General features: G+C 32.4%; 2 protein-coding genes across 3 annotated transcripts; both read left to right on the forward strand.

Moving 5' to 3' along the window:
• Nucleotides 1–10,202: 10,202 nt before the first annotated feature.
• Nucleotides 10,203–12,990, forward strand: LOC134696595 (uncharacterized). 2 transcript variants are annotated; one of them, XM_063558456.1, is made up of 4 exons: nt 10,203–10,577; nt 11,282–11,410; nt 11,980–12,096; nt 12,648–12,990. In XM_063558456.1, the coding sequence occupies exons 1-4, from the start codon at nt 10,452–10,454 to the stop codon at nt 12,885–12,887; spliced, it is 612 nt and encodes a 203-aa protein (XP_063414526.1). In that variant the 5' UTR covers nt 10,203–10,451; the 3' UTR covers nt 12,888–12,990. The 2 variants fall into 2 exon arrangements, with proteins under 2 accessions (XP_063414526.1, XP_063414527.1); XM_063558457.1 differs by lacking the exon at nt 11,980–12,096.
• Nucleotides 12,991–42,910: 29,920 nt separating this feature from the next.
• Nucleotides 42,911–45,241, forward strand: LOC134697550 (uncharacterized). Its single transcript, XM_063559830.1, has one exon. It carries the CDS (start codon nt 42,911–42,913, stop codon nt 45,239–45,241), a length of 2,331 nt encoding a protein of 776 aa, XP_063415900.1.
• The last annotated feature ends 26,848 nt before the right edge of the window (nt 45,242–72,089 follow it).

Genomic DNA, 72,089 nt, shown 5'->3' on the forward strand with positions numbered 1-72,089 from the left:
TACATGATATATAAGGCATAGAGATGTTATTGTTACAGACCAGCTGAATTATCTATAGTAAAGGATCCTACAAATCAATGCAAGATACAGTCAGTGACAATTCTACAACAGATTTATCCATCGGATCACCCTCGCGAGGGAAGAACACAAAATTTGCGAAAGCAAATTTACTGATCTAACATTGGTGGGTTGATGTTTAGACGAGTTGTATATACATTATGTACATAGCCATGTATCACCATCATTGCTGGTGATCCGATGGATAAATCTGTAGAGTTGTCACTGAATCAGACGTACTTATAAATATAATTATTTTCTGTGACTGCATCTTGCATAAATTTGTAGGATCCTTTACTATACTGCAGTACATGATATGTAAGGCATTCGAAACCTTTCCCGATAGAGTCTGTCGGCCCTTGGCCAACCCTCGTTGTGGTTTATGATAGTTTTGGTAAGGTTTTTGAGAAAAAACTTGGGTGTGCCAAGTCTTTGAGATTTTCTGGTCTCGGAAAGCTAAGACAAGAGGTTTGAGACAATTCTGGGATAGTTTAGAGTGCTTGGCAATATATTGCCAATTGGCAAAGATAAAACGTGAAAAGTTAAACAAACGGAACTTTCTTATTGCGTTTCTTCTGTTTGTACTATAATAGGTCATTGCGACTGTTATTTTTAGGACACAAAAACCACTAATACAAAAGGGTACAGCATCACCAAAAATAATGACCACATGTTGAATATTTCGGAAAACTTATATCCTCCATCAGTAAAATGCAAATCATACAATAACTCAGATTTGTGTATAACTATTGTTAATCACACTGCGTGCAGTGAGATACGAGAAATATATAATCATGCAATGAATAGATAACAGCCAACAACCATAAGATAAATATGTTTATGTACAGCAACCACAGTGTAAATACTATTCTGTAAGCTTTCCGGAAGTCGCGATTTTCGAAGCGAGAACTTTTTGGATCACATTTTAAATTTGTCGGATATACTATATTAAACGGTAAGATGTTCATCTGTACATTGCTTAATGATTAATTCAGCTGACATCGATATTCACAAATGGTTTATAATCAAATTTAGCACATTCATTATTCGTATCTTTGCCTTTATCAAGAGATTTTCAAGTGCATCACTAAGGAAAATCAGTCGGTGAACCTAAAAACAATCTTTTTGCACTCTTACTGTACAAATTAACGTAAAATCCAGACTTCATTTACTAAATAAAGTATATTCTAAGCGGTGGTAAAAGTTTCAGCCAGATCTTTGAAGCCATAAATAAGAAAATTACACTTGTTTGAATTTCTCACTGTACGATCAGTCTCGCTTGTATATTTTGAAACTGTATGATCAGTCTTTATTTCACTGTATTGTAGTAGTGATTTCAAAGTTATTTAAGATACATTAGAAGATGGCATTTTTCTAAATAACACAAATATATTTTAATAAATCCACATCCTGTAAACTTTTCAAACATGTTTTAGCTTGATAGGGTGTACTCGAATTACTACATTAAGTATAAGGATGTTTGAATGTGGCTGAAATAAGAAGAAGGTTTGTTTGTTTATAGAAGTTTCAGAAATGTCCTCCGTTATACTTAAAATTGTATAAACACACATATTTAATTGTTACTAGTATATAAAAATGCATGAATTTACAAACATTCGAGGTCGTACTGTAGCCTATAATTGATCACAGCTCCTTCACTTTGTTTTGGATGTAGATCTGTCTCTTTCACACTCAATTGTACATCACTTTGTAAAGCGATGGTTTATAGTGATAATGAAGTCCGTCTTTCCATTCGTCCGTTGGACCGATACAACATGTTTCGCCGGTTTTGCAAGCGCATCTCCTCATAAACCACTTAATATACATTGGGGTTTCCAGACATTTTTAAATGGAGAGGGGGTCCAATCCAGGAGAAAAGAGGATTCCAAATATATGTTCCCATACAAATGCATTGAAAGTTAAAAAAAGAGTTTCAAACCGCCGGATCCAAATTTTCTTGAATCCGTCACTAGTATAACTATTAATTATTTTTTTCTCGGATTCCGTATCATAAATTATAATATAAAAAAGAAGATGCGGTATGATTGCCAATGAGACAACCGTCAACAAGAGATCAAAATGAAACAGATATTAACAAATATAGGTCACCGTATGACCTTCAACAATAAGCAAAGCCAATACCACAAAGTCAGCTACTAGTATAAAAAGCTCCGAAATGACAATGTAAAACAATTCAAACGATAAAATTAACGGCCTTATTTATATAAAAAAAAGGAATGTATTTCGAATTTTATTAAAAATCTTTTATGGGGTTTCTTTGTATAAGATACGGACTTGAACATTGCATTATATGGGGGCACCCATCAGGTATTTCCGACCGTGACCTTCAAAAACAATTGTTAAACTTTTCTAAAATTGCTCCATTTTTAATCTATTAATGTACTATGGACCTTCTATTTCGAATTTTTGGTAAAAATATTTTTGATGTTTCTATATCTAAAATACGAACTTTGTCATAACCTTATATTGGGCGTACCTATTTTATATCCACAACTTCCTTCAGACACTTGTCATAACTTAATGATCTTTTTCAGATTCCTTATCATTTAATTCAATTGTGTACATTTTATTTTTGTTTTTCGAAAAATCGTCAGTTTTTTATTTCCATGATAAGGACTTTTCCACTACCATATTGGGTGGTACCCGCTTACTATAAGAAACTTTCAAACACTTACCATTTGCTGGTGTTAATAAAACTTCCTCATATTCGTTATTAAATGATGCCACTGTGCACCTATAATTTAGTTTTTCTGGTGGTTTATATTTTTCCAAAACATGGACTATAGAAGTGGCGGGGTATAATTTCGTTAATTCTTTCCTCAATACCTTAAGTTTTTAAACAAAGCTTTCTCTATCTATTTTTTGTCATTTTAAAAGAGGCGGGCTTGATGTATGTAATCACCAATTGTTCAACGGCAGACGGTGTAAATAGTCTTTAAAAACGGAATAGTTAAACAGATAACTGCAACGACACACTAATACAAAGTCCACAAGCGAATCATGTATTGCTTTTTAGGCATTTTATTTTAAGTAAGACTGACGGAACAAAAATATAATTATTTTGCCGTCTACAAAAAATCATCAGAAATATATTTGTATTGTCTGATGAAAGAAATTACACGTTATAGTCCATGGACACAATCATAATATCACATAGACACGTATATACCTTCAAATTGCCGTTGTTTTTTTCAGTCAAGGTCGTTAAAAACTTCCATTTGTTGTTGTTTTTTTCTTCAAAATCACGACTGGTCATACAGACAAAATATCTGAAATCGCTTCTAGAATACAGTCAGTTTTAGACTGATCGTACAGTAATTTATTTTGGGATCCTCAAGGAAATCATATTTTTTATTTGAAATACGAACATTATACTTAAATACGGTAGGAATATTGAAACAGTATATATTTTACTGTAAACTGATGCAAATATTTGCAATAAAATATTATTTGCTTTGTACTACGAGAGCAAAATTGTCAATCGAGCTCACTTTTTTCTATGAAGTTGGTGTGATGCACACGTATGTTTTATATTCTACTGCATGTAGTTGTTACAGTTACTCATATTTATGATGTTATACATACATTTAAGATGTGCAAAGCACTTTATAGATATAGGAGTAAACAAATGATGAGAAAAAACAACAAAACAAAACCGTTCTGTTAGCCAGTTTGAAATCCTCGCTTCGAAAATCGCGACTTCCGGATAGCGTACAGAATAGTATCTACACTGTGGCAACTGTTTCTTAGCTTTTCGCGAGCTTCAACTTTCGCTTCGTGAAGCAATTAAAAAGCTTTCAGAAACTGGTTCATGTAAATGCAAAAAGGGTATGGAGGTGCAACCACTTATGTAAATGTAAGTAGCAAAATATTTTGCGCAATTCATAATGCTTTAATTCACTCAATTTTTATTGTGTATCAATGTTTTTGTTATAAGAAAATCTGTACTATGCAATTTTGTAAAAATCATGAGTTATTATGTACAACGTTTGTACACATGACAATTTTTTTAATTTTGTTTGTACACATTGTGATTGTATAAAATGATAACTTGTACACAACATATATATTCAACGACGAACAAGGCAGATTATTTTGAAAAGACAAGCATTGTGATTGCTGCTACACATGTTAAGACACTTACCGGATGTTAGATTAGGAAGATGTTCCTCGGAATACAAAGGGCCTTTTGCTGGATGTTCACATTCCAAGTTGCAATATCCGTTCCTACTAACGCAGTGTTGTTTTATTGAATCTTTATTCCATTTTACTAGTGCTTCCGATCTGAATGTCTTTATCTTCTTGTCCAAAAATTTGATTACTTGACCTTGAAAGATCCACTGAATTATCACTAGCAAAACTATATATTTTAATATTTCATCAACTTGAATTTAGGTATTTGAAACTCGTATGTTAAAACAAAAGACATAAGTTCTGACTGCAATGAACGATATTTTTATCAATACGAAATAAATAGATATTGGTATGAAGATAAATGAAAAAAATGCTCCCCAGAGACCACACGAAGTTCAAGTTCTTTTATTTTATATTCTAGTCTTATAAATATCAACTTTATTAACTGTTTTTTTGAATTTCAAATCTGGTCTTCTGCAATACTGAAGAGAAACTAATTGTAGAAATGTGCTTCTCTAACTTTTTCACTTTTTCACATTTCCCAACCAATTGTGAAACAATTGTTCTCCTCACTAGTAACATATCTGTTCTTGGCAAACGATTGGTCGAAATTGAATTATCACTGTATATTTTCTTAGTTTCTTCTTAATTTATTATTGTGACGTCATAAAAAACTTCGATCATGCCAAAACAATAATTCTTTTATTACGATAGTTCGTCACTCTCAATAGTTCAACTACACTTATTTAAAAAGGTTGACAAGCCTTGCACTGTTAACGTTATAATTTAACTGTTAGAAAAGAGAAATATCTTACCATACTTTTTTGTTGTGTTGAAACCTATATTTCTGATGCAAAAACGTGGTAAATCGGATCTAAAAAATGTCGTAAATAGTAATACAACAGTGTGTTTTCAAACTAAGTTTCCCTTTTAGATGATAGTTAACATAAATCATTATGTTTGGTTACCTTTCTTTTGACCATTAGTTCGCAGCTGGATAGTTGAGTTTGGAAAAATACCATGCACAACTGAAGAAGCTGAGTTTTCTCGGGGTAACATTTGAATACTAAAAAAGTACAGGCAGTTCATTAAATTAATCGTAGCATTGTGAAATGTTCTGTTAATATTGGTTTTTTTTAATGATAGCATTTTCATGAAAGAATTATTGGGCTTAAATAATGAAAAAAAACGAATATGTAAAACTATTTCGTCGAATGAGATGCAAAATAAATGTTTGTTCATTTAAAAAAAGATTTTTTTATCGTATTTAAGACGTTATAAACAAAGTGTTGTTACTGAGAATGTTTAATTTGTACGGAAGACAATATTATATATAATATATAATATACGTATATGCATTCTGTCATGCTTATTCTGCATGAAGAATTTGGTAAAAAGGTTTTATTTTTATTTTTATTCAACAACAATATATATATATATATCACATGCTGTTAACATTTGCATTTGGTAAATAGGTAATGACAACAAGGTTTATCCCGTGTAATTTGGGGCTACAATTGAAATTCACATTACCAGGAGTTTCGAAGCACAATGTTAGCTGATTTTCTAGATACTTTATAATTATTCTTACACCTGGTGTTTCTTTATCATAAGATATCTGATAGACAAGGTTTAATTTGTAGTTGTCACTACGCCCTGTCCGACATACATATATAAATAAGTATGGCTCTAAAAATGAAATAGCATGCTGTAATTATACTGAAGAGATTGATAGATAATTATTCCTGTACATTTTGAAATACTTTGTGTATTGTGTTAGACGCCCTTGTTAATTCCTACGAGAAGGTTACATCCCCCCCTTGTAAAAGCTATAATCAAATGCTAGGCGGTGTTGTCGCAAAGAGAAGTGAAAAGTACCGTTTCCAGACCCGCTTTGGGAGGAATAAAGAATCAGATTTACTTACTACTTAGTTGTTTTTCATTCCTGTTCCAATGAAACAGAAACCCTCCTTCGTTTATATTGTTTTAATATTTAAGCTTTTATTCGTTCTTCTGATTATGATTAACTTACCCTTTTACGTCTGGACGCAGGATTCTTTTGAATATATGACTAATGTCATGCTTGTTTTTCATGTAACATTCGGTACAAAGGTCACAATTTGAACAGGTTTTACATTTCCACCTTATTCCTCTTAAAGGGTACTCTGCGCACTCATGGCATTGGATATTGGTATGCTTTGCACCTAAATTATTATAAAAAGTCATTGAAAGAACATTTTTGATTTTGATGGCCGACAACTGACTCTAGTGACAATATACCAGTGTAATCTTACAATACTTGCAGTGGTATTTTGACTAAAAAGACCAAGTTAAGTTCACTTTATTGAAATCAAAATACCGGTTTAATTATAAAACAGCATAACACGAAAAAAAACGAAACTTCCTCCGTCTTTGATTGTAAAAAACAGTGAACCAAAGGTCCCGATTTTCTATCAAATTGGCAAAATTTGATGAAGGAATGCAGATATTTTATATGAATTTTCCTTTAAAAGAACTAATTTATAAGAATATAACTTATAAATATTAATATTTTTGCAAATGTTTTTTTATTTATTTTTTAATTGCCATTTTCAGGGGAGGTAACTCTAAAATAGTGCATTTTTTTACGGATTCTATATGGAATTTTTCATTTTTGTATTTTAGCCGGAAAAAACTCACGGTGACCCTATCTTTTCTTTTGAATTTCTCAAAGCATTGTCTGAAAGCTATCTACTCCTTAAGTATTTAACAATTCTATCATTTTGGTTAGTTTCTAACCACAAAAGTGTGTTTTTCCTGTATAATCCATACACAATGTGCCATTTTGTCGCGTCCTGTAGCTTGAGAAAATGCGCGGTGACCTATCATTTTCATTATATATTTCAACATATATCAATAGATACTACGTTTTGGCAAAGTATGAACAAATTCTATCATTTTTATTTAAGACTACCATACCACCTTAAGCAATCGTTTTGTATATGATATAAACATAAAAATTATGCTGCATACATGTATAAAGAAAGTTAAGGACATTTCACCCAGAGGACATAAATGTAAAACATAGAATGAGTCATTCTTTTTCCTGTCATCACTTTTTCTCAAAATAGTTTTCCTACTAATACGTGTTGCCTGTAACTCCGGGTTCCGCACTGGATTTACAGTTTTAAAATAATACCAGTTTACATTACAGGGATTCATTTAGGATAGATGTACAAGTACGTAGCCACGTTAAATTGTTTCACCGTGATAAATGAAACCTTACCTATTTTGCATCATTATTAAACTGCTATTCGTTTGGGAGGCTTAACTATGTAGTTTCTGTTGAAATTGCTCAACCGAAATATTATATCAACTAAGATCGGTTAGTCTTATATTTTTTTTATTTTAGTTTCTTGTGTACAATTTGGAAATTAGTATGGCGTTCATTATCACTAAACTAGTATATATTTGTATAGGGGCCAGCTGAAGGACGCCTACGGGTGTGGGAATTTCTCGCTACATTGAAGACCTGTTGGTGACCTTCTGCTGTTGTGTTTTCTATGGTCGGGTTGTTGTCTCTTTGACACATTCCCGATTTCCATTCTCAATTTTATATATCAGTTTATAAATTTATGTTATTGACCCCTTGCAACTCAACTGCAGCAAGATTGCAGATATCCAGCATGAGGAAAGCAGGTATGTCGCTGTGACAATTGCACGTATTGTTGTCATCACCATTCCACTATAAATCAATTTGAGAATAAAAATCAGGCAAGACACGATGTTAAAGACCTTCCGAGGTCAAAGGACCCCTATAACATCTACTAGGGAAAATAAAGCATAATGAAGGTTGGCCAGAAGGAAACCCAATGCAAACAATACAATCCTAAAATGAGAATGATGACAATACAGGAGCCTTTAAACAGGAACTGTTCGCGATCGTCTCATCGGGACTGGTTATCGTGCGATAATACCATGTCGTGGACCTTTGCCTACGAACAGACACACAGATGTATGTATCCAATATAGTGCAGAGCTCGCCAAAATTGGAAATTAGCGTCGTGGAGGAAGATCCATTGTTCCAATATAATTCGGTTTATCTTCCTCAATCGTAGCCCGAATTTGAACGACATCGAGCCTATATAGGATACTATTGGGTGTAAAGTGCACGAAAGGACACACCAGTTCAAACAAGTAATGAAATAAACAATGCCCTTCGTCAAGAATGGTTGCTGCTAGCTAAGTAACAAATTAGTCGGCTAATGGCAGGACTTAGAAGACGTTAATATGAGGTAATCCGTTTGAATGGAGACTGCGCACAAAGTACTAATTCTTTCTAAAAATCAAGGTGTTGCACTCCTTTTTTCATGTGTATAGAATAACACTTTGCGATTTTAACTACACCTTTTCATTGATCACATCTGGTGCAATCTTTTATTATTTCTAATCGTTAAATACAAAAACAGATAATTTGGATATTAAGTTGATCAGAGAATAAAAAAGATAAATGACCCAAATATTTCCACGGTTAAAATTTGTTTCCATTGTTTACATTTCTAAGAAAAGGGATTGTCATTTGTCTATATCGAAGGTCGACAGAATGGAGATATAATACAAATCAAAAATATATAATGCTCATCAAAATTAATGAAAACAAAAGATTATATTCTCAACTGAAGTCTAAGAAGATTGCTGATATGCATTTTGATTTTTTAATGGCGAGATACATCCTTACTCACTATTAATTTATATGACAAAATTATATAAAATTTCATTAAACAGTATTTCAGTGTAAATAAATAAAGATATACACAAGCATGACATACGTTTTCTGAATATCTTTGTCAAGATTGATATATTCCCTTAACTGTGCACTTAACCAAACAATAACATTGGAGCCGAGAAAATTTATTTAAAGTATTTTTGTGAATCTTTGGAATCGTCATAGTATTCCAAAGAATCAGAGTGTTTTATTTTTGTTTTGGAAATATCTCTTTGTAATGCAGTTTTATGCATACTTAATACAAATCTTAGAAATATAAAATGCTAATAATAGATACAGAAAAGGGAATAATAAACTATTTTTACAAAAAGGATAGGATCGGGGTTATATGTGAATTCACATTACGTGTATAAATAAAAGCAAGAGTAGTATACCGCTGTTCAAAACTCATAAATCCATGGACAAAAAACAAAATCGGGGCAACAAACCAGAACCGAGTGAAACGCATTAAATATAAGAGGAGAACAATGTTTGTTTGATTCAAATGTTTGATCTAAATGTTTTGCTTTATTTTTACGGTTTGATAAAAGAGGGACGAACGTTACCAGAGGGACAGTCAAACTCATAAATCGAAAATAAATTGACAACGCCATGGCTAAAAATGAAAAAGACATACAGACAAACAATAGTACACATGACAACACGTAGAAAACTAAAGAATAAGCATCACAAACCCCACCAAAATCTAGGGGTGATCTTATGTGGTCCGGAAGGGTAATTATATAAGCAGATCGTGCTGCACATACTGTAATAGAGTACTAGCAATACCTAAACTAATTTACGAATTATCACTTAAATATTCAAACCATTTTAATGCTAAAAGCTAAGAAAAATACCTCCAAAATTACTTACTATTGGTTTTTTTTATGTATACTGCAAAAAAAAAAAAAATGCACCATCTTTTCTCAATACGATTTTCTCATGTATAAACAGTACATATAAGCAGATTCATTTCAATCCTCATACCTGTCTGTGCATTGTCAAATAACAGCAATCCATACTGGTTATTTTTTCCTTTTGCAAATTTTTCTTTTTCTTCTTCTTTGTCCCACTGGACCTGAACGACACCTGATTCATCTATTTCAATTATAGTTCCTATTTCTTGTTTGGATCCATACTTGTTGTCATTTACAACTTGTCTTATAACTCGGAGTCCAACTTTAACTTTAACTGTAGAATAATTACTTGTTCAATTTAGGAAAAACTATTTAATATATATGTAGGACTCTAAAGTGCGATGGGGACGCTAAAGTGCGATGGTCACGCTAAAGTGCGATGGTCTACGCTAAAGTGCGATGGTAAGATACGCTAAAGTACGATGGTATGTCATATAAAGTAGGACACGCTAAAGTCCGATGCCTCAATACGCTAAAGTGCGTTTTTCCGCGAAAGTGCATTTGTTCGCGAAAGTATTTACGTTCGGAACGTTAACTATTATTATGACGTTATAAGCCGTTTATACAAACAAACAAAAATGGAAGTGCCGCTGCCGTTAAACCTAAATATGTGTCCAAATGAAGGATTTATTCTTGACAAAAAAAGAAAGAAAAGAGAAACAAATGATCCGAATCCGAAACACTTTTGGTCGGTTTTAGAAGAGGTAAATTTAATTTGTAAAAAGAAATTTGATGAAAACAGCTGGGGTGCTAAAAAAATAAAAGAGCAACTAAATAAGAAAATATTTGGCCAACTTTCTTTATGATGATGATACCTGTGCATTGTACCACAGAAGTACTAAGATTGGAGACAATCACAGAAGAGTTTTATCAAAAGAACAAATGATAGCTGAAATTAATGCCAACCAAAAAATTGATCACCGTAAAAGTGACGCGGTGTACGAAACACTTAGAAAGACCTATTTTCCCATAGTTCGGGAAAATACAAGATTACTGTTCAAGCAACATATAAAATGTTCCCAATGCCTAGCAGCTGTTGATCTACCAAAAACACAAATAACCAGAAGACCTATACCGGCTACATGTACCTATTCAAATAGTAGGTGGCAAATGGATCTGAAGAAAATGCCCCCATGCAAAGGTTATAATTATATATGCAACATAGTTGACTGTTACAGCCGCTTTGCCGTTGGTGGACATCTAGTAATGAGTCCGTAAATGGCGTAGAAAATGTTGAGGTTAGTACTATTATACTAATATGTTTACATTTAGGATCATTTAGTATTTTGATAACATTTTACGTTTTTATTTAAAAAAAAAGTTCAATTGTCCAAAACATTTTGTAAATATCATCATACGTTTAAAATGAATACCCAATTTTAATATTAAAATATTTTTGTCATTGTAGGTCAATAATACTGTACAGACTTACAATAGATTGAACGAAATGATACCATCACAACAGCAACTCCAAATGTCTCAACCACTGCAAGATATCACAAATTCTCAAATGATGCGCAAAACAAGTTTACATCAAGTACGTAAATGTTATCACTAAAAAGTAGTTTATAAAAATATTGCCTTAACACTATCAACTTCAATGGTATTTTTAAACATAATGTACTTTTATTTTATTGCATGGTAATAGTTGCGGCTTTATGAGTAAAACTCTTTATACAAATGTAAATCCGTAGTTATTTCTGCGTACTAAACGTTATATAGATGTCATCTCTGTTATTTTGTTTATCATCATATACATGTTCATGTATCTGAAAATGCACTAACTTTACTGAACTATTATATTTTTGTTTTAAAAAGTGAAAATATAAAAATAAGAAGATGTAGTTTAATATTCATCATGTTATGACAACTATCTAACAGAGACTAACTGATCAAAGAAGTTTACAAATATTTGTCACTGTACGGCCGTTGAAAAAAAGCAAAACTTATACATATTGATTATAAGCTATGTATAACTGAATGTCTTTAAATAACAAATTTATGTAAACAAAAACGAAAACACCAACGGCCTATTGTGTGTACAAATTTGAAAATTATCAACACTTTTAAGTTAGTTTTTTTAAACCTTTTCTTATTTGCTTTCAGTCAGAAATTAGCCCATATTATAAAGACTTGTATGCAAGAAAATTTATACAACGTACTGATTCTGGTATAGCAGGCCTGAAACGCCGTCATTTGGAAACAGAAATTTATATGTCTCAGGTAAGCATCTTAACTAACGTGTAACTCTATAGAATAAAAGGTGATTAAACAAATTGTAATCTAGTATTTGTTTGTTACGCACATTTGTGAACGTACTTTTAAATGTTATAGTAAAATTGTTTAAATTTTTAAACTAAAAAAATAAAAAAAATAATGTTCTTTTATCATGTTTATTAAGGACTTTGCTTAATTCATAATCACGTCTTGAACTTTTTAAAGGAGTAGGCCCAGTAAGACCCCTTTTTGGCATATTTGGTAAATTTTTCATATTTGAGCTTGAATCGGGTCGTTTTAAATAACAAAATCAGTTAAAATCTTTCACATGTTTCACATAAACTTATTGATTCAAATGAATTAGACACTTAAGTGTTTACGGCGTAAAGCAACCAACAATCTATCAATCACTTTAGTGTTTAAAAAGTGGTCAAAATCTTTCGTAAGATAAACCTGAAATTTGAGGCCAAAATCGGTTCTTACCTACTCCTTTGTTACATTTGTTACTTTCATTACTTGGTTTGATTTTATTGTAACTTTATTTTTACGCTTTTTAGAATCGTGAAGAATTGGACAGTAGCTTGTATCCGGAAGAGTTGTTCCCTAAAAAAGTATCCAAACTTACAGAAATGCAAACTTTTCATCCCGCAGTTAATGCAGTTATAGACTTCAAACCAAATTCAGCTTTGTCCGCGGGTACAAACGTTTTTCTGTCCGGCTATTGGAAGAAAGGACTTGTTACGAATATTGAAAATGATGACAGTAAAGGGAAGGTGTATACCATAAAAGGAGCTTGAAAATGGCAAAATTCACCAAGTTTCAAAATATTTGATTCGTCCGAATTTGATTTAGATATTTATTTTATGAATTCCATGTCATTTTAAAAGTTGTGCCAAATAAAGTCTAATTTTCACATTGAAATTAATTGATTATATTTTATTAAATAGAGTTAAAAAAAGATTGATATGAGTGCCAATGAGATAACTTTACATCAAAGTCACAGGTTTTAAATGTAAAAGTACATTTGTTTAATATATTGATTTTCGCCAACAAGACAGTAACTTATCAACACAATTTGTAACACCCTATTTTGATTGACAATGAGACAATTACGGGAAATAAATAAATACTCGACATCCAACCAGTAACAAAAAACCTACAGGTGCTGTATTATAAAATGAATGCCAATGAGACAATATGGCTCTTTACAAAATAAAATATGTTTTTTTATTAACTATAAGTTACCGTATAAATAACCCTGCAAAAAGTAATCTTATACAACCGAGAGTTATCAACAACCAGCGGAAAATAATTGAAACAGTCTTATTTAAATACATAACAAAAACTTGTAAACAAAACAACTATTCACCAAAGACCAAATATTTTTGCTGTATGCAAATATTTTTTTTATAACCTTCAACATGGAGCACATTGAACCAGGCTATTTAGAAACACAATGAATAGTGTAAAACAGTTTGAAAGAGAAAACCAACGGCATAATTTACAAATAATACAAGAACAAAAAAATGACTTTCAAAAACACTAAAAATAACCATTGCATTAACCCAATTTCCGTTACATACTTGATTGTAAGCGGTGCAAATGTGCTACCATAAAACTTTATCATTTCATACCATCGCACTTTAGCGTGTTATACCATCGTACTTTAGCGTGACAAACACCATCGCACTTTAGCGTATCATGCCCTCGCACTTTAGCGTGTCATACACAATTGCACTTTACCTTGTCATAGACCATCGCACTTTAGCGCGTCATGCCATCGCACTTTAGCGTGTCATCTTTTTACACTTAAAAACAAACAACAATCGCACTTTAGCGACTTACACCATCGCACTTTAGCGTAGACCATCGCACTTTAGCGTGACCATCGCACTTTAGAGTACCATCGTACTTTAGAGTCTTATATATATAAATACTTAAAAGGCTTCCCTTTCTTTCATATCTTATAGACTATTAGTCAAGGGAATTAGAAGAAGAATACCACAATTGATTTTCCCCTGTTAGTCTTAGATAAATTTGCACTTTGGACAGAATTAATCTTTTGAATCTTTTTTAGATTTTGGATGCACCAGTTACGAACTCTTGAACCTGATGGACTCAATGAGAGAGACGAAAAAAGATGTGAAAGCAAATCAAAACCATAAATTATCTTGAAATCATACAAATAGAAGTATAGAAATTCATACAATTAATTGAACATCTATAAATGTGTTAAACTTTTACTCCAACTTTATGTAGCTATAAACATATTTTATGCAACATCAATAAATATGTCACACTTTCCTCAAATCTTGTATAGATTAAGCTACAAAAAATATTTGTTTGTCATGCATCCGATTTCACATTTAGAGATGCCGACGCTTGATGAAGCTAATTTTTTAGCAAAATATTGTGTATTCCTATTCAAAATGTAATAGAACTTTTAATGTATTGATAACCGTGTTAAAGTTATATTCTTAGACATTTATATCATTTGAATTCAGTAACTATATCAGTTTTTTTCCACAAACTGATCCACGCTAAAATAGATTGAAATAGATTGAATGTTGATTGTTGCTATTTTTAAACATTATAGATATGTATATTTATATATATGTATATAATAATGTCCTATTGAACAACACATTACCTTCTTTAACATATAACTTTCTTATCAATTCTAAATAGTGATTCCCAAACAATATTAAAAATTGTTGTCAACTATTTGAATGAATGCTTGTTGATGAGAAACTCATTATTAAAAGGTACTTGATTTCTGTAATAATGTATATGCTTCTCTTTTATGTTTATATATTTCTTTCATAATGTCACTCCTTCATTGTAAAATGTTATTGTAGTTTGTCTTTATTTGTTGCCATAACCATTTATTGTGAATGTGTTAGTGCTTATAAAGTTATCTTATCTTATACAAATGTGTTTTTATGTTAATAAAATAGTTCATATTTTCTAACTAAAGTTAATAGTGGAGTGACAAATCAGGAAAAGTCGCTTAGTTAAGGAGTCTAATGGACCGAAAAAACCTCACGACTGAAAATGAACATAAAGATAGATTAACATTATACTTTCATTTTAGCCCTGTCGTAGAGTTTTCCCTCGGTGCAGTTTTTTTTTGTAAAATTGCGATAAAGTGTGACTTTCCGATTTTTTTTCTTTTTCATTTTCCATACGGGAACGTTTATAACTAATTCCCGAATGAAGATTTTATAACAAAAACTGTTATCAGATGAAAGAGTAATGTATCAGCTTTAATTTGATATCACACTTTCTTATCATATGAACTTATAAATTAAGTGAATTGGACGATTTTCAAATGTTTATATCATTTTTTACAATGTTACCGTCTGACAAAGTATATAAGATTTCGTATATATATCACCAGTGGTACATTTTCGCAAAATATAGTATAATAATCAATATGTAAGAAGTTTTAACACCTAAAATTTCGAAATAGCATGCAAATTAAGTTTTTCGGCCCGTTTTATAATACTCATCATACTCAGCATACAATGGATATCAGTTTTACTATTCGATTTTCACCCCAAGTCTTGTTGCTTTTCCTGTTCCTATTTTCCTCTGACTCGTGATTTGCTCTGTTTTTACAGTAAATAAACTGTTTATTTTCTTTATTTTTCTGTTTAATAAGACATACTTATATCAATGTCTGTGTCTAGTTTTTGACTGAGTATACAGATTTTATGTCTTAGTGCTTTTTATGTGGATTTTTTTTCTTGTTGATTTTGTTGAATAAATTAATTTAATTCTTTAGTGTAACCCGATTTTAAACCATATTGGTACACCCCCGAAATAACCCGGAAAATAATGGACACGAGTCCTGTTAAGTTTGCTCTCTCAGTTCCAAAAAATAGTAGGCTTAAGAGTAATTGGAAATTATAAGTTATTTGCCAAATATCTACTGATGAAAATTTGTCAAATGCAACAGAAAAAGTGAAGAATAGATGTCAGACCGGGTATTGTTTATCGCCACCTTTAGGATTAATTTGAGACAACGAAGGTGATTCCATTGGAACAAATAAAATATCCTAGGTCGTGTTATAAACCTTGGAAACATTTCAAATAGGGAAAGAACAATGCTCAACATCGAATTGCCAAAGAATCGACTGAAGGAAAACCTTAAAAGCCCTCAAGTTCCAACCGCATAATTGCCAAAACCAATTAATGGGTTGAAAAATGCAAAACCAGGAGGTGCAAAAAAGAACCCAGAACATATCAGACACAATTTGTTGACCTTTCTGACAATTATTTTGGCGTTTGTAACATGCAGTCATCGCTTTTGACGGGGACACATTCATTAAAAAATAACACAAAAATAATCTAGTGTTGCGTTTCTAAAGCCGGTCAGTATATTATACAAGTTCCAATCAGGATTCATTCCAGGATATTCCACTACCCACCAATTAATTGAGTTGTATAATCATATTATAAAGTCGCTTAACGACAAACAACTTACTAGTATAACATTTGTAGACATAAGTAAAGCTTTTGATACAGTTTGGATTAAAGTTCTTTTATATAAGCTCGAAAAATATGGCATTAAAGGGGATTTATTATGTTGGTTAAAAAGTTACTTATCGGGACGGTCACAAAGAGTGGTCATGAAAGATTCACTATCCCCATTGGGCTGTTTAAGAGCTGGTGTGCCCCAGGGGTCGGTACTTGGTCCATTATTATTTTTGATTTACATAAATGACATTGCAGATGATCTAAGTGGGTTCAGTAGACTTTTTGCTGATGACACATCTATTAACCATACTGCACCCGATGTTACAAGTCTCTACACTTTAACAAATATTGATTTAGATAATTTGCAAAATTGGTCTGAAAAAAGTGGATGCTAAAATTTAATCCTAATAAAACAGATATTATGATTTTTAATACTAGGAATATGCAAAACGTCTTTACTTTTGATTTTGGTGGAGTCTCAATAGCTCCTGTAGATACACAGCAACATTTAGGTATTATTTTTAGTAGTGACTGTAAATGGAATAAACATGTTGATAAACTGATAGAGAAGACGTCAAAACAAGTAAATGTACTGAGGAAACTAAAATTTAGACTAAAAAGGGAATATCTTGAAAAGATTTATAGGATTTTTTTTCGTCCTATTTTGGAATATTCATCTGAAGTTTGGGACAACTGTGGGCAAATTAATTCTGAAAGGTTAGAAAAGATTCAGATTGAAGCTGCGCGTATAGTTACCGGGTTACCATGTTATGCTAGTATCAACTCTATTTATAGAGAGACGGGATGGGAGAAATTATGTGTCAGAAGGGAAGTTAAAAAACTGACCATGTTTTATGAAATTGTAAATTACCAAACACCGGATTATTTACAAGTATTGGTTTCTCCGTATGTATCAGATACTAATAATTATAACCTGCGAAATAGACATAACATTACTATCCCATTGAATCGTCTATCAGTTTATACCAACCGTCTTTTTTTCCATCTTCTATTATATTGTGGAATGAATTAGATTTGCATATTCGTCAAATTCCTACTGTTTCTACTTTTAAGCTACAATTGCAAGAACTGTATTTTCATAATGTAAAACCTCCTAGGTACTATTTTTATGGCGATAGACTGCTATCTATATTACATGCTAGGCTACGCAACAAGTGCAGTACTCTTAGCGCAGATTTAAACAAGGCCAATATAGTACATGATGCATATTGTGCATGTGGGAACACTAGTGAAAGTGTTGAACACTATCTATTATATTGTAATAACTTTGCATCACAAAGAAATGTTTTGTGTACTGAACTGACCCACTTAGGCATTCCTGTTACAACTGAATTGTTATTGTTTGGTAATGAAAACTTAGATACAAAAGACAATTTTGTAATATTTTTTGCAGTACATAAATATATAAACGAAACTCAACGTTTCTCAATCTGATAACAACCTTGCTGGTTATTGTTTTATTTACTACTCTACAGTACAGAAGATGCATTTTTCGAATGATCGGTTTGTTGTTCATAACGGTAATATAATGTTTCGCCTCTATGGAAGTTAATTAATACAAAAAACGATACTTACATTATATCTATGTTCCAGTCATCCCCTTATCCGCATTTTTAACGTCAGAATTTAATATCCGTTTCACAATTATATATATTCACAAGATTGCATGTTACTTTAACAATTTATACAGGTAAATTTTATAGAAAGTCATTGAATAACACACTAGTTACAGTAGGTGTTTTCCCTTTAGACAGATCGTTTGGGTGTGTTTGATTATCAAAAAAAAAAAAGAACGTTTGATATCCATTGAGCCGTTTCTATTATTTTTGTGTATAAATAGTATAATAACAATAGTTGTGATTTATTTAATTATTTTTCATCCCTTCATGCTTATTAGAAAAATATAAATTTATGTAATGTGCTATATAAATATAATGTATATGCATGTATATTATGGAGAAGACGGAACTAAGTTGAAAAACCATTGTCTAATCCATTTGTTTTGAACAATAAAATATGTTTAAACTAATCCCTAAAATAGAGACTGCTATTTTATAGAATAGCAAAGTAATATATTCTCTCAAATAGAGACTGCTTTGATAACTAAATTTCAAAAATATAACAAAAAAAGATATTGAATCTCTTAAATAGAGTATAAAAAGTTGTCTCATTGGCACTCACACCACATCTTCCTATATCTATATAAAAAGCAATGAGCAATACAAAATGATACATAATAATCGATACTACAGAGTCCAGAATAATTAAGAAGAGTATTTAGCGATTTCAAAAAAGAAAATATATAAAGAAAAGAAATCAATAAAAAGATAAAAATGTCGCGTACAATAAACTCACGAAAAAGCTTAAAACAAAAAAGAAAACAATATAAGAAAACAGTAAGAAGAAAAAAGACAAAAAACGATTGTTTAAAGAGATTTCGTATCCCCATCAGAGAACCAAATATGACCTATTCTACAGTTCACAAAAAAGGAAAGACATAGATTAGGGATAACTGATGAGGATAGGCCTAGGTCTACATGACCATAAACAAAACAACTTTTTTTTTAGTACACACACAGTAATAATACTACAAGCATGCAGAAATTAAAGGCAGAAGAATGTATTCTATAATCAAAAATACTGATCATAGACTGAGTGTACGTAAAAGGTTTAAGTTATATATACAGTTGGAAAAAAGTATTGCAACACCAAATTGAAATTGAAATTAAAAAAACAGTTTTCGTTTTTTTGGGATATAATTTGGTAAAATAGAACTAGTTAAACATTATTTAAGTTTCACCTGAGTTTAATCAATAAATATCGACTCGATATTTTTTTATCTGCACATGCAGCTACTGTACCCGTAAACAGCAAAACAGTTGTTTTTAGCCTCATTGTTTTCAACCCTTTAAATAACCAAAATTTTAAAATTATGTGATTGACACCTTATAATGGGTCCTTGACAACTCTTAGCTGCAGCAAGATGCCAGATTATCAGCATAAGGGAAGCAGGGATGTCTCTGTAAAACCTGCACGTATTGTTGGTCATCACCATTTCACTAAAAGTCGTTTTGAGAATAAATCAGGCAATACACGCTGTTAAAGACATTCCGAAATAATGAAGACCCCCTATACCATTTGCTAAGGAAAATCAAGCATAATAAAGGTTGGTCAGAAGGAAACCCATTGCATACAAGACAATCCTAAAAAGAGAGGGGTGTCTTTACAGGAGCCTTTTAACAAGAACTGTTCGAGACCGACTCATCGCTACTGGTTATCGTGCGATAAGACCATTTCGGAGACCTTTGCTAACGAACAGACACACAGTTTTCCGTATTCAATGTAGTGCAGAGCTCGCCAAAATTAGAAATTAGCATCGTGGAGGACGATCCAATGTTCAAATGGAATTCGGTTCATCTTCCTTGGCACGATCGTAGCCTGGATTTCAACCATATCGAGCATATTTGGAACATTATTGGGCAGAAAGTGCGCGAAAGGACACCCCAGTTCAAACACAACATGAAATAAACAATGCCCTTCATCAGAAATGGTTGCTGCTACTTTCGCAACAAATTAGTCGATTTATGACAGGAATTAGAAGACGTTTAGATGCGGTTATCCATTTGAATGGAGGCCGCGCACAAAGTTATAATTCTTTGGCGTATAACGATCAATCATGATATGCAGTCATCTAAGGATTAATTTTGAAATGTCTGACATTGTAAAGTTCGACTACAGTAAAAGTTGTAAAATGCATTTTTTTGTATAAAAAACACTCCATTTTGGTATTAAAATTGTGGTTATATAAATCATTTTTTTCAAACATTTTTTGTTCGTTTCAATGCCAATGTTATCATAAACTATGTTTCAATAATATTATTCACATATATTATTATATTTCATCCAAAAAAAGAGGTTGATTTTTCAAGTTTTAAAAAATCAAGGTGTTGCAATACTTTTTTCCATGTGTATAGTACGATAGGTATACATACAAAAACAAACTATACTGAGTGCCAATGAAAACGCAACACTTTTGTTTTTCAAAAAAATATTATAATTTTTATTTTATTTATATGAGAACTTTGTACAGTTGGTTTAAAATGACTTTTAAGACAATTGACGACAACTTTACGGTTGAGTGATTTTTGGAACAAATGCGAAGTAAGGATTATTTTGAACGGACATAAACCGAGTTCACCGCTTTTCAACATACGCACCATTTTCACGATTTTGTCACTTAAAGCTGGGCTAATGTCATGAATTTTCCCGCCCTTATTTTAAGGAAACTGCAGTAAACATCTGAGTCAATCCCAGGACTGTCTGACAACCAGCGACATGCAGTTTTGGGCATGATCCAATGAAGCCTTTCAATTCATACAATTACGAAAAGACTGACTTGAAGTTGTAGCCTCTACAATAACCCAAATCATCCACAATTTCAACCAAAATGGATCATTTAATGATAAGCGTCATCCCGGGTACAAAAAGCAAGAAACACTAAGCCAGACCGATACATTTGGTCTTAAACATATTCGATATTGACTCTGATGGGTGTACAAAGGTCACGAGAGTTCAATGGGGGTCACAGTAGATCCTTTGGAGCAATTTCAGTAAAGCACCATTTGCGCAGAAATTGTTAAAGAGCACCAAAGTCTTCCCTTAGTGACATCTAAACGGCCGTAAGACGTAAATATCGAATTTTGTAGACCAAAAATCATTCATTGTGTACCAAAAACCGTCGGTGGCGGTTACATAGACATTTAGCACCCATCTTGGCCAAAAGTCATGTGTTTCGCCCGATTTTGGTCCGACCGATCAAATTTCGCATCAGGTTGTACATGGTTTAGACGATGAAGACCACCACCAATATCATAAAGTCAGATTGAGTTTGATATGCGGGACAAGTGGAACAACATTCCTCGAGATCACATGAAACGTCCGGGATGATTAATTCCACGGCGCTGTCGAGATTGCGCTGGACAACGGTATTGTAACATGTTTTGTTAGGACTGTAAGTTGATGATTCGACATTGAATGTTTCGTTTACCTATAGCGTCTAAAAGGTGACAATGAAACATTTTTGTTTGATATCGATCTATTGTTAGGATTGTTAATTTTCAAAAACAATTTATTTTGAAAGATTATCATTTCTAATATGAATTTTATTTTTAAAAAACCAAGTGTTGCGTTTTCATTGGCACTCAGTATAGTATAAAACATTTATTTCATATCCAAGTGTTTAAAAAATTATTATTGTGTGAAACAATCTTAATTATCCTTCTTATAATTTCTTTTTATTATCATAATTTTTTTTACAGGTATCAAAACGAAATATTTTATCGTAACTGTTTATGTTTTTATTTCATATTTATACAATTTACATACCTCCGTCGTATGCTTTGAGAATTTTGTAGCCATGAAAAGATTTATAAAGTAACAAGTTTTCATCCAGACATTTATCATCTTTGATATCTTTAACCTGCAATAAATATGTAATAAAATGTATTAAATAAAACGTAAAGCTGTACCATTGTTTAAGAACAAATATTATATAAAAAAAAATCTACTACAGAACCTAAAAGGTCATCAACAATCACTCACTTCTACCTAGAATGACAACTTGTAAGATCTATAGAGAAAATAGAATTTGACCAAACCATTACAATGACGTAAATAAGTTTTATAAAACACGAGCGTTTCCATAACAAAACAAGAGCTTGAATCGCTAACCTGCATTTCGTAGAAGCTTTTTAAATGTTAGCAAACTTAATGAACACATTGTTTAAAATTCTTTAAAGGGCAATAATTCCTTAAGGGATCAATTGACTATTTTGGTCATATAACTTTGTTTGTAGATCGTACTTGCTGAACATTATTGCTGTTTACAGTTTATATCTATCTATAATAATATTCAAAATAATAACAAAAAACTGCGAAATTTCCTTAAAACTACCAATTAAGTGGCAGCAACCCAACAATGGGTTCCTCGATTCGTCTGCAAATTTCAGGGCTCATATATTTTGACCTATTGAACAATTTTGGACCTTGTCCGATTTGCTCTAATAGCTTTAGTTTTTGAGATATAAGCCAAAATTGTATGTGACCCCTATGTTCTATTTTTAGCAATGGTTCATGTTTGTCGATGGATCACAATTTCAGATACATCTAGATACCATAAGGAACATTAAGTTAAAGTTTGAAGGTATTTGACCCAGTAGTTTCGGATGAGAAGATTTTTTAAATACTTTACGACGACGACGGACGCCTAGTGATGTCTTTAGATCACATGGGTCTCCTTCAGGCCTCGGTGAGCTGAAAATGTCAGGTAACCGCATTAATCTCTCTGTGTCGCATATGATTTTAAGTCATTGTTTTTTCAAGAAAATATTTAAAAATGTGAAAAATCGAAACCCTTGATGTAATATTTAACGGCGATCACAGCTCGAACATTTGAGCGGCGTTGGATTGAAATCTGCTTTATGCAAATGAAAATCGATACTTCTGTTACTAAGTGTATATTTTGAGGGAAAAAATTAAGATCGTCAGTGAGTTGTAAAATCATCAAAATAGCAAGACAAATCGTAAATAATCTGGAGGACAGTACGAAAATCGAACTACCTCGCGAATAGAATATACAATCAAGAAAAGGCAAAAAAAAAAGACGCTTGCACTATCTACACATGTGAACTCCAGATATCATAATACCCTTAGACCTCAAGTAATATTTTGCTCCACGCAACACGACAATAAGTCTGAATACTTTTTCGTAGTTGTCCAAAGAGTAAAAAACGATAGCAGATTGAAAACAAAGCACTACCCGTATAGAGTATGAAGTATCATAAAAAGTTGAACATGATATGTGGGTTTTTTTTTCTATGTGTTTCTGTTTTCATATACAAATCATACTTTCAGCAACTCACTTTGTTTTGTTGATCTTCGTCCTCAACATCATCATCGTCTTCGTCGGATTCATGATCACCAAGAACTATTCGCTTCAACTGATATAAAATAACAAAAAATATGTGTGATGACGATCTCAAATCCCTCTTAGTATTTTGTAATTTAATTGATATATTAAATGAATACACTTTCCAAAATATCATTTTCAATGCAAAAACATTAATTGTAAAATGTCTGTATGTCTGCTGATAAATAGATTATATGTGCAAATTTCCGTTGACATTTGCATTGGTATGTGTACAAAAAGCGCTTTTATATGTATTTTGGAATAAAGAATTGGTAGGCTATATTGAACGATTTTAAAACAAAATAATTAAGGGTTGATAATATCTATGTATAATAAACAGCTGCGCCATGAGAGCATGATACACCCGACGTCTTGTGTGGAATTTTCATGCAATAATCAGAAATAGTTTCTGCGAAAGTTTTAAGCAATAACCATATGTTGTTTTTTAGACACGGCGGGACATGTGAAACCCCCTACCATGATTTTTTTTCTTCAAAAAACTAAATATCACTAAGATAAAATTTTGAATCAAAACAAAAAACTATACAGATATTTAGATTCATATAACAAAGAAGTGTGTAAAGTTTTAAGCGATAATCATAAATTATTTTTGAGATACGGCACAACATGTAAAAAAAAACCTCCCCCTTTTTTACAAAATACTCAATGACTCAAAAAGTGTACAGATGTTAAAACTGATATAACATGTATAACTAAGAAGTGTTTAAAATTTTAAGCCATTATAAAGAATAGTTTTTGAGATACGGTGCGACATGTGAGAAAGAAACACCCCTGTTTTAGTTACAAAGTGCCGTAACTCAAAAAAGTTTAAATCTGATTTTCACCAAAAGTAAACAGATCATTTGACCATAATAAGAAACAACTATATAAAGTTTCATGAAATTTGGATAAATCGTTCTTAAGTTACGGTATGACATGTTTACGCCGGACAGACAGGCGGACAGACAGACAGACAGACGGACGGACACAGGACATTTGTATACAATAATACGTGCCGTCAAAATTTTGACGGTCGTATAAAAATTACTAATTTTCTACGTTTGAAAATGCCTGCACCAAATCAGGAATATGACAATTGTTGTCCAATCGTTTGGTGTGATTTGTCATTTGCCTTTGCAATTTGATTTGAGACTTTCCGTTTGAATTTTCCTTGGAGTTCTGCATTTTTGTGATTTTACTTTTCATCCTTTATGATTTTGTATATAAGGTGCTAGCATTTGTTTTCATGTTTTACCAGAGAAAAAAGTCTATTTGTTAACATATTTAGCATATTAAATCGACAAAAAGTTAAGTTAAAATACAGATCAAATTACTTTAAAAAAAAAAACACGTTCCCTGCGGATACTGTATCTAACGTTACCATGAAATCGGTAAATAATCATTGGGATTAAAAGTTATCGATACAGTTACATGTTATTAACTTTACAGCTATATAGACCTTCGCTTATTATTGAATGATTAAAATGTTATGCTATTGTTTATATTTGAAAACATATAGAATTAAACTAACTATTTCAGTTTCATCCTTTTCGCTTTCAGAAGATGATATCGTATCCTGAAAAAAACAACAAAATGGTTAATAATTCGTCTGTAGAATAATAGTAACATACCTTAAAACGAAGATGGGATATAATTTGTATTCCTAATCTGAGTTTTGTATACCACAAAGGTGTATAGCCAGACCAAAGAGAGAACACAATTAATGTGAATTGTTCGTTTAAATTTTTTTCGAAAAAAATGCTTTTCCACGATAATAGTTATCAAAGGTACCAGGATTATAACTAATTACGCCAGACGCGCGTTTCGTTTACATAAGACTGATCATTGACCCTTATATAAAAATATTTATAAAGCCAAACAAGAACAAAGTTGAAGAGCATTGACGATCCAAAATTCCAAAAGGTTTTGCCAAAAACGGCCAGGGTAGTCTATGCCTGGAATAAGAAAATCCTTAGTTTTTGAAAAATTCAAAGCTTTGTCATCAGGAAATTGATAAAAATGACCACATTCTTGATATTCATGTCAACACTTACATTTTTTTTAACTCAACACTGTTATAAGATCATTGAATATTGTTTATATTGGTATAAATATTGATTTTCTTATCAGTAAATTAAAAGCAAAATAAATATTACTAGACTAGTATACTATATACATATACACATTCATGGATCTACAATCTGTCTATACCTGTAACTTGGCATTGCACAAGTTCAAGTTTTTTTCTGACTGTTTATGACGTCTTTACACTAAATCAATGGGATGTTGGGTGTGTACGGATTGATAGTTTAGTTGCTTTGAACTAGCTTTTAGATAACTACGAGTACACTCAGATATGTTTCTAATGTCTTTTTGTTGTCGGGATGCACAAGTACCCGACCACGTTCACTTGTATTTTTGTCCATCTGATGAGTTGAGCCTTTTTCAACTGATTTTTATAGTTCGTTCTTATGTTGAACTGTCAAACCACTGACACAGGTTAAAGGGAAGATTTGGATCCCGCTAACATGCTTAACCCCTCCACATGATTTATGAATGTGCCTGTCCCAAGTCAGGAGCTTGTAATTCAGTGGTTGTCATTTGTTTATGTGTTACATATTTGATTTCGATAATTTCTCATACAAATAACACCGCTAGTTTTCTCGTTTGAATTGTTTTACATTGTCATATCGGGGCCTTTTATTGCTGACTATGCAGTATGGGGTTTGCTCATTGTTGAAGGCCGTACAGTGACCTATAGTTGTTAATGTCTGTGTCATTTTGGTCTCTTGTGGACAGTTTACAGAATAATTGCAATATTCAAGTTCGTTGTTGTATTTTTTCATACAAAAAATACATAGATGAATTGAACTTCGGGTTTAAGCATACCGAATATTCTAGATGATTATTTGCTTGATTTTCTTCTATATCATCCAACTGGAAAAAAGAAGAGTAATATCAAAACTACTGTAGAGATTGAAAACTAATTTTGTGCGAAATTTGACAAATGTGCTTCCAATGTTTTAACAAGATATCCAAATAATCATGAATATTTTTATTTGTAGAAGTGAAGTATGCTTTGCATAAGTAAAAAAACGATAAAAATCATGTAATTTGACCTATAAGCTTACCCTTACAAACAATTGAAGATGATTTTGCCATTTGCGGAGGTACTTTCCGTTTAGAACCTTTTCGGAGTTCGATTTTTTTGTTATTTGACATTTCCATCATAATCATGTTAATGAACATATATTTTTCTGATAGATATAGAAATTGGATTTTTTTTTTCATCCATTTATTCGTCTGATTCGTACTAAACATTGTCAATTCTCGTTTGCAAACAGAAAACAATTTCAAATTATAAGAATTGATCTTTTTGTAACCTTGTACTGAACCAAATATGGTTACGATTAGGCGTATATAATACCATGTTATACTTCTTTACTTTTTGTGTTACTGTTTAATGATACAAATGTACATGCACATATTTCATTGACATCTTAAAATATTATTTTGTTTAGATGATAATAAGAAGTAAAATGATAAAACATACGTGTTTCTAACAAAAAATATGAATTTCGTCAAACTAAAGTATCTGAGCAACTTGATCAAGAGCGAGGCCAAACGTAATACATATATCCGAACCACCTGTTCTGACTTTCGTAGGCCCAAAAGCCTCAAAGCTTTGCTGGTGAGAGTTGATTTACAAAGCAGACTCTTTGTCCGTTGGCTCTTGCAAGGGATGCGGAAACAAACGATATCTGACTTTCAAAATATACTGAATACCCAGACTTTTAACAGTCACTCTACTGATAGGGAATACACAATTTTTCCAATGTTAATTGCAAAACTTAAAATGCTGTGTATCTATATTGTAAATGTTGTAAACAGTCTGTTGGTGAGTCAGAACAGCCATTTCACAAACGAATGGACGGACATCGTAGCGACAATAAGTACGAGTCAGACCTTCCCATCAGTCGACATTTAAAACCCCCTGACCACACTAAGGCAGATTTCAAACGACAAAACCATTACAATCATAGACTACAACACTTCTTGGGAGGATAGACTCACTGGGGACAGATTTTGGAAAAGAAAAAATAAAAAACGTTGGCTTTCCATTTGGGTTATTACATATTACTACACACACAGTCTCTGTCGCTGTTTCTTTACCTTTGTCAACTCTAAAATGTTTGAATAATACCACTTTAAATTACAAGGTTCTATTCATTGGAGGGGTTGTACACGTACGCAGTCACGTTCAATTGTATAACATTGTCAACTTTTATTATTGTTTTTAATCATTATCAAACTGCTATTTATTGGGAAATTTAAATACGCAGTCTCTGTTTTAATTACTCTTCTGATGTAAAATTTTAGATATTATACCACCTTAGATCGATAAGGGCTATTCATCATAACAATATCATGTTCTTATATTTTGGCATTAAACGAAGCTACTCTTCTCTAAACTGTTAAAGACATATTTACGCTTAAACTGTTATATGTGTACTGATTCATAGCTAAGCATGTGAAAACTGTATGTGGTTAGTATAAAAACAAGAGATTATTTTACTATACCATCGTAATAACTTCTGTGGCTGATTCCATATCATCTGAAATAAATTGTGAAAAAAAGACATTTGAAATTAAATTATTGTCAAAATATTGTAATCTAACCGATCAGTTTATGTCGCTAGCTTTAGAACATGATTTAACAGCTTAGTTAAACGACTAGGTCTATAAAAAAACCACAAGGTTCGTAAACTACTTCATCATTAAGTGCTCATGATATGAGCTGAACTTAATTCAACAAATATCTTAAAAAAGCTCTAACCACGGGTCTTTAACACGTAAAAAATCAAAAAATTAATAGCACAATTTTCAATAGATTTCCATTTGTATGCCAATATTTATATACCTATATGGAGTTATTTTCTTTTAGAACGTCAGGTCATTCTTTTTCAGAATCAACCCGGACGATACCATGTTTCAATGGTATATGCTCCAAGGCATAAAATAAGACCCGTGTAAGGTCATTATTTTCCTTGATAAACATGCAATCTATGATTTACTTCAAAATTTTATTCATGTAATAGTTTTTTGTTGCCGATTTGGAAATTTATTTTCTAAAGTTCAACCGATAATAGATGTAAAAGAAACCGTCATTGTAGTCCCGCAATTAAATTATTGAAACAAATAACGTGAAGTTTTGTTGATTTATTGCTATAATAAAGAAACATTATCATATATGTCAGATGAATTTTAATTCAGACTTTCACCTCAGAAACTTACAAAACCTTTAAATAGACTGATTTAGAAGGGATATAATTACGATACTGTTGTCAAGTCATTAAAGATTGCATATTTTGGCGTTAATATTGAGTCACTGATAAGGTCTTTGCGTCGAAACTAAAGACATTTATTCTACAAACCAATCGTTGTTGGCATGACACGGGTTATGTTCTTCTCATATATGTTATGATGGTATGATACTAAACCCCTAACGGGAAGGATTGTGTCTGATGTTCATATGATGAAATCATAATCTTTCAGTCAGTTTAATTGAAGTCTGGAGCTGGTATGTCAGTTAACTGCTAGTAGTCTGTTGTTATTTATGTATTATTGTCATTTTGTTTATTTTCTTTAGTTACATCTTCTGACATCAGACTCGGACTTCTCTTGAACTGAATTTTAATGTGCGTATTGTTATGCGTTTATTTTTCTACATTGGTTAGAGGTATAGGGGGAGGGTTGAGATCTCACAAACATGTTTAACCCCGCCGCATTTTTGCGCCTGTCCCAAGTCAGGAGCCTCTGACCTTTGTTAGTCTTGTATTATTTTTATATTAGTTTCTTGTGTACAATTTGGAAATTAGTATGGCGTTCATTATCACTGAACTAGTATATATTTGTTTAGGGGCCAGCTGAAGGACGCCTCCGAGTGCGGGAATTTCTCGCTACATTGAAGACCTGTTGGTGACCTTCTGCTGTTGTTTTTTATTTGGTCGGGTTGTTGTCTCTTTGACACATTCCCCATTTCCATTCTCAATTTTATTTCATAAAATAAATCCAGATTTAACATATTCGTGTGTAAGATTTTGAAAATCTTATTGAGTCAAACTGAAAAGGGTGGATTAATTTTTGGTTGCTTTCTTAACGTCCAATGGCAAATATTTCATGCATGTTCAGAACGATACAAACTGAATAGGAAATCATACTGTAACCTACATGTATTTATATTCGTCTTCGTGTCAGTTCTTATCTTTTTAAAATTTATGTATACCTTTTACTCTATCAAATGATCAACTAATAAAATAATCTTATATTCTATTGAATAACATTAAAGTAACTCACGAAAGGGTCGGGTGCGGAGGGTATATAATTTTATCCTGATCATCTTTTAATAAAATGTATTGCTATTCGTAAGACAATCTTTCTGAATTTTTCATTCAATTCAAGTAAAATAGTTAAACAAATAACAAATTTTCCGCGATAGAAATAACATAACAAATAGAAAAAAACATATCCGCTCCCCCTTTTCCATAAGCTAAGTGGTACAATAAATTTACTTACAATGTGTCTTGTATTTGTCATACACCGTTATCGGATGGTAACAATATATTTGTGTCTTACTTCATGCAGTTACAGTTATATTTTTATTGTGTATGGATAACAATTTTTAAAAGGTTTATATCTAAATTATTTAGTGAGTTTTATTTCACATTTTAAATGAGCCGCAGGGCGTATTAAAACATGAACGAATTAGAAAGGAATATCCCACTTTAGTGTTGTCGGTAAAAAAGGATACTAAATTTTACAAATCTTTATAAAATTAATATTTTTTGACGGTATATAAGTCAGATAATGCATATTTTAAGGTTTTTCTTGTCGTAGAACACACCTCGGGCTGTCAGGATTGTTCAAAGAAAGACCTCCCTCCGGTCGGTCTTTCATTTGATCAATCCTGACACCCCACGGTGTGTTCTACGACAAGAAAAACCTTAAAATATGCATTATCTATATCATAACTAATTTTTTCAAAGTGTAATAATACAGATTAAAATCAACGTGCAATGTTAATTGTGCATATTCCATAGGGAAAAGTTGTTCAAAACAAAACTGTTAACAAATTTATTTTTAAGTAAATTGCGGGTTCAAGCAGTTAAAGCCAATATTATTGCAGACAGTCAAGACTTTGTTACATCGGCCGTCGTTATCAAATTCTAAAAAACTAGTTATTTTTCTATTATCAAAACTTGTCGTGTTTAGTTTAAGTGGAGCGTACATAAGACGGTGTACTTGAAGGTTCGAGTAGCCTAATAAAGAAGTAACGTTATAGTGGACAGACAGTGGATTTTCTATAAAATTTCTTTATATTCAGCATTGCAAAAGCAGTCGCATAATCCCTTAAAGAGGAACGAAAGATACCAGAGGGACAGTCAAACTCCTAAATCGAAAATAAACTGACAACGCCATGGCTAAAAATGAAAAGGACAAATAGACAAATAATAGTAAACATGACACAACATAGAAAACTACAGAATAAACAACACAAACTCCACATTTAAAATCCTTGATCTTTCGCCTATTAATGAAGTCCATTTCACTTTTTTAAAGATGTTTAATTTTTTGCACATAAAATCATGTACAATAACACACACATTAAAAATCCTTGATCTTTCGCTTATGAATTAAGTTATTTTCACTTTTTTTAATTTTTGTATAGTTTTTCGTAAATAAAATCATGTACAATAATTTTAACAAAAACACTGTCTCCTATGTGTAAATTTGTAAATTTGTGTAAACCATTTACAATTGAATTACTTTCTTAGTTCAGGTGTCATCTAAAAAAAATATGAAATACGGTAGCGTTTTTTTTAAATTTCAATTATTATTAAATGGGTATCAGATTTACAGTATTTATTCCTTATATATACATTTTACTGCATATTGCTATTTTAAGTTCTCTTTCTCTATCTACAATAATATTCAACATAATAACCAAAAACGGCTAAATTTCCTTAAAACTGCCAATTTAGGGGCGGCAACCCAATAACCGGTTGTCCTATTCATCTTAAAATTTCAGGGCAGATAGATCTTGACATGATAAACAATTTTACCTCTGTCAGATTTGCTCGAAATGATATGGGTTCATATTTATAAGCCCCAATCGTGTTGCTTTTATACTGACTTTACTTTTTTTGTTTTACAAATTAAAAACAGGTATATTTTAATTTATTATTTAATTACAAAAAACAAAAACAGAAGTAGAATAAATAATTAGTTAAGGTATTCTTAAAGATCCAAATTTTCAATTTTAATGACAAACATTGTTTGGATAACCACTCTAGTTACAGATTATAAAACTGCCAATAGAGTACAATTTATAACATAAGGCGAAATCATTTAAGTCTCCTTCTTAATTAGACGTTAGTGATATGAAAATTAAACACTGCCTTATTTCATATTACTTATCAGACACAAGAGTGCTTTCGGAAGAAAAAGCACTGTACCATAAAGTGAAGATAAGAACTTCTAGAGTACAAATATGAGAATAAAGAGCTAGCAGCACACCCCTTGTACTAACTTACCATCCTGATTTTAAAAATGTGTCATCTATTGTTCAGAAGCATTGGAAAATTAAAGAAAATGATTCAAATCTAAAATAAAGTATTATCCTCACCACCAGTAATGGCATTCAGAAGACCTTAAACATTCGTGACAAATAAGTGACATCTGTATAAGCAAAGAAACCTACTCCATATCTCGGTTGCTACAAACAATGTGTTCGAAGGAATTATTTGTGTTGTAAAACTGCCAGTACAAGCAGTTCTTTCATCAGCTCCGTTACTAAAAAAAATTATACCATCTACTCAAATTCCAACTGTGAAAAGGCAAACTTAATTTATATATTAACATGTGACACATGTCGCATTCAGTATGTGGGAGAAACAATGGACAAATTTAATGTTCGGCTCAATAACTATTGTTCATGGTACAAAACCAACAAAAACTGTCCTCTCACAAGACATCTTCGTTCAACAAAACATCATTAAAACATAGAAGTCAACACCGAGTGGGACACCACGGTGAGCAGGAGAAGAGAAAACCACACTTGAGAATCTGATGGTCTTAACGAAAAGGACCCGAACAGATACAGGAAAGATACAGAATAATTTAATACACAGCATCGTCCTTTAATCATGGCAATATTGCCAATGTACGTTGCTAACTCCAATTACCAATTTTGTAAAAAAATCTTGAATTTTTTCCACATTATATCTTATTTGTAAGGTGGTAACTGCCACTTTCACTAAAATCAATTTGGCTTGTTCAATTTTCATTAAAACGTTCAGCTGATTTTACAGAGTTATCTATCTGTAGTGTTAGGTACCACCTTAAGGCAGATACATTCAAGTGCAACATATACATTGAGCTGCAAATTATTATTTTCAAGGCAGGTGAATACGAGTGTAACATATACATTGAGCTGCAAAAGTTTCTTATCATCTACATCCGATTTCAACTGGATATATGCAAGATTGATAAAGCTAGTAAGTCTAGCAAAATATTGCGTTTATTTTCATCGTTTTTGTTAATATTTTAAGCATTTTTATATTTACATACTAAATATTGTGTTATTATCACATTGTTAGGCAATCTATAATTTTATTTGTATAATTGAACTAATATTTGTACTGATTAACCCACACTTCCATAGATTTGTATGTCATGTGCTACTATTTATAGGCACTTATATTTATTTGCATTTATAAAAGGATGTATTTCATTGTACTTTTTTACTACAGTAAAAATCGAAAATTAATTCATGCATACATCATGATTTTTGCAGTAACCGATTAAACTACGATTACATGTAATTGATTACTGTCCGTAACTGAAAAAATGCAATCAATTATTATCGATCACGATTACATTACATTGGATAAAAATAAGATATTTTTTTTCAATCATAATGAACTTACATTTTTAGCGTACACCAATAGTAATTTTGAGTGAACCACAGGGTAGCTTCCTATCAATTATTTACACATCTTATGTATACAAAACTGCAATTGTTCTCTTGATAAACTTTCGTTAGTTGCTTTTTACTTTTTTAAGTGATAAACAGTAGTAAAAATGTGAAGAATATGCATTTTCAAATATAAGAACAGCAGGATGTTATTAAGATCTTTTATTTATTTAAATTGTGTCTGTAGAAAATAAATTTTGTTCAGTTCTTTCATGTACAATGCTAGCATATGTATTGCTTTTTGACATTTGTTTAATTCGTGTTGTCTTGCCGCGGGAACATTTTTGTTTGGTAGACACTTTCAACATGTTCCAGAATTTGAAAAGTTGATAATAATTTCCCTCCTGTTTTGTGCAAATTATTCATTTTCCGTACCATATAAACATGTTTATTTCTTAAATCCTAATAATAACTCCACCCCTCCTAAAACAATAAGCAGTTGGCCTTCACTGATAATATAGCATAATTACAAAATGACACAAGGAAAATTAGTTCAACAAAATTTGAAATGACTAACGTAACTTTTATTTGCTTCTTCTCATTTTTTATTCAGTCAATTTGTTTGAATCACAGAGAGAAATTATTTCTTGTATGTATGATATGCATAATTTAAACCCGTTCCATTCATTTATCTTTAGTCAATTGTAAAGTCTGTTTAAGGAGGTTGGCAAAAGAAATGTGGTAACAGTTTTGCATATAATAGGGTCAAAGATCAAATTTTGTTTTAATTTTTTTTCTTCCATAATTTTGAAATTTGAAGATATATATACAACAATTTAGATAGAATTTCGGATACAGACATTATTTTCAAATTATTAAACAATGACTTATCTCGAAAAATAAAAAAAATGAATTAGGAAATCGATTTATTATTTTTTTCAAACACTTGATCTATTATGCAAATATTCTAATAAAGTTACAGAAGTTACCTAACCGGCTGATATGGCATTCAACCTCATCAATAAATGATAAATATAACTATTTTAACTGAAGCCTGCTGTCATGGAGACCTATTTTGCATACGCTAATTCGTGTACTTAATGAAAACTTCAAAGCAACCAATACCACAAAAACAGTTATAATTCAAAATTCCTACCAAAGAGATCCGCACAACAGAATTATGATAGGAGTATCATCTGGGTCATCTGTCAAGGAACATGATTTGCAATTTCTTTAAAATTCTGACCCGTTACAGGGGTAAAGCTTCGGACATGTAGGGTTTTGTTGTGAACAAACAAATGACTTTTTACATGGACATTTTCCCTTCAATGAAAACACAAGATCATGCAAGAATTCTGCTGAAATATGCCCATTAAAATACACGGGGTGTAATGAATCATTTTAATCTCGCCAACCGTATTGTAAAATTGACGAAATACAGGGATTAGCAATGTGTAATGCGCTCTAAATTTTTAGTTTGAAACAAATTACGTAAAACATGTTGTTTCAGAGCTGCCTAACAGGGAGGTAACCAGACTAAACTTGCATCTTTACTGGTGGCAAGCTTGAAGTGCATTGAATAATTTATATGATGGAATGATTTTAAAGAGATATTTCTAATCATAAAGCCTTTAACTTAACTTCCATGCCCAAGCAAGGGCTTCATCTTTTTCAATATTACCGAAACTCTTATAACAACACCGAAATAGTCGTGCGTCTTGTAGATAGTGTGTTTACCTACTCCAAACAGATACAGTTATGTCGCATCCGGTTAGTGCATGTACAGCAGGCAATATTTTAGTTAGTGAATGGAGGAAAGTCTTCGCCAATCCTTTACACTGGTGATGTTCCTCACATGCACCCAAACCTCCCTCGTATGTGTCATATATTTATAGTAGTGAACGCAGAGAACAATCACAAATGTATAAGAGGTCCGTATGATTCTTCCACTATTTCCCATTTCTCTAAACTTGGTCGAGTATTGGCCTCCTCTTGAGTGCTTAACAAATTACAACAGCAGCCATTAACAGTGTTGGTTTAATTTCAAAATTTCGGAATTTACAAACGTTCTGGTTATGCAAAGCTCACGTCAGGTGGAATCATAGGGGAATTTGTGAAAGTTTTGTAGTCAGGAATAATCTAATACACTTTGGTGGAAGCTATAGTCTTTGTGCTGCGTTCCCTTTCGACACATTTTATATAGGTGTTCGTGACGTAGCGGTCAAAAACATCTACTACTGTTTGCGCTATAGAAATTTGTTGGGACATATTTTTCAATAGTCAGCTGCAATGTCACCGAATGTTTTAGGTTACCTTTCTAAACATCAATACATTGAAAGAATGTCTTACCAGCTGTAAGTTTGGAGTGATGGTACAAAGGAATGTATGGCAAGTACTCAAGCAACTTCAGATTCTAATTAATTCAACAAATAAGACTTACATAATTTTCTCATGGTGCCGTTATCTTGAAAAAGGGAAATTGGAATGGGCCTACAGGGTGCGACAGCACATTTTCTATGGTACATCATCTCTATATTTTGCCACATTCAGTGCACGTCTAAATACAAGTTATGGATGTATGTTAAATAAGGTGTATTAACAATGTTTTTATAACAGAAATCGTAGCACAGACGTTATTTTTTAATGTAGACCTTAAAAATTTTCTAAGTAAATTTTTCGTTTAAGTTAACTTACGTATTTCAAAGCCCATTTTACAAAAATTGCACCGTACGATTTTTTTTACGATAAATCAAAATGTTAAGTTTAATATTTGATCTACCAATACTGCGATTTATAGCCGTATATGCCTAATTACGATTAAACTCCTTAAACAAGCGATTTGTTTTACTCGGTCACCGTACTATTTGTTAATCAGTTGCAAAATTACATATTTCAACGACCTCTTATTTCTGCTTGATCGGTTAACATTTATGGATAATATGTAGCCTTTTGAATTTGGATGAAAGTGTATGTATACTTAGTTAACATTTAATCAACCGTCAGTTTGCAAACCATATAAAAAAAGAAGATGTGGTATGATTGTCAATGAGACAACTATCCACAAAAGACCAAAATGACACAAACATTAACAATTATAGGTCACCGTACGGCCTTCAACAATGAGCAAAGCCAATACCGCATATAGTCAGCTATAAAAGGCCCCGATAAGATACCGGTTTAAATTCATACTATTTAACATAATATATCTGTAAGAATTGATTGTAATTTTACTTTTCAACCAAACTGTCCTTTTTTGTGAAAGCATTATTAAATAGAAATAATAAATGGGGAGGGACATGTCACACAACTTCCCAAATCTTTATTCTATTATTGACAAAGAATTGCTGGATACAAAACCCCTCCTTTCCATCCCAAATTTTCCCATTAAAAAATTAACATTCAATATTTGGAAACAATTGAAAAGCATAAAGATATGATCTTATTTGAATGAGATAAAACAATAAAGACTGACCAAGGTTTCTTAAGAAATAATATTGCGAATATCCGGATCATTTGATAGTTTACCTTTTTTGTATTGACGGATTTTGCAAGTTACATTTATAACCTGTGAAAATTCCAAAAAGTTGTGCCAAACACGCCTATGGTAATCTATGCTTGGGATAAGAAAATCCTCAGTTTTTCGAAAAATTCCAAAGTTTCTTAAAATGGAAATTTATAAAAATGAACTCATTATTGATATTCGTGTCTACACTTTGACTAGGCTGATGATACCCTCCGGGACGAAACGTCCACCAGCAGTGGCATCGACCCAGTGGTGTTAATAGTTATCAAAGGTACCAGGAGTATAATTCAGTACGTACGCCAGACACGCGCTTCGTGTACATAAGATTCATCAGTGGCGCTCATATCAAAAGAAATGAGTCCAAGAATACATTTGTTTACCGGTTTTAGTTTGTTACCTGGATTCGTTTTCTCTCAATCGATTTATAACTTTTGAACAGCGGTATACTTATGTTGCCTTTCTAGTTACTGATTATTTAGGCAGTCTGTCATACTCAATAAAATCCAGCTTGTTTTTCTGATATACATATTGTTCAACTGTGTAAGCTTAATTCCACGCAGTTAAAAATACTTATCACTGAACTAGTATATATTTGTTTAGGGGCCAGCTGAAGGACGCCTCCGGGTACGGGAATTTCTCGCTACATTGAAGACCTGTTGGTGACCTTCTGCTGTTGTGTTTTTTTATTTTGGTCGGGTTGTTGTCTCTTTGACACATTCCCCATTTCCATTCTCAATTTTATTATCTATAGTTACTTGAGAGAAATAAAAAAAAGATATTAAGACGAACTGAATCCTTTGTTAAGAAATGGTATCTTGTTAACCAGATTATTTACAGAGCATAACTATACCTTTCGTGTTTAATACGATACTGCTTTATTGAATCTATGACAGAGCAACCTATATGTGTATGTGAAATAAGAAGACATAATAATAATAAATTCTTTATTTAACGAAGGTAACTCATTTAACATACAATTGTTAATCTCACACAAGGCCTTCACGCATTTAAATGAATAATTCATATAACAAGCAATGCATATAGAACAATAATCAACAGATATGTACACAATTACAAAAATACATATACGCACCTGCATGAAAACAGACTGTAGAACTAGCATGGCAAGAATATCCTAAAAAAGTTTGTCTACTCATTTTGTTTTATGACAAAGAGATTAGCACATTTCATCTTAAAGCTTTCTATATGTCTTAAATCCTGTATATCATTTGGCAAATTATTCCAAGTGATTAGACCAGAATATTGAAAAGTGTTTTGGAAGTATTCAGACTTGGGCCTTGGTATATGAAAATGTCCAGATGTTGTTGACCTAAGAGAATAACTATATAGTTCACTGCACTCAGTAAATTTACTTGTAAGATAATCTGGCGCTAGTCATACATTTAAACATTAAAATGGCTTGAAAATATTTTATCCGAGTAAAAATGGTCATCCAATTAAGTCCTTTAAACATTGATATTGATGGATAATCAAAAGGCTTATTCAAAATTAATCTTGATGTGCGCTTCTGTAGTTTATGAAATCGCTCAATGTTACAATACATGAGTTTCCTGTTGTTTCCAAATACATCCATAAATTACATTAGAAGAAAGATATATAATTTTTGTCTAGAATGGAAGAAATATTTTCTTTCATCCATGATTTTCAAATACATCTAGATACAAATTCCCAGATATAATTTTAATTTATATTAATGTAAATATTATTCAAAAACTAAGCTAATACAACTTTATAAAATACATGCTTTCGAAACGCGTTATTCCTAGCCGTTTTTGTAACAGACATTCCGGTGACTTGAATAACAAATTCGACACATTGATAGAATTATGTTTTAGCTGCAATTGTAAAATACGATCTCAAGTATGCAACATAAACATACAAAATATTTGAGCCACAGCTATTAATTCATTGCGCCTTCAAATACACTTATACAATATTCGACGACAGATTAAGCACCTCCTGTAATGCAAAAACCCGCTAGGGAAAATTATTTATTTCATTATTTATTTTATGAAGATTCTAAATATACTGGAAAAATTAAGTCATAACAACTGCAAAATTTGTCCTTTCTTGTATTTAAATATATCTGTTTTTACACGAAAAACTATAGACACAAAATGTTGACAATTTGGAAGCGTTATGGCCCTCTATTGTTAATTTTCCTATCTGCGAAAGCAAATTTACAGATCTAACATTGTTGGGTTGATGTTTAGACGAGTTGTATATACATTATGTACACAGCCATGTATCACCATCATTGATGGCGATCCGATGGATACATCTGTTTTAGGGTTATCACTGACTCAGACGTACTTATATATATATATATATATATATATATATAATGTCTAAAAATAGCAACAATCAACATTCAATCTAATTAAGCGTGGATCAGTTTGTGAAAATAAACTGATACAGTTACTGAATTAAAATTATATAAATGTCTAAGAATATAACTAAAACACACTATTTGATACATTAAAAAGTTCTATTAGATGTTAAATAGAAATACGCAATATTTCGTTAAACAAATTAGCTTCATCAGGCGTGTGCATCTCTCAAGGTGAAATCGGATGCATGACAGAAAAATATTTTTGTAGCTTAATCTATACAAGATTTGAGGGATGGGTGTAACATATTAATTCGGTCATAAAATATGTTTGTAGCTACAACTACATGAAGTTGGAATAAAAGTTTAACTCATTTATAGATGTTCGATTAATTGTATGAATTTTTATAAATTAATTTGTATGATTTCAAGATAACTATGGTTTTGATTTGCTTTGAAATCTTTTTTCGTCTCTCTCATTGAGTCCATCAGGTTCAAGAGTTCGTAACTGGTGCATCCAAAATCTCTCTCTTTTTTGTCTTCCTTGTGTATCCCAATTTTGATTTTTCTCAATGATTTGAAATGTGATGTTTTCAAAATCATGTCCTGCTCTTAAAAGGTGTCTTGTAATTGGGCAGTTCCTTTCTTTTGTATAAAATGACCGATGGTTATTTAGTCGGATGTTAAATGGGGTTTCTGTTTCACCAACATATTGTAATTTGCAAGTTCCACACGTTAGAACATAAATGCAATTTTGCGTTTTGCAATTTGATGTTATAAATATAAAATGACCGATGGTTATTTAGTCGGATGTTAAATGGGGTTTCTGTTTCACCAACATATTGTAATTTGCAAGTTCCACACTTTAGAACATAAATGCAATTTTGCGTTTTGCAATTTGATGTTATAAATATATTTATAACATCAAATTGCAAAACGCAAAAATATATAAATATATTTATAACATCAAATTGCAAAACGCAAAATTGCATTTATGTTCTAAAGTGTGGAACTTGCAAATTACAATATGTTGGTGAAACAGAAACCCCATTTAACATCCGACTAAATAACCATCGGTCATTTTATATTTATAACATCAAATTGCAAAACGCAAAATTGCATTTATGTTCTAACGTGTGGAACTTGCAAATTACAATATGTTGGTGAAACAGAAACCCCATTTAACATCCGACTAAATAACCATCGGTCATTTTATACAAAAGAAAGGAACTGCCCAATTACAAGACACCTTTTAAGAGCAGGACATGATTTTGAAAACATCACATTTCAAATCATTGAGAAAAATCAAAATTGGGATACACAAGGAAGACAAAAAAGAGAGAGATTTTGGATGCACCAGTTACGAACTCTTGAACCTGATGGACTCAATGAGAGAGACGAAAAAAGATTTCAAAGCAAATCAAAACCATAGTTATCTTGAAATCATACAAATTAATTTATAAAAATTCATACAATTAATCGAACATCTATAAATGAGTTAAACTTTTATTCCAACTTCATGTAGTTGTAGCTACAAACATATTTTATGACCGAATTAATATGTTACACCCATCCCTCAAATCTTGTATAGATTAAGCTACAAAAATATTTTTCTGTCATGCATCCGATTTCACCTTGAGAGATGCACACGCCTGATGAAGCTAATTTGTTTAGCGAAATATTGCGTATTTCTATTTAACATCTAATAGAACTTAGACATTTATATAATTTTAATTCAGTAACTGTATCAGTTTATTTTCACAAACTGATCCACGCTTAATTAGATTGAATGTTGATTGTTGCTATTTTTAGACATTATATATATATATATATATATAAGTACGTCTGAGTCAGTGATAACCCTAAAACAGATGTATCCATCGGATCGCCATCAATGATGGTGATACATGGCTGTGTACATAATGTATATACAACTCGTCTAAACATCAACCCAACAATGTTAGATCTGTAAATTTGCTTTCGCAGATAGGAAAATTAACAATAGAGGGCCATAACGCTTCCAAATTGTCAACATTTTGTGTCTATAGTTTTTCGTGTAAAAACAGATATATTTAAATACAAGAAAGGACAAATTTTGCAGTTGTTATGACTTAATTTTTCCAGTATATTTAGAATCTTCATAAAATAAATAATGAAATAAATAATTTTCCCTAGCGGGTTTTTGCATTACAGGAGGTGCTTAATCTGTCGTCGAATATTGTATAAGTGTATTTGAAGGCGCAATGAATTAATAGCTGTGGCTCAAATATTTTGTATGTTTATGTTGCATACTTGAGATCGTATTTTACAATTGCAGCTAAAACATAATTCTATCAATGTGTCGAATTTGTTATTCAAGTCACCGGAATGTCTGTTACAAAAACGGCAGAAGAGAAAACTTTTGGATCCACCAACTCCACACTTTAGAACCTGATGGTCTTAACGAAAAAGACGAGAAAAGATACAGGAAAGATAAAGAATAATTTAAAAACAAAGCATCGTCCTTTTTATCCCGTAATATCGGCCAATGGACGTTGCTAATTTCAACTTCCAATTATGTATTTTTAAGGCAGCTAAATCCAAGAGCAACATATACATGAAGCTGCAAAAATTTATTTATTTTTTTATTTTTAAGGCAGCTCAATCCAAATTCAACATAGACATTGAGCTGCAAAATTTTCTTAAAAATTTTTCTTATTTTCAAGGCAGCTAAGTTCAACATATACATTGAGCTGCAAAAGTTTCTTATCATCTACATCCGATTTCACCTGGATAGATGCACGCTTGATAAAGCTAGTTGGTCTAGCGAAATATTGCGTTTATTTTCATCATTTTATAAATATTTTAAACATTCTTATATTTACATATTAAATAGTGTGTTAAAATTACATTGTTAGGCAATCTATAATTTTATTTGTGTAATTGAATTAATCTCTGTACTGATTAATCCACACTCCCATAGATTTGTATGTCATGTGCTGCTATTTATAGGCACTTATATTATTATCTCCAGTAGCACGCATTACACACATGTTTGTGTAATCCATTCAAATCTATCGCTATCTTTACAACATGGATAGCGCACAGCATTTCAAGAAATTAAGATCTTTAACTAAAAAGAAACTACAAACTGAACATCATTTATCAAACTTACAAAGTTATATTCAAAGTAAAACTGTACCAAAAGGTTTAAACATCAAAGTGAGTCCCCAGGCACCGGGACACAAATCCAAAAGATTCATGAGCCGTTGGAATGAAATTCTGTTTAACTGCTCAATCCAGCTTCTTCAACTGTTACTTTCTTTTACAACCACAAATTACAATCAAATTGTAAATGAAATATCATATATCATCAACAATAGTAACATTTCTCGTGACGATTTAGCAATAATTAAACGTCGGCTCGCAGATATTGAAAAAATTGAACTATCGAAACATAAAGAAAAACAAAAAAATAAATTTCAAAGAGATAAAATTCAAACTGTCAATTTAAATCAGCCTATGAATGATATTAATACAACAAACCATAAGACCCCTAGAAAAAGAAAATGTAAAAGACGGAAACAAAAACCTGAAAGCATTGTTGTAAATTTGTCATCTAAAGAACTTACACGTGCTGAGGAATCTCTTTTAAGTAAAGGTTTAAATTTCTGTCCCATCCCATCAACTGTAAATAACTTTCAGCTAGACGAAGACCTAGACCAATTCGCTAGACGTTTACGCTTGAAAGATTTGTTCTACAATAGGGGCAAGAAAAACCTTGAAGAAGCCGGATTAACAGATTCAGATACTGACACCAATGAAGAAGTCACGTCCATCCCAAAATTTAGGAAAAAAAGTTCATGGAAACCACCAAAGAGTAAAAATGATAACTTGGAGTCATTCATTAACTACGTGAGGTCTGATATAAAGTCCTGTATAACAAATACAAGAAATTATAATTTATCCAAGTCAGAAAGTAGAGCTTTGAAAGCATTAAAAGATCAAGAGGATATTGTAATAAAACCTGCCGACAAAGGGGGTGCTGTGGTTGTCATGAATAAAACAGATTATATAGCAGAGGGGAATCGCCAACTTTCAAACTCTAATTTTTACAAACAATTAACCACAGATCCAACGCTTAATACTATTCGAAGGATCAACACCATCCTACAAGAGATGTTCGACAACAAGCATATAGACAATGATACCTTTGATTATCTCCGACCTCTTGAGAACGAAGCAAAGGCCGGACGATTCTATATGTTGCCTAAAATACATAAAACGGGCAATCCAGGTCGACCAATTGTATCAGCGAATAGTCATCCAACTGAAAAGATATCAGAATTTGTAGACCATCATCTAAGACCTCATGTGAAAGAACTACCATCATTCATTCAAGACACAACTGATTATCTAAAGAAAATGGAAAGCCTCAATCCTTTACCAAGCAATACTATACTTGCATCCATGGACGTGTCTTCTTTATATACCAACATTCCACAAGACGAAGGAATAGCAGCGTGTGAAGAGGCATGGAACACTCGTAGTGAAAAAAATCCTCCTACCGAGTGCCTTGTTACACTTCTCAAACTAGTACTGGAGAATAACAACTTCTCTTTCAATGAAAAACACTATCTCCAGATAGACGGTACTAGTATGGGCACAAAAATGGCACCGTCATATGCCAACATATTTATGGGCCAACTTGAAAAACGCCTCTTGGCTAGTGCTCCATATCAGCCCTTATCATGGTTCCGATTCATTGACGATATTGATTTCAAATGGACAGATTCACAAGAACATCTTAATGAATTTCTAGAACACTGTAACTCTTTCCACCATTCAATAAAATTTACATCTGAATTCTCTATGGAGAAAATTAACTTCCTCGATACTACGAGTTACATCAAGAACGGAACCATTATAACGGACCTTCATACCAAACAAACGGACAAACATCAATTCCTTTCTCCAAAAAGTTGCCATCCTAAACATTGCTCCCGTGGTATCCCATTCAGCCAGGCATTACGAATCAAGAGAATATGCTCAAATGAAAATACGAAAGATGCTAGACTTGGACAACTTCGTAAACATCTAGTTGTTCGAGGATACAATAACAACATCATTGATAGCGCTTTCGAAAGAGCAAACAAAACTAGTCGCCAAGAACTTCTTGAGTACAAAGATAAGAATAAAGCAGCTAACAGAACACCCCTTGTACTCACTTACCATCCTGATTTTAAAAATGTGTCATCCATTGTTCAGAAGCATTGGAAAATTATAGAAAATGATTTAAATCTAAAAAAAGTATTTTCATCACCACCAGTCATGGCCTTCAGAAGACCTAAAAACATCCGTGACAAATTAGTGACTTCTGTATTAGTAAAGCAGCCTACTCCATCGCCCGGTTGCTACAAACAATGTGGTCGAAGGAATTGTTTGTGTTGTAAAGCTGCCAATACAAGCAGTTCTTTCATCAGCTCCGTTACTAAACAAAATTATACCATCTACTCAAATTCCAACTGCAAAACGGAGAACTCAATTTATATATTAACATGTGACACTTGTGGCATTCAGTATGTGGGAGAAACAATGGACAAATTTAATATTCGGCTTAATAACCATCGTTCATCTTACAAAACCAACAAAAACTGTCCTCTCACAAGACATCTTCGTTCTACGAAACATCCTTTTGAAAATGTCACTTTCCAAATTATAGAAGTCAACACCGAGTGGGACACCACGGCGAGAAGGAGAAGAGAAAACTTTTGGATCCACCAACTCCACACTTTAGAACCTGATGGTCTTAACGAAAAAGACGAGAAAAGATACAGGAAAGATAAAGAATAATTTAAAAACAAAGCATCGTCCTTTTTATCCCGTAATATCGGCCAATGGACGTTGCTAATTTCAACTTCCAATTATGTATTTTTAAGGCAGCTAAATCCAAGAGCAACATATACATGAAGCTGCAAAAATTTATTTATTTTTTTATTTTTAAGGCAGCTCAATCCAAATTCAACATAGACATTGAGCTGCAAAATTTTCTTAAAAATTTTTCTTATTTTCAAGGCAGCTAAGTTCAACATATACATTGAGCTGCAAAAGTTTCTTATCATCTACATCCGATTTCACCTGGATAGATGCACGCTTGATAAAGCTAGTTGGTCTAGCGAAATATTGCGTTTATTTTCATCATTTTATAAATATTTTAAACATTCTTATATTTACATATTAAATAGTGTGTTAAAATTACATTGTTAGGCAATCTATATATATATACAACTCGTCTAAACATCAACCCAACAATGTTAGATCTGTAAATTTGCTTTCGCAAATTTTGGTTCTTCCCTCGCCGGGATTCGAACCCATGCTTCTGTGATATCGTGACACCAAATCGCCTGCACTGCAGCCGTCCCGCTAGACCACACGACCACCTGGGCTATCAAAAAAAGAGCTATCGGTGGGCATGTGTTACCTTTACACGTCAGTTTTAATCTAGCGGCGTACTACAGTACATGATATGTAAGGCATGAAGATGTTATTGTTACAGATCAGCTAAACTATCTATAGTAAAGGATCCTACAAATTAATGTAAGATACAGTCACAGAAAATAATTATATTCATAAGTACGTCTGAGTCAGTGACAACCCTACAACAGATGTATCCATCGGATCGCCATCAATGATGGTGATACGTGGCTGTGTACATAATGTATATACAACTCGTCTAACATCAACCCAACAATGTTAGATCTGTAAATTTGCTTTCGCAAATTTTTGGTTCTTCTCTCGCCGGGATTCGAACCCATGCTACTGTGATATCGTGACACCAAATCGCCTGCACTGCAGCCGTCCCGCTAGACCAAACAACCACATGGGCTCACAAAAAAAGAGCTTTCGCTGGGCATGTGTTACCTTTCAACGTCAGTTTTAATCTAGCGGCGTACTACAGTACATGATATATAAGGCATGAAGATGTTATTGTTACAGATCAGCTAAATTATCTATAGTAAAGGATCCTACAAATTAATGTAAGATACAGTCACAGAAAATAATTATATTCATAAGTACGTCTGAGTCAGTGACAACCCTACAACAGATGTATCCATCGGATCGCCATCAATGATGGTGATACATGGCTGTGTAAATAATTTATATACAACTCGTCTAAACATCAACCCAACAATGTTAGATCTGTAAATATATATATATATATATATACGCAAATTTATAGACATAAAATTTTTGGGTTGATGTTTAGACGAGTTATATATATATATATAAACATCGTAGTTACAACCCGTTGGTTTACGAGAGTTTCATTCAAATGGAACATTCTTCATGGGAGGGATTCGATTCCTAGTGAAGGAAAAGACATATATATATATATACAGCAGTTGTTGTTAGTTTATGTAATTTATACGTTTTTCTCGTTTCTCGTTTCTTTATATAGATAAGACCGTTGGTTTTCCCGTTTAAATGGTTTTACACTAGTAATTGTGGGGTCCTTTATAGCTTGTTGCTCGATGTGAACCAAGACTCCGTGTTGAAGGCCGTACATTGACCTATAATTGTTTACTTTTTTTTAATTGTTATTTGGATTGAGAGTTGTCTCATTGGCACTCACATCACATCTTCCTATATCTAGTTACACATGGTCAAAATGTTTTAAGTGAATGCAATTAGTAAACAGAAAATGTAAACTTAAAAATTGACATTTTGTCGAGTGCACAAAGAAAACAAGTGAATTAAAATAAATCCAAAATAAACTGACAACGTCAGGGCTAAAAATGAAAAAAAAACCATCTATTTCGTGTCGTACTGACGCGAGAACATTTTTTTACACACTCTTTACTTTCAAGGGGGAAACTGTCCTTTCGTTGTCGAATTTATTTATTTTTATACAACAAAGACATGGATGACATAAGAGAAATATGATTAACAAGATATAAAATAACAAAAATAACTATAAATTTGGTGCTACTTACTGTTTATCTAGTCAGTCAGTCAGACTCAAAGAAAAGCTGTCAGTTCTTCTGATATACATACCCCAAAGAAACCTGTTCAACTGCGTGATCTGTAATTCTGCGAAAAGATTAAATACTTATTTCTAGCCATTTGAAACAAACAAAATGGTAATAATCTCTGACATGAATCTAAAAACTATTTAGTTTAAATCCTTTGATAAAAGACAATCGATATTTGGCTTACAAAACTATTTACATAAAAATTGGCCTTTAAGGATGTTCGCTTCCGTGTTTAAAAATAACAAGCTTTTTAAAAGACTGTTGTAAATTGATAGTTTGTGAATAAAGAAATCAACAAAGCAGAAAAAAATGGAGTGTCCGTGTGCTTGTTTTCGAGATATAAGCCATTGGAAATTTGGCGGGAGTAATTTTCTCTAGATTTTTCATTCACTTAACATTGGCACCTTTTTGTTTAAAAAAACTATGAAAAAATAACAAAGATTTTATAAGATTTTGAAATATTGCTTTTTAAACAATATGTAATTAAAAGATGGAAAGAAAAGTAGGTGTTAGTGGCCAATTTTTTGTCATGTTGATACATGGATAAAACCAGAGGATTCCGAAAATCTGGCAAAAATTGAAAAAAAAAGGAGCAAACATCCTTAATTAGATATAGAAATGGACGATGAGGTTCGGTTGAAAACAAAACTTTACGACAAAGGAGATGATTTCAGTTTTCCAATTGTGAATTTTTCATTTCTAAATAGCAACATTCCAGTAGCACCTACATACGAGAATATATCTCTAAAATGATTGGATATTCCCGTACTTGTATTTCCTATCATGATTTTTATCTGTGTTGTGTCATGTGTACTATTGTTTGTCTGTTTGTCTTTTTATTTTTAGCCATTGTGTTGTCAGGTTTTTTTTATTTATGAGTTTGACTGTCCCTCTGGTATCTTTCACTCCTCTGTTCTTCTCTATAAGAAGTCTCTATTTGCAGTTACCACATTATATAGTTATCAAAGGTACCAATATTATAATTTAGTACGCCAGACGCGCTTATCGTATAAATAAGACTCATCAGTGACGCTCATATCAAAATATTTATAAAGCTAATCAAGTACAAAGTTGAAGAGCATTGAGGATCCAAAATTCCAAAAAAGTTGTGCCAAATACGGCTAAGGTAATCTATGCCTGGGATAAGAAAATCCTTAGTTTTTCGAAAAATTCAAAGTTTTGTAGCAGGAAATTTATTAAAATGGCCACAATATTGATATTATATGTCTCATAATGTTACTGTGGGTCTCAATGTTTACATATATACGACTGGTCTAAACATCAACCCAACAGTGTTAAATCTGAAAATTTGCCATCGCAAATTTTTGGTTCTTCCCTCGCCGGGATTCGAACCCATGCCACTCCGATATCGTGACACCAATAGTATCATTTTTATGAAGCCCAGGTTGTCGTGTGGTATATATATATCATATATACAACTCGTCTAAACATCAACCCAACAATGTTAGATCTGTAAATTTGCTTTCGCAAATTTTTGGTTCTTCCCTCGCCGGGATTCGAACCCATGCTACTGTGATATCGTGACACCAAATCGCCTGCACTGCAGCCGTCCCGCTAGACCACACGACCACATGGGCTCACAAAAAAAGAGCTTTCGCTGGGCATGTGTTACCTTTTAACGTCAGTTTTAATCTAGCGGCGTACTAAAGTACATGATATATAAGGCATGAAGATGTTATTGTTACAGATCAGCTAAATTATCTATAGTAAAGGATCTTACAAATTAATGTAAGATACAGTCACAGAAAATAATTATATTCATACGTACGTCTGAGTCAGTGACAACCCTACAACAGATGTATCCATCGGATCGCCATCAATGATGGTGATACATGGCTGTGTACATAATGTATATGCAACTCGTCTAAACATCAACCCAACAATGTTAGATCTGTAAATATATATATATATATATATATATATACGCAAATTTATAGACATAACATTTTGGGTTGTTGTTTAGACGAGTTATATATATATATACATCGTAGTTACAACCCGTTGGTTTACGAGAGTTTCATTCAAATGGAACATTCTTCATGGGAGGGATTCGATTCCTAGTGAAGGAAAAGACATATATATATATACAGCAGTTGTTGTTAGTTTATGTAATTTATACGTTTTTCTCGTTTCTCGTTTCTTTATATAGATAAGACCGTTGGTTTTCCCGTTTAAATGGTTTTACACTAGTAATTGTGGGGCCCTTTATAGCTTGTTGCTCGGTGTGAACCAAGGCTCCGTGTTGAAGGCCGTACATTGACCTATAATTGTTTACTTTTTTTAAATTGTTATTTGGATTGAGAGTTCAAAACTTGTCTCATTGGCACTCACATCACATCTTCCTATATCTATAGCTAGTTACACATGGTCAAAATGTTTTAAGTGAATGCAATTAGTAAACAGAAAAATGTAAACTAAAAAATTGACATTTTGTCGAGTGCACAAAGAAAACAAGTGAATTAAAATAAATCCAAAATAAACTGACAACGTCAGGGCTAAAAATTAAAAAAAACCCATCTATTTTGTGTCGTACTGACGCGAGAACATTTTTTTTACACACTCTTTACTTTCAAAGGGGATACTGTCCTTTCGTTGTCGAATTTATTTATTTTTATACAACAAAGACATGGATGACATAAGAGAAATATGATTAATAAGATATAAAATAAAAAAAAAACTATACATTTGGTGCTACTTACTGTTTATCTAGTCAGTCAGTCAGACTCAAAGAAAAGCTGTCAGTTCTTCTGATATACATACCCCAAAGAAACCTGTTCAACTGCGTAATCTGTAATTATGCGAAAAGATTAAATACTTATTTCTAGCCATTTGAAACAAACAAAATGGTAATAATCTCTGACATGAATCTAAAAAACATTTAGTTTAAATCCTTTGATAAAAGACAATCGATATTTGGCTTAAAAAACTATTTACATAAAAATTGGCCTTTAATTAGATATAGAAATGGACGATGAGGTTCGGTTGAAAACAAAACTTTACGACAAAGGAGATAATTTCAGTTTTCCAATTGTGAATATTTCATTTCTAAATAGCAACATTCCAGTAGCACCTACATACGAGAATATATCTCTAAAATGATTAGATATTCCCGTACTTGTATTTCCTATCATGATTTTTATCTGTGTTGTGTCATGTGTGCTATTGTTTGTCTGTTTGTCTTTTTATTTTTAGCCATTGTGTTGTCAGGTTTTTTTTATTTATGAGTTTGACTGTCCCTCTGGTATCTTTCACTCCTCTGTTCTTCTCTATAAGAAGTCTCTATTTGCAGTTACCACATTATATAGTTATCAAAGGTACCAATATTATAATTTAGTACGCCAGACGCGCTTATCGTTTAAAAAGACTCATCAGTGACGCTCATATCAAAATATTTATAAATCTAATCAAGTACAAAGTTGAAGAGCATTGAGGATCCAAAATTCCAAAAATGTTGTGCCAAATACGGCTAAGGTAATCTATGCCTGGGATAAGAAAATCCTTAGTTTTTCGAAAAATTCAAAGTTTTGTAACAGGAAATTTATTAAAATGGCCACAATATTGATATTATATGTCTCATAATGTTACTGTGGGTCTCAATGTTTACATATATACGACTGGTCTAAACATCAACCCAACAATGTTAAATCTGAAAATTTGCCTTCGCAAATATTTGGTTCTTCCCTCGCCGGGTTTCGAACACATGCCACTGCGATATCGTGACACCAATAGTATCATTTTTATGAAGCCCAGGTTGTCGTGTGGTATATATATATATATATCCGTTATATGATCCGTTCATCCTATATATTGACTCTTAAAATTCAAGAGTTAATAAAAAAATGAGGGTACTTTCTCTAAAAATGAGGGTGCTTTTTAAATGGCCTTCCAAATACCGTTTCAATTTCTAACATCACTGAAGAGACATTTATTGTCGAAATCCGGATATGGTGTACTAAAGAAATATTTACACCGAATGTTTGTGGCACAACATCCCGTCCACAAGTTAACATTTTTTTTTCTTTCTGTGACGTATTAAATTTATAATAAGATCCATTTTGTTACAACCTGTGATCAATTTTATTTGGCAATCGCCAATGGCAGTCAGCAGGGTTAAAGAACATCAGTTGTTCGACCTGTTAGTCAAATGCGTTTTGTTTAAATATACTTTTTCACTCTTTTGGTCTTTTGGAAAATGTTGTTTGTGCTGTTTTTAGACCCTTCTACAACGAAATTTGTTTGACATGCACACGTATAAAAATTGCGGTTTTTATCCAACGCAGTCATAGGTTTGAACGTAGTTTTCAATTTAGACTCGTTTATATATATATCATATATACAACTCGTCTAATCATCAACCCAACAATGTAAGATCTGTAAATTTGTTATCGCAAATATTTGGTTCTTCCCTCGCCCGGATTCGAACCCATGCTTCTGTGATATCGTGACACCAAATCGCCTGCACTGCAGCCGTCCCGCTAGACCACACGACCACCTGGGCTCTAATATAATAAAGCTTTCAGTGGCCGTGTGTTACCTTTCCTCGTCAGTTGTAATCTAGCGGCGTACTACAGTACATGATATATAAGGCATGTAGATGTTTTAAATACAGATCAGCTCAATTATATATATTTAATAAAAGTCTATAAAAAGGACCAACCAGCAAATTAACTATGTACCGGATCGTCTAGAATAGGCAATACTATGCAGATAAGGAAAAAGATTTGCACAGCGGTACCGTTATGCAAATCTTTAGACTGATATATATAAGTCTAAATTGAAACTACGTTCAAACCTATGATTGCGTTGGATAAAAACCGCGATTTTTATACGTGTGCATGTAAAACAAATTTCGTTGTAGAAGGGTCTAGATACAGCAAAAACAACATTTTCCAAAAAAAAACATAAAAGTGAAAAAGTATAATTAAACAAAACGCATTTGACTAACAGGTCGAACAACTGATGTTCTTTAACCCTGCTGACTGCCATTGTCGATTGCCAAATAAAATTGATCACAAGATTTAACAAAATGGATCTTAATATATAACTTTAATACTAACCAGAAAGCAATTAACTAGTGGCCAGGATGTTATGCCACAAACATAAGGTGTCAATATTTTGTGTATTCACCAGCTCTGGATTTCGACAATTAATGTCTCTTCAGTGATGTTAGGGATCGAAACGGTTTTTGGAAGGCCATATATAATTTACTCTTTTTTAGATAGACTCTAGAATATATATATCTAAATAAAAAGTCCAATATTTCCGGATCGTGCATATATCATTTAATATTCACAAATAATATATGCACTATCCGGAAATATTGGACATTTTTTTATTTAGATTTATTTATCTATACTCAAGACTTTTAACAATTCGATATTATCAGATTATTACATGGCATTTTTCATATCGCATGTATTATCAGCCCTAGGTTTAATATCAGCCCAAGAGTCGCATGGCTCGAGGGCTGATATTGACCGAGGGCTGATAATACATGCGATATTAGAAATGACATGTTATGATCTTTTTATCATATGCTTCAACAGTAAAGAAACATAACAGATTAATGTATTGATCCTTTTACGTGGTTCCCGAAGTTTAAAGAATTAAAACGTTCACGGACGCCGGACCAAAAATTTGATACATTCAATAAGAAATTTTTCTATCATATATGCCTAAACAAAGAGAGAAAAAACCAACAAATTTAATATAAAAGAAACTTTCTAAATTATGTTTCAGAAAAATATAAAATAAAAATTGAATTTATTTAATAATTTATTTTTTTTAAATTTTTATTATTTTTATTATTTTAAACGATATACTTTCCATTATAATTGTTTTGTACACTACTTTGTAATGTTTTTCACTGAAAACGTATAATTGAAGTGTAATTTCCGGAATTTGCCGAGTATCACCGGAATGCCATGTGATAACGTTACGGAAAGGCATGTGATAATAATCGAAGCATGTGATAAACTTTTCATATCAGCCCGCTAAGCACCAATTCGAAAAATATGAAATTTACGTCAATTTAATGCTTTTATTTTATTTTTATTATCATACGGTAAAATGTATATGTTATTTAGTCTAAGTATATGATAATCTGATATTATTACATGGCATTTTTCATATCGCATGTATTATCAGCCCTAGGTTCAATATCAGCCCAAGAGCCGCATGGCTCGGGGCTGATATTGACTGAGGGCTGATAATACATGCGATATGAAAAATGACATGTTATGATCTTTTTATCATATGCTTCAACAATGGAGAAATATAACAGATTCATATATTGATTCGTTTACGTGGTTCTAAAATAGAACTTCAAAGAGTGAAAAGTTTACGGATGTCGGACCCCAAGTTTAGTACATTCGATATGAAATCTTTCTATCGTATACATTGTACCCAAACAGAAGAGAAAAATATCTAAATATGTACAAACCGACAAAAAAAAGTTATTCAACAATATTCCTAATGAACACTGTTTCGAAAAGTCAATTTTTTAAAGTAATTTTCTAAATTGGGTTTGAAACTTTTAAAAAAGCATTTATTTATTAATTTGTTTGTTTGGGTTTTTTTTGTTTTTTTTTAAATTATTTTACACAATATACTTTCCAGTATCTAAATAATTGTTTTGTAAAAGTAATGTTTTCCACTGAAAACGTAGCATTGAGGTGTATTTTCCGGAATTTGCCGAGTATCACCGGAATACCATGCGATAACGTTACGGAAAGGCATGTGATAACAATCGAAGCATGTGATAAACTTTTCATATCAGCCCGCTTAGCACAAATACTAAAAATATGGAATTTACGTTTAATTTAATGCTATTATCATACAGTAAGACTCATATGTTATTTAGTCTAAGTACATGTGTATATGATAAATATATTATATATTATATAAATTGATGAATAAAAATCAATTTGTAACAATTAGAATCACTTCCAGTGCCACAAAATTTAGTACCGTGCATGAACACTTCTCGCTGCTAAGAATGCTACAAATCTCCTCTACATGGATCCATCAATGTTTTAATGTTTTTCAGCTCGTCATTCCTATTGCAACATGTGTCGGTGCTAACGGGTCTGATGCCCCATAAAATTCAAGTACAGTGATTGAGAAGGCCAGGGTAGTACATTGATTATTTTCCTCTCAAGGTAGCCAATTGTTAAACGTTCTGTTTGAGGCCTAGAATTGTTCTGATTGAAAAACTCATTTTGTCGGTCAATAACATGCATAAGGTGAGGATGGCAAATTTCATACCTTTAACTTAAATGAATATTACATTACACGTAACAGGCATAAATTCCGTTTTACGATCATTAAAGATAACTGCCTTCAGCATTCAACTCTCTTCACTGAAGCTATCTTCTACCTTGACACACAAGGAAGCAAAACATGCATACATGCGCCGGTACATGCGAGTTCGTGCAGCGGTTTATGAAACATCACACGAGACTCATCACTGAACCAGATTCCGTGCCATTTGCAGAATGACATGTCCTTCAATCGTGTGTACCATCAGACTCTATTGAGTATATGTGACTAGATTTAAACGGGTTCAAAATAATGGCCTAATACGATGTTGTGGTACAGCCCTTGGATGGTGTAAACTTCCCAAAAAACCGTGTATGGTGTAATGGTGTAAGGTGTATGGTGCAATGGTGTAAGGTGTATGGTGCTATGGTGTATGGTGTAAGGGGAATGGTGTAATGGTGTATGAGGAATGGTGTGATCGTGTAACGTGCAATCGGGAATGGTGTGAATGAATGGTGTACGACATTTCATTGGTTGAAATCGAAGTTCTTTTTATTTTAATTTTTCGGATTGTAAACATTATTAATAATAATAATCTTAATTAATATTTTTCCAGAGTAGCAAATTACTTTAGGCTCAATCATTATCACTATCTTAGTCAATACCACTGTCCTGTGGGCAGTCCATATATCACGATAATGACCAGATTTTCAAGAACTATTATGTTTATTTCATTGAGAAACCATGTTTTGGAAAATTCTCATAAATTCAAAACGGCTAAAGCGAACTCAAGTAGTTGTACGATTTCTATAGCAAAGAGTGAAGACCAATCGTAGTAATACTGCCATTTATTTTAGTGCAACTTTTCAGTATAAAAATTCTTAATCAAGTTCTTTTTAATTTTACAATTAACGAAAAAATATAATAAACAATTCAACAACTTAAATGTAATATTAAAAACAGGAACATGTTTTATAAAAGGTACATCTTTCTAAACAGAGAAACCACGCCCCACCGGTCATTAACAGAGAAACCACGCCCCAACGGTCATTATCAGACGTAAACCACGCCCCACCGGTCCATATCATGTAAAAGTTCATTAACGACCGGTTTTCTGGTCCATATTGTTCTGTTAATGACCGATGGAATTTATTACTGAAGATTAATGAATGTCATGTGACCCCTTTTTATCCAATAAGAGAATCTTATTCTCAACCGATATGAAATAAAATATATTATAAATAAGAATACGAAAAAAAAAATAATGTGTATATTAAAGTAACCGTATTTTTATTATTTTTTCATATTCTTATCTATAATGAACAATGGCTATAAGATTGGACAATTGTTATCACTTGCAGCTATCATAAATTAAAAGAAATGATTTTGTTTTAACTAGAAGCCGTACTGTCGCAGAGGTTATCCACGCATATGAACATTATTTTTATATCACGGGTTATTGACATCATTTTTAATAGATAGAATGGGGAATGGTGTATGGTGTAAGGTGTAAGGTGTATGGTGCAAATGTGTAACGTGTATGGTGTAATGGTACAAGGTGTATGGTGTAATAGTGTATGGTGTATGGTGTAATGGTGTATGGTGTTAGTGGGAAGTTTACACCATCCAAGGACTGTAGTCAATTGTGATCTGTTTGTAGCCAGTCTGCTGGTATATGTTACAAAGTCTTGAAATTGTCCTTTGTTTATATTGTCAGTTCAGCACTTCAGCTTGGCATGCCAGCGTTTTAAAGTTGTGAAAAATTAAATATTCAAACTTGATCCTTATAGTCGCAAAAGGTGTAAAAGTCGAATTGACCACGAAATTTCAGTGAACAAATTTTGCAGCGAAAAAGCCATAAACACTTTCAACGAGTCGAAATTCTATGTGACAGAGAGTCAAAAATAAATATGAGGGTTTAAAATTTAAGAACTAAGCTTTAAAAATTCGAAGAAGTAATTGAACGTTTCATTTTACCTACATAAATAGAATACATATTTTATATTTTGAAAAATTCATCCGAGTTATGTTTTTCTTTGTTTGACAGTATATTTTTGTTTAGATCAAAACTGCTTTAATGAAGCCTATATCTGTGCAATTTATACATTTTTATATTTCTTGAAAGGAAAAATTAATGAGATGTTTGCATGGAACAATGGAAATCTTTTTGCAAATAAAGGAGTATGTTCGATAAGGTACTAAAATGGCCCCCTTTTTTAGCGTAAGTTTCAAATTCGGATTTATCGACCAATATCACGATAAATTATAGCTAATACATTGACTGGCTAAGATATAAACCATTTTGTTGAAAATTTTACAAGTTGTACTCATATTGATTTTTCACGAAAAAATCAAAGAAAATGGGTAAATTTCAATAGATTAGTGGACAGGAAACATAGAGCGCATACGTCGACAACAAAGATCTTTTAAAGCAATGTTTGTGAAGACATTTCACATGTCTTATTTGAATCTGAAGCTTGTCGACGCCTGCGCTCTATGTTTCCTGGTCATTTTTTTAGTTGAAATCTAGCTGATTTTGTCAAATTTCACCAAAATTCCTAATCTTGACCTTATTTGGATGTAAAAATCAACGTGTTAGAATTAAGCATTGACAAAAATAGTTCTGTTAAACATTCTAGCATGCCTTAAGAGAAATTAAAACCTGTATTGTCTCGTAACTATGAACTTTATAATTGGGGCCAAATATGGCCCTTACCGAACTTACTCCTTTAATAATATAACTGTAATGACACTCTTCAGAATACAGCTTACAGCTATTCACAAATACATGTAGAAATCATATTTGAATCAAACCGTTCTACACTGAAGTGGAAAAAATAATCCTCAAACTACGATTTTCAAACACATCTAGAAAATATATATCCTTGTGTTTGGTCAATTCACATTGAAAAATTGTATACCAAAATCAATTTAAAAAGCCAACATGTTATAAATTCCATTTACCAATATTTGCTGAAACCTGTTTTTCTATGATAAATAATTTGTAAATGTATATTTAAAAGCCTAAACAGGGTTATAAAAGTTACCATAATACAACAGGTTTGCAATACAATGGCGTGTAATTGGGAAATCGGTTTTCTATGCATCTGCTACTTTCAAATCATGTCTGTTAAACATTTAAAACCATAAAATGTTGTTGATTCATTAGGAGAAAATGTAGTCTTTATCCTAAATAAAATGTGTATGGTAATTGGTTTTCGTATTGAAAAAAAAAGTAACTGCAGATTTCAAACTTAACAATATAAATAAGGACATATGATATGATAGCCAATGAGAGAATTATCCGCCATATTTCAAGTAAAGTGGACGAGATTTAATACCACATGTACAAGTAAGTATTTTGTCAGATGCTTCAATTCCGTATCAGTTGAAGTTTTCTTTGTAAACTAAGTATTTGCTTTGGTGCATTTCATAAAACTAGTTACTTTCGTGCGTGTTACCTTCCAAAACTCGGATAAGCTTGTATTGTACAATATATTTCTAAACAAAGATTTTGCTCACAAAGTTAGCCCGCTTTAGTACATTTTGCTTCTGAAACTGCAAATAATCCGTGATAAAACCGTGTCCAAATTATTTTATGAATGAAATACCATCGGATACAGCTATGCATCAATAACTGATAACGAAATTTAGATCAAGTGACCATAATTTATCAATAGAAAATGTAAGAAAAATACCAGGAGAAGAAAGATTATAGAAAAACTGCAAACAAATTGAAGATGATTTAAATCCTTTTCATATTGTAATAGAAACCATAAGAAAAGAAAAGTTTATTTTGATTTTTTGATAAATGAGAATATACATTTTATAAATTTAAATGACATAGATAAAACAACATATAAACTCAACCCAAGATCACACATTCAGGTAAATAAGCTATTATCCTTTTTAAAACAGTCTATGGAACTGAGGACAGGAGACTCTAGAAAAAAATACTATTATTATGTATATTAATGATCTTATTGTTATTTTTTATTTTTATTTTGTTATTTTATGTTACATACTATAACTATGAAGTTTAATGGCAAAAATTATTTAAATTTAATTGAATTGAATTGAATTAAAATAATATAGTCTAATTATAGGTTAGACAATACTTGGTCATGTTTTATGAAGATTTCAGCCCAAGGCGAAGCCGAAGGTTTAAATCTTCATAAAACATGACCAAGTATTGTCTGACCAATTTAGAACATATTCACACTTTTGAGTGACCTTACAAAACTATCCTTTCCCATTGTAATATTCAAACCTAAATACGAGTTCACTTTTGTAATGAACTAAATATAAAACATAGGTAATTAATGATCATTTCAATGAATGAAATGAAATAGCACGGACATAATTTGTGAAGGATAAATTGTTTTATTTCTGCTTCAGGTAAATTTTAATACTCATATATCTTTACATTTTTTTTATTTTAAAAAGCAACACAATACTATATATAAATCCCCTTTTTGGAATTTGATTTTTTTTATAGATATAAAACTCTCTGTATGCAAATTTGAATTCAGACCATTCAACATTAAATGCTTACTTTTTATTGATAAATATAAATGTATTGCGTTTCTCCGAAAACAACCCTTTGCTTTATATATCAGCAGTCTGGCATTGTGTTTTTTGAAGGAAAGAAAAATAATTCCCTCAAATGTAAGGTATACAAATTAAATAAATATCATTTTATTTATCCTTACCAACTTTGTTTGTGTATCCTATTATGTGTACCATGAGAAAATGCATGAAATTTTGCAAAATTCAAAATGTTTTTATTTTAATCTTGATCTTTCATCTTTAATCAGTAGGCTATTTTCCCAAGGAAAATGCCTTAGGGGATTGTACACTTCGTTAGTGCAGCTTTTAAGAGTTCACTTTCATAATTAACTGACAATGAAAAGTCATTCATGTATAGCATTTCATAGTGCATGGAAAACCATGTACTATGAAAATTAGAGGGCAAAAAAATGACTTTTCATTGGACGAGAAGGGGTGAGTATGTTCTAATTTACATTTCACTAGAACACACCCGTGATATCGCGGGTCCGTGACTGAATAAAAGTATATAACTATGCGCAAGCCTTATTTCAGTATTATTATTGTCATCTGATAAAGTCATGCTGATTATAAGATACACAGTTTTCTCTGCTTTCAAATCTTTCTGTTTGAACCCGTCGAACTGGAACTGTGATTAGTATTCGTATTGTTATCTTAGAAAGTCTTACTGATCAAATTAAACATACTACAATAGGTAACAATTTGACAATCGTTGATGGAATTTAGTAGTGTCAACCCTGTGATTATGACCCGTATAAATAGCATAGTCCTGATTACACCGTTTAGTGGTGCGCCTGTCAGATGCGGAACGTACATATAAGGTATTAGGTAACAGGTGAATATACTATTGGTATCGGTATCGGACTTTACACGGAACTTCTTTATTATTGGCAATATTAATTACTTGGAAAACAAAAGGGCCTGGAGTGGTGTAATTTTTAATCTACACCTTTGTACAATATAAGTTATATATAAAGTTGAATTCTTTGATTCGTCGTTTTTACGTGATGACGGCTGACAAATTGGACCTCGTAATTTTAGTATTATAGATTACTCATAGTGCATGTAGTAGATTAAACATACTCAATCATTTATATTCTAAGATAAAAACGATAACCCACGAGATTCAAATCCTTCTTAATATATAAATCCTTGGTGTAATTTAATATAATCTTTCTTCAAAAACTGTAATCAACCGGATCAACAGGTAATACAATCAAATGATCTATAACGCAAGAAAGAAGGTTGTCAATTACATGACTATTTTATCAATTACACCTATCATTGTACAGAAGTATAACTCATTATGTAAAGTTTAAGGTTCTAACAATTTAATATTGGCTTCTTTATAAACACTACACATGACAAATTAAATCTGAAGATATTGCAAAACCACAATTTTGAGTCAAAAAAGATTGGAGAATGATTGTTTAAGTAAGTCTCTTAGAGCCCAAAAATCCGGAGAAATTAAGAATATTTTAATACATGTCTTTCGATAGCACATTATTTTCCTATTTTTTTTAAGTGACGTCCTTCAATACAACATTTAAAGGAATATGTACAGTTCGGAAGTTTATTAGATATGCCTTCAGCAGCAATTTGATGAAATGAATTTAGATAGTTCTAAAATGTGTTCATTTGTTTATTTATTTACAAGTATTATCGTTCGTATAAATATACAAAGTTGACTTCCGTTTTTTTTATGGATCTTAAAAAAATTATTTCATTTATGTTCAAGATTTATTAAAGTCAACAATTTTAAGGTAATATCCAAATATTTTATTGTTTATCAGATAGTTTCTTCAAATAACCAGGTCAATTCGAAATAGTTTATCAAAGAATAAACCAGAAACGCATGTTTTACTCTAATGGCCATCATTTTACTATATTTATATTGAAAATGGAAAGAGTTAAAATACTTTTATGCAAGTTTGTCCATATTGCCTATGATTATTAATTAAATAATTCTTTATTAAAAGAACGTTAATGAAGAACAGATTCTGTATTTTCAACTTTAAATGTTAACTTTATTTGTCAAAAAAAATTCCAGCAGCTGTTAAAGATTTAGATCTCAAGAATGCAGTACAGGTTTTAAAACCTGACATCGTACATGTATTGCAATAAACATTTTGTTTGTTTTTAACTATGCTTTCTCTTATTGCCCGTCTGACAAATAGACCCCAGTTATGTTATCATACATTTTGTGATGGCATGATACTGACTCCTAACGGTAGGGATTGTCCTGGATTTTCATACGATGAAGACATACTCAGTTTAATTGAGATTGGAGCTCGCATTTCAGTAATTGCTAGTAGTCCCTTGTTAATATGTGCATCATTTATACGTTAAATATTTGTTTTTCGTTCAGTTTTTGTACATGGATTAGGTCGTTAATTTTCTCGTTAGAATTGTTTTACATTGTCATTTCTAGGCATTTGGTAGCTGATTATGGGGTATGGGCTTTGCTCATTGTTGAAGGCCGAAGGTTGACCTTTAATTGATAATGTATGTGGCATTTGGTCTCTTGTCGAGAGTTGTTCCATTGACACTCATGCCACAACTCTTTTTTAGCTCACCTGGCCAGAAGGACCAACTGAGCTTTTCTGATCACATGGAGTCCGTCTTCCGTCGTCCGTCGTCGTCGTCGTCGTCCGTCCGTCGTCGTTTTTTTATACAAAAATCTTCTTCCTCTGAAACTATAGGGCAAAATTAAACCAAACTTGGCCACAATCATCATTGGGGTATCTGGTTTAAAAAATGTGTGGCGTGACCCGGCCAACCAACCAAGATGGTCGCCATGGCTAGAAATAAAACAAAGGGGTAAAATGCATTTTTTGGCTTATAACTCAAAAACCAGAGCATTTAGAGCAAAACTGAAAGGGGGTAAAATTATTAATCAGGTCAAGATATATCTGCCCTGAAATTTTCAGATGAATCGGACAACCTGTTGTTGGGTTAATGCCACTGAATTGGTAATTTTAGAGATATTTTGCTGTTTTTGGACATTATCTAGAATACTATTATAGATAGAGATAAACTGAAAACAGCAATAATGTTCAGCAAAGTAAGATTCACAAATAAGTCAACAGGACCAAAATGGTCAGTTGATCCCTTTATATGGAACGCCGGAACTGTCTTATAGTGTAAATATTTAATGTGTTTTGTGGCTTTGCCTTTACGTCCGTTCATTTCTTCTTTATGTTATGTGCAGATGCCTTTATTTCCTAACACGGCATCTCTGGTAATTTGTTTGGTCCGACAGTTTCCGTTAAATATTGCCATTTTTAGATATATCGGTCCCCCTTTGCTTGGCTACTGTTGAAGCGAGACGTTTTTTTATTAATAGATAGTGATGCATGAAGTTAATATGATTCAACCCAAAGTATCCTCAAAGTGCGGAAACAATCTTAAATTGATGCCATCTTTTACGCCTTAAAATCGACGTAACATAGTTAGTCAAAATTCACCTATATAACGAAACAAAACTGTGACACACTTTTACACGAAATGGAAGGCTTAAATCTTTCTGTAATTTTCCTGCTACTGATTATAAATTAAGAAACTTCACGTGTCATGTTTTGTATTGTTGGAATTTCGGAACCCTCTTGTTAATCCGTTTAAAGCACCATGAAACAATTGCCAGCTAACTTCCAGTTTTCAAAAATCTTTTAATGTGCAGTTTGTCATTGATACGATTTGAGTTCTCAAAATGAATCAAGATGAAATAAGGATAATAAGACATTTGTAAAAAATTAAAAAAAAACTTGTTATTTTTATTACTTTTTGAGAACATATTTATGTTTAAGATATGAATCAAAGTACTGAAGTACTGAACATTGGATGACCGCAAGTTCTTGTGGACGGTCACAAGCACTTATCTAAGAAAACCAAATCACATCTCTTTACCTGAAAGTGACGTTAAAGTACAGATAAATGTATTTTCTGAGACAAGTCCGTGCGTGGATGATAAATTTAACCTGAGTTTGAGTGGGCATTTATATTTTACAGCAAAACATCAAATGTCCCACGCAGAGAGAGGGAGCAAAGACAGATAACTCGGTATTGGAGATTGCAAACGTTCTTGAGATATTCTTCCACATGCGGCAACACACTTTTTCTGTACGTGTGTATAAATATTTTAAATATTTTTTACTTTATTTATGTTTCTAACGAGTTAAGCGACATTTTCATATTATTAATTTATGTTTAAAAAATATATATTTTTAGGAGTATTCATTTAAAATGACTTAAGAACATGTGATAGAATGTAATTTTGCACTCGATAAAGTCCGCGTATTTATTATTATCATTTTATAGATCGGTTACAATCTCAAAACAAATGTTACGTAATGGAAATTTAGGCGACAGCAATACACATGAATGCCCTCACGGTCATCCGATATAAAAATGAATAGAGACGCTGTTCATTAAGATATCATTAGATAAACAAACACACGGACCTATTTATTTCTCTTTTTGATTTCTTATTCAATGACCAGTGGCGGAACCAGAGTTTTAAAACAAATGATGGAGCTGCGTTTGTTGGATCTATAAGCAGTTTGATTAAGAGGGTGCTAGGGACTCAAACTCCCTGCTTATTTTTAAAAAAATTACAAGATAAGAGGTGGCGAGAAAATATCTTCGTCCTAGGTCAATATAATCTGAATAGACGCATCTATAATGTGTTGACCTTGTCAAAAATCTATAATTTATAAATGTAATTCGGCGCCATCCAAAACTATGTTATAATACTGTATGCAAGATATGGCGACGTATGAAATGAACCGCTTGGTGCTTATAAAAGAGAACATTACATAAATAGGGCCGTTAGTGCTCTCGTTTGAATTGTTTTACATATCCTTTTCAGTGCCTTTTATTGTTGACTATGTTGTATGGGCTTTGCTCATTGTGCAAGACCGTACGGTGACCTAAAGTTGTTAATTTCTGTGTCATTTTGGTCTCTTATGGAGAGTTGTCTCATTGGCAATCATACCACGTCTTCATTTTTTATATCAACTTATTTTCCGTAAAGAAATGAGGTTGCATTTTGTTTTTTACATGTAGCTTTTTTGCTTCGAATAACAGGGAAGAGCTTTTAGTTTCAGTCGATAAACACGCCATCTTGAAATAACAACTTGCCACATACAAATTTTGTTTGGTTGCTTCATGATATGGCTGATATTCAGCAACAACTATTGGCTTAAATGAGATAAAGAATTACAGACTGTTCTCTTCTGACGATATTAAGCCATCAAATGCCGGCCGAAAATTAACTATGTGTATTACATTTCAGATCAAATGTTATTAATTCATGGTCATTTTATTAAGCATACATTACACACTGAAATTGAAAATTAAAATTTCAATCATTAATACGTCTTTATTTGCATTGCTAATCTGCAATATGCACGATTTGTTTGCTAAAAAATGTTCCTGTACAATGTTTTCACAAATACATTAAATGTATTTTATGACTTTTGTCAATCTAGGCACACCTCCAGAGAGACACCCCTCGAGAATCGTGTCTATATATTTGTAAATATTTTAATTTTCAACACGTAAAGTGGCCAAATATAAAAAGAATGGATGTATAACGCACACTATTAAAGTAGAACAACATAATTTCCCCTAAAAACTAAATATTGATATAACATTTTTATATCAATCAATATATAAAAATACCACATTTCCAATACTAAATCAACAAACCGATGCACATATATAACCTTCAGTTCACATTCAGCATCCAATGGATATTACCTTGAAAAAGAATACAGCGAAGTAGTTCAAAGCTTGTTAAGCTGGGGTCACACATTCACGATTTTTACTACCGTTCTTGATAGGACCATTCCCGATTAAAATTTATTAAAAGTCTGATTAAGATCCTGTGAATCGTGGATGGAAATTCAAACTTAAATTAAAATTTGTAAAAAAAATAATTTGATCACGACAACAATCAGATAGTATTCAGGAAGCACCGATATTCAACTGTTTCTTAGCGAATTAGTCCCGATAATACCGTTCTGAATCCGCTTCTAATCCGATTTGTATTTTTCGCCAGGTAAAATTCGACCGAGTCTGTCACGACTGCGTCCCGACTCTACCGAATGTTATCCGACTGAGATCAGACAGTGACCAGACAGTGAACCGACGCTGACGGAAGTTATCCGTTCGAAAACTGTCGGCATATTCGGGATGATCAAGTACTGTCGGAACGTAATCCTATCATAGTCCGCTCTATCGCATTGCAAACGGCTTTGTCTGGTCTCAGTCGTATTGTATTCATTAAATGTCGGGACTCTGACGTGGGTATCATTGACGAATTTCGTATTAATAACGGGACTGTTTCGGAACGGTTTCGGCAAAAAACGGTTCGCAATCGACAAGATCTGGATGCAATCTGGACTCAATCGGCAGAAAAACAACTATGAAAAATTACTCCGGATCATTCCCGTTCCACAGGACACCGTCCAGAATACACAAGACATTGTTCGGAATTCGATCTGATACAGCAGAATCTGTCACGACATAGCCACGATTGTAATCCGACTAGACAAAATCGGCTGAGTTGCCCCGAATGTTACGGGAAGCACCTAACTGTCTGGATGCTTTGCCGAACTATTCGGACCCTTCCCGATCCGTAGGAATCTGTTGCGAACTAAAACGAATGCGTTCAGACAATGATAGGACATTCCAGATAATTGAGGATACTAATCCGACTTTTTCACTTTTCGTGTCGTATTGCTGTCTGATCTCAATCGGGAGCAATAATCGGCAATGTGTGAACCCCGCATTAGAAAGCTAAATCTTATAATTTTCTTAATTTTCAAAGTGTATATCACTGATGCGTTTTGTTTTAAGCTGTGTCAAAAAAGCGTTTACCAGAATGTAATAGGTGTTTGCACATAACGTAAATGGTGTTTGGACATAACGTAATAGGTGTTAGCACATAACGTAATAGATATTTGGACAAAATGTAATAAGCATTTGCACATAGCGTAATCGGTGTTTGCACATAATGTAAGCGGAATTTGCACATAATGGAATAGTGTTGGCACATAATGATGTAGTTTTTATACATACACATAACGCAATATGTGTTTACACATTAAGTAAACCATGTTTGCACATAGGGTTAACGATGTTTGCACATAGGGGGAACGATGTTTGCACATAAGGTAAACGAGGTTTGCACAAAACGTATAAGTTGTTTGCACATAATGAAAAAGGCATTTGCACATGACGTAATGAATGCTCACAGTGAGTATCAACTGTACGACAAAGCGCATATGAATTATACCATGCTGTGTTGTGTTTTTCACTGGAGATGCATATGTATAAACACAACATAACGACAAAAGACTAAAATATCATGAGGTTTGCATAGAACAAAGGTGTATATCAAAACAAAACCTTTAGAACATTCGGCATAACAATCACATTTGAGACAGGACGCAATTTTTAACTGACTTACGTAAAAGAAGATAGATAAAATATGAGAGAATGTAAAGGTGGTTGATCATAAAATTTCGAAGTATTCACAGAAAATATAGTAGTTAAAGCATGATGTAATGCCTATTGTACACAACAAACTTTAGCAAATTTCAGGCGCGTAGCTCCCTATACGCTAACACGCAGTTGCGTGCAAATCGATTCGGCATGCAACAAAAAATTGGCAAAATAAAAATTTATAGATTGAATGTTAAAGGAAACACGTTATTATGTGATTACTACGCATATTTGCACTATTGCCGCGATTACCTGAGGGCACCGATTTCCTCAGGGCATACAGCAGCGGACCTATCTTCCTCCTGCCTCTCAGACATGCATCCATTATTCTATAAGAACCATCTCCTCTCCCACATGCATTTAATAATAGTATGATAAGGACCTTGTCCTCTCCGACATGCATCCAATATTATATAAGGACCTTGTCCTCTCCGACATGCATCCAATATTATAAAACAACCTTCTCCTCTCAGACATGCATCCGTTGTTATGTAAGGACCTTCTCCCCTCAGACATGCATCCATTGGTATATAAGGACTTTCTCCTCTCCGACACTCATCCGTCATTATATAAGCAACTCCTCTAAGACATGTATACATCCATCCTTATATATTACCTTCTCCTCTTAGACGTGTATCGATTACTATATCGAGGAATTTCTCTCTATCATGCATCCATCATATAAGTAATTTCTCCTCTCAGACATACATATTTCATTATATGTAAGCACCTTCTCCTCTCAGACATACATATTTCATTATATGTAAGCACCTTCAGCTCTCAGATATGTACGCATCTATCATTACATAAGGACCTTATCCTCTAAAACATTCATTTTCATTATATGAACTTCTTCACCTCTCAGACATACATATTGCATTATATAAGCACCTTCTTCTCTCAGATATTCATATTTCATTATATATAAGCACCTTCTCCCCTCAGACATACATATTGCATTAGATAAGCACCTTCTCCTCTCAGATATTCATATTTCATTATATAAGGAACTCATCCTCTTAGACACATATATTTTATTATATATAAGCACCTTCTCCTCTCAGACATACTTATTTCATTGTATAAGAACCTTCTCCTCTCAGACATACATATTTCATTATATATAAGCACCGTCTCCTCTCAGACACACATATTTCATTATATAGGCACCTTCTCCTCTCAGACATACATATTTCATTATATAAACACCTTCTCCTCTCAGGCATACATATATTTCATTATATATAAGCACCTTCTCCTCTCAGACATACATATTTCATTATATATGAGCACCTTCACCTCTCAGACACACATATTTCATTACATATAAGCACCTTCTCCTTTCAGTCATACATATTTCATTGTATAAGAACCTTCTCCTCTCAGACATACATATTTCATTATATATAAGCAACTTCTCCTCTCAGACACACATATTTCATTATATATAAGCACCTTCTCCTTTCAGTCATACATATTTCTTTATATATAAGCACCTTCTCCTCTCAGACACACATATTTCATTATATAAGCACCCTCTCCTTTCAGACATACATATTTCATTGTATATGAGCACCTTCTCCTCTCAGACATACATATTTCATTATATATAAGCACCTTCTCCTCTCAGACATACATATTTTGTTATATAAGCACCTTCTCCTCTCAGACATACATATTTCATTATATATAAGCACCTTCTCCTCTCAGACATACATATTTCATTATATATAAGCACCTTCTCCATTCAGACACACATATTTCATAATATAAGCACATTCTCCTTTCAATCATACATATTTCATTGTATAAGAACCTTCTCCTCTCAGACACACATATTTCATTATATAAGCACCTTCTCCTCTCAGACATACATATTTCATTGTATAAGCACTTTCTCCTCTAAGACATACATATTTCATTATATATAAGCACCTCCTCCTCTCAGACAAACATATTTCATTATATAAGCACGTTCTCTTCTCAGACATAAATATTTCATTATATATAAGCACCTTCTCCTCTCAAACACATATATTTCATTATATAAGCACCTTCTCCTTTCAGACATACATATTTCATTGTATAAGCACCTTCTCCTCTCAGATATACATATTTCATTATATATGAGCACCTTCTCCTCTCAGACACACATATTTCATTATATATAAGCACCTTCTCGTCTCAGACATACATATTTCATTATATAAGCACCTTCTCCTCTCAGACATACATATTTCATTATATATAAGCACCTTCTCCTCTCCGACATACACATTTCATTATATATAAGCACCTTCTCCTCTCAGACACACATATTTCATTATATATAAGCACCTTCTCCTCTCAGACACACATATTTCATTATATAAGCACCTTCTCCTCTCAGACATACATATTTCATTATATACGCACTTTCTCCTCTAAGACATACATATTTCATTATATATAAGCACCTTCTCCTCTCAGACACACATATTTCATTATATAAGCACATTCTCTTCTCAGACATAAATATTTCATTATATAAGCACCTGCTCCTCTCAGACACACATATTTCATTATATAAGCACCTTCTCCTCTCAGACATACATATTTCATTATATAAGCACTTTCTCCTCTCAGACATACATATCTCATTATATATAAGCAAGCACCTTCTCCTCTCAGACATACATATTTCATTATATAAGTACCTTCTCCTCTCAGACATACATATTTCATTATATATAAGCACCTTCTCCTCTCAGACATACATATTTCATGATATATAAAAACCTTCTCCTCTCAGACATACATATTTCACTATATATAAGCACCTTCTGCTCTCAGACACACATATTTCATTATATAAGTAGATTCTCTTCTCAGACAAAAATATTTCATTATATAAGCACCTGCTCCTCTCAGACACACATATTTCATTATATAAGCACCTTCTCCTCTCAGACATACATATTTCATTATATAAGCACTTTCTCCTCTCAGACATACATATCTCATTATATATAAGCACCTTCTCCTCTCAGACATACATATTTCATTATATAAGTACATTCTCTTCTCAGACATAAATATTTCATTATATAAGCACCTGCTCCTCTCAGACACACATATTTCATTATATAAGCACCTGCTCCTCTCAGACACACATATTTCATTATATAAGCACCTTCTCCTCTCAGACATACATATTTCATTATATATAAAAACCTTCTCCTCTCAGACATACATATTTCACTTTATATAAGCACCTTCGCCTCTCAGACATACATATTTCATTATATATAAACACCTTCTCCTCTCAGACATACATATTTCATTATATATAAGCACCTTCTCTTCTCAGACACACATATTTCATTATATAAACACCTTCTCTTCTCAGGTATACATATTTCATTAGATAAGCACCTTCTCCTCTCAGATATTTACACATCCATCATTATATAAGGACCTTATCCTCTAAGACATTCATATTTCATTATATTAACACCTTCTCCTCTCAGACACACATATTTCATTACATATAAGCACCTTCTCCTTTCAGTCATACATATTTCATTGTATAAGAACATTCTCCTCTCAGACATACATATTTCATTATATATAAGCACCTTCTCCTTTCAGTCATACATATTTCTTTATATATAAGCACCTTCTCCTCTCAGACACACATATTTCATTATATATAAGCACCTTCTCCTTTCAGTCATACATATTTCTTTATATATAAGCACCTTCTCCTCTCAGACACACATAGCTCATTATATAAGCACCTTCTCCTTTCAGACATACATATTTCATTATATATAGGCACCTTCTCTCAGACATACATATTTCATTATATATAAGCACCTTCTCCTCTCAGACATACATATTTCATTATATATAAGCACCTTCTCCTCTTAGACACGCATATTTCATTATATAAGCACCTTCTCCTCTCAGACACACATATTTCATTATATAAGCACCTTCTCCTCTCAGACATACATATTTCATTATATAAGCACTTTCTCTTCTAAGACATACATATTTCATTATATATAAGCACCTCCTCCTCTCAGACAAACATATTTCATTATAAAAGCACGTTCTCTTCTCAGACATAAATATTTCATTATATATAAGCACCTTCTCCTCTCAGACACACATATTTCATTATATAAGCACCCTCTCCTCTCAGATATACATATTTCATTATATATGAGCACCTTCTCCTCTCAGACACACATATTTCACTATATATAAGCACCTTCTCGTCTCAGACATACATATTTCATTATATAAGCACCTTCTCCTCTCAGACATACATATTTCATTATATATAAGCACCTTCTCCTCTCAGACATACATATTTCATTATATATAAGCACCTTCTCCTCTCAGACACACATATTTCATTATATAAACACCTTCTCCTCTCAGGCATACATATTTCATTAGATAAGCACCTTCTCCTCTCAGATATTTACACATCCATCATTATATAAGGACCTTATCCTCTAAGACATTCATATTTCATTATATTAACACCTTCTCCTCTCAGACACACATATTTCATTACATATAAGCACCTTCTCCTTTCAGTCATACATATTTCATTGTATAAGAACATTCTCCTCTCAGACATACATATTTCATTATATATAAGCACCTTCTCCTTTCAGTCATACATATTTCTTTATATATAAGCACCTTCTCCTCTCAGACACACATATTTCATTATATATAAGCACCTTCTCCTTTCAGTCATACATATTTCTTTATATATAAGCACCTTCTCCTCTCAGACACACATAGTTCATTATATAAGCACCTTCTCCTTTCAGACATACATATTTCATTATATATAGGCACCTTCTCTCAGACATACATATTTCATTATATATAAGCACCTTCTCCTCTCAGACATACATATTTCATTATATATAAGCACCTTCTCCTCTTAGACACGCATATTTCATTATATAAGCACCTTCTCCTCTCAGACACACATATTTCATTATATAAGCACCTTCTCCTCTCAGACATACATATTTCATTATATAAGCACTTTCTCTTCTAAGACATACATATTTCATTATATATAAGCACCTCCTCCTCTCAGACAAACATATTTCATTATATAAGCACGTTCTCTTCTCAGACATAAATATGTCATTATATAAAAGCACCTTCTCCTCTCAGACACACATATTTCATTATATAAGCACCCTCTCCTCTCATATATACATATTTCATTATATATGAGCACCTTCTCCTCTCAGACACACATATTTCATTATATATAAGCACCTTCTCGT

The sequence above is a fragment of the Mytilus trossulus genome, chromosome 14, assembly GCF_036588685.1.
Source record: "Mytilus trossulus isolate FHL-02 chromosome 14, PNRI_Mtr1.1.1.hap1, whole genome shotgun sequence".
Classification (NCBI taxonomy): Eukaryota; Metazoa; Mollusca; class Bivalvia; order Mytilida; family Mytilidae; genus Mytilus; species Mytilus trossulus.

Excerpts from the sequence above, each read along its gene's own strand:
- LOC134696595 (XM_063558456.1), top strand. The coding sequence starts at position 10,452 with ATGGAAGTGCCGCTGCCGTTAAACCTAAATATGTGTCCAAATGAAGGA. Across the intron at positions 10,578-11,281 it reads TTTGGTCGGTTTTAGAAGAG|GTCAATAATACTGTACAGAC; the intron begins GTAAATTTAATT and ends TTGTCATTGTAG. Across the intron at positions 11,411-11,979 it reads GCAAAACAAGTTTACATCAA|TCAGAAATTAGCCCATATTA; the intron begins GTACGTAAATGT and ends ATTTGCTTTCAG.
- LOC134697550 (XM_063559830.1), top strand. The coding sequence starts at position 42,911 with ATGAATGATATTAATACAACAAACCATAAGACCCCTAGAAAAAGAAAA.